Raw genomic sequence first — 71,553 nt, 5'->3', positions numbered from 1 at the left:
GGTAGAACAGCTTTTTGGAAGTATTAGCATGTTAATGTCACCTGTGGCTTTCAGTATTGGTATTGTGCTTCGATCTAGACCTGGGGCTGAATGGGTTCTGGTATTACTTGGGACTGGTGCTCATTCACTGTGTGTGCTTTTAAGTGTCATGCTGATATCCAAGCACTCTGGGAGCTTTAGCAGAGCATATAGTCTTGGTGCCTGCTGGATTGTTCCTTGGAAGGTACTCTGGCACTGGTGCCCACTGGGATTCCCATCTCATACTTGAGGGAGGAGAAACAGCATCTTTGCTAATTTTTCCCGACCACAGCCTATGGGAGTTCTTTTAAATTTAATATCTTGGACAGACCAGAATATATTTACTTCCTACAGCACGGCATATCAGGACCAACACTTCTAGGTGGTGAGATCTCCAGGTACTACTAGGGTAGCTTAGTGGTGCCTTTAACTTGTGCTCTGCCTCTCACTAAGGTTAGCGTAGTGGTGTTTAGTTTCTTACACCCATTCTGGCTTAGTAAGACCTGACTCTAAAACGCTTTCTTCAGTAATACTGGACTGTTAATGGTCTGGCAGCTCATTGCAGCATCTCTTTTTACCAGCAGCAGATGGCGACACTTAGGCATCAAACCAGTCTGAACCTTTTTGTCTTGGTTGATCTTGTGATGCCTCATTAGGAATGCATTATTCCCGGAGGACAGCTGTCTCTCACTTGCTTTATCCAGAATGCTGTGCTTAATACATTAAAGTACCACAGGAGACCAGGGTGAAATACTACTTCCACTGAAGTCAGTGGAAGTTTTGCTGTTGACTTCAGTGAAAGCAGGATTTTACTATCCATAAGGGGAAAGCAGTGGGGGCATAGTTTGTGTTCTCAGCACAAGCTATAATCACTGGTCTGGGTTTCCTGTTTCCAGGACTGTGCCTACTCCCACACCTACAAACATTTGTTCCCTTTTCTGACAAGCAAAGGGAGATCAATAAGGAGGCTCTTCTTGTGATAGATTCTCACAATTGGTCTCTGGGTCATGGAGTACATGTAGATTAGAACTTTCTCCAGTGGGGGACGCTAATGGTGGATCTCTTTTTCACCTAAACTACAGACTCTGGTAATGGTAGGGGGGAAAAACTGCTTGAGCCAGAGACATCTCAGTTTGCGAGGGAGGGAAGTGTTTAACTTTGTGCTGGAATCTTTCAGCAAAAATCTTGGCCATGCTAAGGAGAGACCAATGGTTCATCTTGTACTGGTTCAGATGGGTGCAGTTCTTAACTGTACTACAGATACCATCAGTCTGAGTCTGGCCAGGAGTGATCACTCAGAACCAGGCCACCTCACTCTGTTCAAACTTAAGCTGCTCCCCCTGAATTTTTGTGTCCTGTCTAGAGGAAGCTTTATAGGCATGTGGTGTCCAATTAAATGACTTTCAAGAAGCCAGGACTGCCTATTTGTAAACTGACAAGATTTCAAGTGTGAAAGCAGGCCCTTGTAGACTAGTTTACTTAACATAAGAGGTACCTGACTCCCTTCTTTGCCTGTCCTGAGTAATGTAATAACTCTTCAGGTTTGTCTGGCAGCTGTTCAGCTATTCATGAACTAGTCAAAGGTATATCCATGTCTCAACAGCCTTCTTCTCTGAGCTCATGCAGGGGTTGGTATTTTTAAATCCCATATTAAAAAAACCTGAGTGTCTGGGACTAATGTGGCTGCGACCAAGATGATGCATTTCTTTTGGGTCACTCACTATTTGTAAGCCCACGATTTTTTCGTGGCAATCACTTCCCGGTGACAGTGTTAGCTGGCAGAGTAAGAGATTTGGGGTTTAGTGACTAACTGTAGAATTTGGTACATGATGGATTAAATTGGTGCTATGAGAATCTCAGATCTCATCCAACATGGTGAGAGTTCCATTTATGGGATCTGTTCTGCCTGCATCCTTTCTGTGTTTGTGTACCTCTGAGGCCCTTCTCTGGATGCCCAACTTCAAAGGTCCTTGGTGGCTTACGTGAGGTGCACTGAACCTTATAGGTCCATCCAGTTTTTTGTTCCGTTGCCATGTGAGGTAATACTTCTAATACGAAAACCATGTTTTAGTGGTGGTCTGCACTGCTCATTATTGTGGCTGACTTAGCAACCCTGAACTTGGAAGTCATGTCAAAGTAGTCTCATCCTAGGTAATGCACCATCCATTGCTTACCTCAGAAGATTAAGTTGTTGGCCCTTGAAAGAAGACAATGCATCTGCCTTACCATATGTTTATAAGACTGTTGCATGAGTTACTTACAAATTTTTTTTCTTTCCCCTTATTATTGCGTATGGTCTGCAAAACCACGCTTATTTAGTTCATGTAGCCTTTAAATATGAGTGACTTGCAGTTTGATTCATTAAAACTTCGGAGTGGTAATGTGTCTTTAGTGAGGCCAAACAATGAGACTTCTGTGAGAGGCTGTGAAAATCTTTTCAAGTAGAACCATGGATAAATGAGTGCACTGAGGCCCACAATAACTGAATAAATGCATTTTGACTTACAACAGGGCTGTTTGAGTAACTAAACTCACTATGTTAAGCAGGACATCAGGGTGCCTTTTTTCCTCAACAGCCTGGCAGTAGGATCTGTTTAAAATGGGGTTTGATATTGTTTGTTCTTGGCTGATTGGCTTCTCCACTCTCTCCTCTTAACATTCTAGCCACTGTTCTAGAATAATTCTAGTCATGTCTTACAGATGTATTTTGAGAACCCCTTGATGTTTGTCATAGGCACACCATTTGTGGTAGCTTGTGCTCAGTTTTCAGCCAGATGCTTATCCACTTTGTGATCTGTTTGCTGCCCAAACTGTCTGTAAGAAGCATTGCTTGTGGTAAAGTCTGGCAATCCAGCTTGATTTGCCTTCCTAAACCTCAAATCCAAGAGCATGAGGAATGGAACTCCACTAAAAAGCATTGTGTGTTGATGTTGCCATTTAACAAGGTCTATCTTCTGCTTGTGGACACAAATAAGACTTAATTCCTTTCCTTACGTAGCATGAGCAATACATCTATACAGGGTTATGTTGAAATTGATTCCCTAATGGCGCATCCATTTCCAAGTTGATCTCTTACCCGCCTCCCTAATTTTGTGTAGTACAGACTAGATTCCCAGTAATTGTAAAAATGTATATGTAATTCCATAAATTAAAAATACATAATACAATATAAACAGGCATATCATATTAACATTATCTGAGCTTCAGTGTCTTCATAAATGGCATTGGAATCATCATGATGCTTCCTTTTTATAGCCAGCTTGTGTACTGAAAGTGCAGTATTAGGAAATTAGACTCTCCATCACTGCATTTGAAGGCTTTCAGGTTTCTGTGCACTTGCCATCTGCATATTAGAAATACAATTATTACTGCTGTTCTGGAGTTGCTGTTTGTTCAGCTGTTGCTGAACAAACTACAGGCATCCTACCATGCTAGTCCTGCTGACCTTCGACAGAAGGGAAAGGAGCTGACAAATAAAAGTACTCCTTGGCTGTCCCTTGATGCTTTCCACTAGGGAAGGCTTGAAGATTTCTAGAACAGCTAATGTTTGGCTAAAACCACTCTTTCCACTTAACAAATACCATTTAAATGCGTACAATTAATATTAACAATAACTAGTATTAACGTATACTCAGTGTAGAGACATGAATTCTTATATTCAAGATATCTGATTTTTTTTTTTTAGCTCTAAACTAAGCTGTCACTGGTCTGGGAAGAAGGTGCACTACAAGAAAAGTAAAACTGCAGTGTTTCCCTTAATCATGGCAACTGGTTGTATATGCTAACCTGACACTGATAGATGGTACAAGGATATATCTCAGTTACAGGAGACTTCAGTTGTAAAGAGGATATTTTTTAGCTTCATATGTTGTTTTGTGGCTGTTTAACCTCTTTGTGTATACTACAAAATGTCTGGCTTTTTTTATTTGGTGGCTCGAGGATAGTACTGTAAAAAGGTTCAGTGTATTCACTTCCAAGTGATGGGTGTTTCTAGAGTTCATCATTCACTCACTCCTATTTGAATTTTTGCTAGCACTCACAATATGTGGGACTCTGCTTGTCTGCAGCTAAGTTGACTGACTTGTTTCCCCACATCCTCATAGCTTTAGGAGAAGGACAAAAATAGCCTGTATCAGCAGAAGCTACCTTAAGGTTGTTGGGCTCAAAGGATTTAACCATCTCAATTCTTGTCTCATGTTAACGTTTCTTAAGGGGCACAAGTTTTGGTAGTCTCAAGCCATACAGAGTTGCTCTGATTGCACCAAATGGCTGGCAGATAATTGATCCTCCAAAACTTCTTTGTATTGGGTCCTCAAGGCAGATTATCATGGATTCAGCAAATGGACAATGTTGCAGAAAGGTTCCACACAACTTGATGTACAAGGGAAGTCACGTGCATTAGGCTCCTAGAAATGTGATCTCTTAAAAATACTATTACAAGCATCAAACTTCAAAACAAATAAGTCCAGTTATGTATTGTTGGGAATGGAACATTAGGAATCTGCTTTGCAGGGAAGAGCAATATTCTGGACTTGCAGAACGACTATTTTCTATGCTTCTGGATGTTTAAGAGTTATTCTAAAGAGAACGAGATCTTTGGCAGGATACTGAGGACAGACTGACTTCCTCATCTAAAATTTCTGAATAGTCTGAGTAGGACAGTTCTGCATAAGAGAATGGTGAATATTATTCTTTTATTTGGAGAGGCTGCTCAAAATATGAGGCATTGTCTAGGATTTAGAGCAGAGGAATGGTGGAGCTGAACAGCTTGAATTCTATTTCCAACTTTGTGTGTGACGTTAGGATAATGCACTGGACCTCTCTATGCTCCATCTATAAATGGAGGATACTTGCCCATCCCTTGTGAAGCATATGGATGTCCTTGAACAAAGTTATTTATAATTTTCTCTTTCAACTCCAGGAACTTTCAAACTTACAATAGAATTCACAGAAGAATATCCAAATAAGCCACCTACTGTTAGATTTGTCTCTAAAATGTTTCATCCAAATGGTAAGTACCCATATAAGATGTAATCATTCTGTGGTTTGTGGCTTATTACAGCACAATAAAAGTTAGAGTAAAAAAAATGCTTGCTGATTAGACAGTGTAATCTTTTTATAAACATCTTTGTTTTTATGTAACAAGTGAACTAGCTCTCAGTCTGATACAGGAGGGAGCAGGGATTGGACATTGCTCAAGTAGCACTCAGACTCTAGGGCAGGGGGAGAACTCCTTTGATTCACAACTCTTATGGAGCAGTGTTATGTGAATCCCTTAGGCTCCCATTTTATTTGGCTACTTTATTTCTGGCTAAACATCTGTTTGTTTGCTCAGAGAATTCCTCTGGGTCAGAGGACAAAGAGGCCTTCCACACTGAGAGGTGGGGAGGGAAAGAAATCATGTTCATTTACACAAAGTCTCGTTAATTCAGTTAACCAGAAAGAGTGGAATCTTGCGTGAACGTTGTCCTTGTTTTAAAAACACAAACGCTTGAGGTTACAGCATTCCATTTTATGACTTTGCTACATAGAGTTCCCTTTTAAAAAAAAAAAAAAAAAACTCAAGTGGGATCCTCTTTGTCCTTATGTGGCCTCATGCAAAATAATCTTTGTAAATACATGTTGACATTTACAGGTATAACAGTACTCTTAAAGTTTACATTCGTCACGTTTAAGCTGAATTTGACCTTTTCTGTGAAACCTGCATCTCTCAACAGCTCTGTCTATGCTTCAGTACCATGGTGGTTTATAATATCAGCTGCAGTGTTCTTACAGAGTGTCTCGCTCATACTCACTGCATTCAGAAATGTGGCTTGTACAATCAAAGCTAGCTAGATTGTTTTCTCTGTTTCGGTGGCTGCCTTCAGGAGTGGATATTTCAATTCAATGTCAGATTGCATTCCTTAATCTTGGATACTATGCTTGCTTCCAGCTGTAGCTGTTGACTAACAATATGGCATTGTGGCCTGCATAACTCTCTTAATTCCAAAGGCTTTTCATTAAACATTTGCTGGGACCTGAATAAAAATAGAACTGCCATAGAACTTTCATGTTTAGTTGCTAACCAGGTATGGATCAAATGCACTATTAATTGGGGGAGAGGGTTCCTTAAATTAGTGAGTGGAAAGACCACCTTAAACAATTTCTTGCTTCTGTTCCTTGTTTAGTTACTATAGTCACCTGCATGAAAACAGTTGTTTCTTCAAAGTAAACTTGTTTCTGCTACTTAATCCTTGCTTGAAGTAGCATGATAGAGACCTCTTCATAGCCCTTAACTGTGAGGTCACAAGGGAGCAAGTTGGGTGTGTGTGCTTTTATTTTAAATAAGCAGTCTAAAAACATTACTTAATTTCTAGGTAACTCTCCTTAGCAACAAAGTCTGACTTTTTTTTTCCAAGAGATCGGGGTCATTTTTCTGTTAAATTTCATCAACTTTTAAGGCTTGTGACATACATTAGAACAAGTTAATGAGTTTCATTATTTAGGCTTCTGAAGATTGAGTAATGTTGGCAAAAATTTGGTGTGGCACTTCTGTGTTTGTTTTTTTTTTAACCCTATCCTCAATCTTATCACATCTTACATTGTTATACAACCATTCTTTTTAACCCCTCCTCTAGTCTACGCAGATGGTAGTATATGTCTGGATATTCTTCAGAATCGTTGGAGTCCAACCTATGATGTGTCCTCCATCTTAACATCCATACAGGTAAAATGACTTTCCAGTATTTATTGTAATCCTATACTTGCATGTAAAGTTGCTATGACACATCTCAGTTAATGACAAAAATCTAGTTCTGAGCAAGTTTCCACCACAAATTACCACCATTCTGCTTTGTTTACCTTAAGAACAAGCAATGGACTTAAACATTGTAATGCAGGGGTAGGCAATAGGCAGAGCATTGGCCAAATCTGGACCACCAGATGCTTTTGAATGGACAGACATCTTTTTTATTTACTTATTATCAGTATTGTTGTTTTTTCCCTGAGTCTGGACCTTGACCTACAATAATTGATTACCCCTGCTAATGATTCTAATCAATTACAGGGAGTTTTTTGGTAGAGGGCAGGTGGGGAGAGTTAAGTACCCAATGACAAAGTTATGTTAATCAGGTCTTATACTATGTCCTTGGTTATTTTGATTTAACTGGGGAACGTAAAACCAGGAGAGAAATCTTTTAGCCTTTAGAACCTATAATGGGAATATTGTTATGGTAACAGAACACTGGTTACATATTTCAAACTTCTCATGTGAAAGATGAGGGTTTAGTATCTGTGATAATAGCAAATAACCCAGAATACACTGCAATATCTTGTGGTTACACCGCTTGACCATGTGACACACTTTTTTGAACTAATTACTGGAAATAAGTTTAAGTGTTATACCTATGAAACTGACAGGATTTTTTTTTGTTTTTTTAAGTCTCTGTTGGATGAGCCGAATCCCAACAGTCCAGCAAACAGTCAGGCAGCTCAACTATACCAAGAGAATAAGCGGGAATATGAAAAACGGGTTTCTGCAATAGTAGAACAGAGTTGGCGTGATTGTTGACCCTGGATGATGCAAATGAACACTCTGGTGATGAGGAAAATATATATGAAGTGTCTGAGTCATCTTCCTCCTAGCATCATTGCATTTACTTTGAACGCAAACTAGCTGTTGTGCTGTTGCCACTCTCCCTTGCTGAAGCTTCCCTTCCTTGGACATCAGAAAGCACCCATTTTGAAGTCAAATGTACTGTACTTGGGTTACTTGCAAAAGAATTACTGATGCTGAATTCATTTTTCTGTGGTCCCCCTTCTCCAGTCTTAGGGCAGTATTGTGCATTTCTGTAGTGTACACTAAGCTTTTAATTGTAATTGTGTTATACACAGTGATGCTTATGTGTAGCTTGATAAAAGGGATGTTTATATACGTATATACATTTTTTTAACTGATATTACTAGAGTGCTGATCTGTCCAGGCTGGTCACTTACCTCGACTGTTGGTTTTAGACCCCACTGCATTTGTAAGTACTGCAGGAAGAATTAACTTTTTTCTTTTCCCTGGTCTTATTGGGTTGTCAACTGTTTAGAAATACAAAACATAACTGATTGATGGCAGTCCAACTAATCAGATAGTGAAAATGGAGGATACTGGCTGCTTCTGCACTTAAGGTATGATTACTGTTATGGTACTTAAGGTGACATGCAAAGTACCTCCTTTTAATTTACAAAAATGGGTTTTAAAGGATATGCCTATGAGGATATTGATGAAATAGGTTACTTTAGTCCTCTCAGTGAGGTACTGACTGGACATACCCATGTTGAGCTGTTGTACTTAAGTTCAAAATCTTGCTAACTTTACTATTTTGAGTTAAAAAATTGAGGTAGGAAAAAACAAAGCTTCAGAGGTGGGATCACATTCATTAGCACTTGATTCCCTCTATCTAACTGTAATAGTTAAAACATTGCCAGAATGCAACTCTGGTGTGGAAAGTGAATTAAGAATTGTAAGATGGGGCACTTGAGGCTGTGCAGTTCCTGCTCTTTGTAAATTACTGGTGAGGTGCATGTGTGCGCAACAGCTACATGCTTATTAGTTTCCACCCAATTCAATGAAAATATCTTTCCCTGTTTGAAAAGGTATGAGTTTGAATTTACAATCTTTTGCAAGTTTGTATATTTTGGAGGCAGTACTTTTTTTAAACAGCAGTGTGAGATGAGACCTATAACTGTGTTGTCCACTGTCCCCATAACTCATGTGCACATTGGTCTGTTGAAAGTATAACTTTGCATAAGTAACCCATGTAAGAAACTGTACATTTTTCAAAACTTGTAAATAAAAGTGTAACCTTATATCCTTATTGTATAAAGAGGCAAGAGATCTATTTGACCAGGGTAGTAGAAGCTAACATTTATTAGTTTGGATCCCTGGAGGTAGATGCTGTTTCACTGTTCAAAGGGCTAATCATTTAGTTAAGCTAAGTGTACATCTGTGGTTCATGCACCATAATTCAAATAGTACTTGAAAAGTAACCATTTGTGTTTGTGCTGTTGTTGGCATGGGGGAGGGTCATGCAATAGCTCTAATTGGGCCAACTTCTCTGGATAAAAAAAGTTATCCAGGCCTATCTGTTCACAAACAGGCTATAGTGACCTCATCTTGCAGACCTGTTCAAATTTTGCATACTTGATTACACAAGCTAGAAGATTAGGTCAGAGTGGCATCATTACTTACACTTTCAAGCAAGAGTTAAACTGATGTCATTTTCAATACAGATAAGCCCCTTAACTAGTGCATGATCACTCAGGATAGATGTAATGCAGTTTCAGGCTTTCAGTTGGATAGTCCTAAAATAAACTCAAGTACACACCTGTAACTAGAACCCTGTGTATTACAAAATTTGTATCTACAGCTAATTGATCCATGGATATAAAGCAGCTGGCTGTAGATTTGCAGAGCTTTAGCTATAAAATTTGGATTCACATCCATCCATGACCCCCTAAATTGGTCTCTGGATTTGCAGGGTTCTACCTACAGCAGGAGTTGCAGTGGTTTAAACTATACAGCCACTTAAATAGACCAGCATCACCACATATGTTAGTACACACAGTGCCTAAACTAACTGGCCTGTATTTCACTAACAGTTGAGAAAGATCAGGATGATTACAACTTCCCCAAATATGCTAAATATCTACATTTATTGTGGTACTTTCTGCATCAGACCAAGCATGTCCATTTCATAACAGCAATAGATCAAAATCCAAGCCTCTTGGCAAATGCATTTTTGATTCTTGGAAGACTTAACTACTTACATAGAAACAGTAAGGCCTGGTCTATATAACTACATTATTCAAGGGTGTGAAAAACCCACACAACTCAGCCATGCAGTTAAACTGACCTAAACCCCCCCGTGTAGACAGCACAAAGTTGATGGGAGAATTCTCAGTCCACCTAGCTAGCGCCTGTTGAGGAGGTGGAATATCTCTGCCACCAGATGTAGTGTCTTCACTGAAGCACCTCAGTATTTTAAGTTCAGAAGCCCCCACATATCATTGAAAATAAACAAAAAATGATCTAGAGATTTAAGCCAGACAAGCCTAGGGCATTATCATAGCTTAAAACAGGAGTGAGCTTCCCCATAAATTACTAGGTGAACAGAGATAGGAAGGAAAAATGTAACATAGTGTCTACAATGTTGTAAATTCTGGGCATATATAAGAGGCATAGTCCCTGCCCTCCAAAAAACTCTACAATCTAGATAGCTGTACAAAAGCTGGGGGCTCTCAGTTCCTGAGCTCAAGGATGTGACTGGTTACTTAAACAGGACTATATGACTGAACAGCTCTCTATCCTGAAGTTTCAACTGAAATCCCAACAACTGCCCTGCTCACTATGATCATACGTAAGAGTTTAGGGGTAAAATATTTCCAGCACATTATACCAAATGCATACTTTGTGGAAACACCATTATATTTAGCCAGCTTCCTCTACCCCTACCACAACCTTCCAGGAAAAGGGCTGCTCACTAGGAACTGTGGTTCTGCAAGTATTGCCTCTGCCACACTCCCCCGAGTTACTGTCCCTTGGGGGACTGCTAGGGGACCGAGGCACCAATAGTTGAGATGCTATCAAATGCCATGCAGACCCCAGCCTCCTTAGTACCATTTTCCAAAACCCTGAGTTCTTGAGAGTAGAATTCAGAGGGAGAGGGGCAAGTGTCATGAATCTGAAGAGAGAACATGCTTGCAGAACCACTGCCAAGTTAGGGGACCTAGGTAGCAAAACAGGCCCTAGGAAGATGGTGCTGAGGCATGCTAATGAAAACAAAGGATAGGACAGGGGGGCATTTGTTCATTCCTAAGTGAATGCTACTCACCTGTAATGAGTTCTTCAAGATGAGCCTCTATTTTCACACCTGTGAGATTCAAACCGCCTGTGCCATGAGCCACCAGGATCTTCTGCAGTGCCAGTTGGGGCCACTCCCCCTCTCCTCAAAGCCAAGGGTATAAAAGGCAACACAGGAGGATGGACTGACCTAGAGGGCAATGTAAACAGATGGAGAGGCAGATATGGGAGGCAGGAATGATAAAGTGAAGCACAGGGACAAACAGGAGAGTGGCTACTGAGGAGTATCTATCATAGCTGGCTGAGCGAATCAGATATTCAAGCTGGAAAAGACACAGTAGGTCCCATCTGAACAAGCAGCACCTACAGGAGAATTTATATTTGCTTCACCCAGAGGTTGAGTTTTAATCTGTTTTAAAAGGCATGGCTCAGGGACTGGTTTTTGGAAGGTTCCCAAAAGTTCAGCAATGGTGGAAGGACACATCCCCAAAATGATGACTTGCAGAAGCCAACTTATTTGTTCTTCAGGCAGAGGGCTCTTCTAGCCCAGATGGGCCAGTCCTGGAGACACTCCACACTCAAACCACGTATTGGAGCAGCACAAGACTTTTACGTGTGAATCTCTCCTTGACATACAGATACATTAACATAGTGGATAGAAATAATGAAGCACAATTTGATTTTGCTCAGGGTTAAGAGCTCAGAGTCAAAGTAAAAATAGGTTTTTACATGCCACCATGGCATTTGCACATATCAAGCAGTACTTTTAGGTAAAAATCCTTCCGGCATTAACTCAGTTTAGTACAAAGTTGATTAGGGTGCATTCATTAATTCTCAGTATGGCAAAATATTTATGAATAAACTGGAACACTAGTTATAAAGAAAGTTGTATCATTAAGCTGGTTAAAGACTTTTCCCCACAAACACACACACACAAGGTAGAGACATTTTACTTTGCTAACTCTTCTAGAATTGAGGTTTCACACAAAATTTAAGGTACATACAAAATGTGGCAAATCCTGTTTTTTCTGGAAATAAAACACTATTTTTATTGTAGTTAATACCAACTTTACATATTTTTTCCTCTGAACTGCATTTCCCCTGTTTTTAAAAGGCAAAATTTCTTTCCTGGGGCAAAAAGAATAAGGGAACTATCATTTTAAACGGTGTCAATTTTTTTGTGGTTGGACATGTGTTTTTGCTATTACAAAACTATTAAAATGGGAAGGAACAAGTAATATCAAAGACACATACAGTAACTGCACTATTGGCTGGTGGGTTGTGCTAATACAATTGGACAGAACTTTGTAAGTTCTTTTTCTAATAAAGTTTTGGAAATTAAATGAGCAAAGTAAAACATAATATTAATATATCCCACAACAAGAAAATGCAGCATCTGTTTCTTTAATTAGGGATCTAGGAAACTCCATCTCCTTATGCATTCACCAATGAAATTGGACACCATGAAGCTCAATTAGCTTGAGGCATAATAAGTTCATAATGCCCAACATGGCCTTCTTGCTTCAGTTGGTCTAATAAGTCTTCCTTGCGTCTCTTTCTGCTTACCACCAAAAATCTATCATGGCCCTGCCCATGGGATTTACTTTTAAGACCATATTTTTGGGCAATTTGATGTATCTGCTTCCGCTCATCATTGGTAAGTTCTGTAGAAAAAGTCAAGTCAACATGACTATCTGAGCGTGCATAATTTCGAATGATCTGCTCAATATCTCTTTTAGCAATTTTGTTCACCCTTTCCACATCAAGCCCGAGTCCTTCCCTTTTAAATTGCTCCTTCACTGCAATAGGCTCTCGTATCCCTTCGCCATCTTTCCCTAACCCACCACCTGTCCAGCCCATTTTTCTTAAAATCTGATTTCCTATGTTGTCTTCTTTAATCTTCTGTTTGAAAGCCTCTTCTGCTGAGCGGCCCCGAATCTCATTTCTTGAGATGACGTCTTCGATGGTGCCCTTCTTCAGGTTATTGACGACAGTCGGCTGTGTCTTTTTGAGGATTTTCACAGCTTCCTCCGCCGCCTCATGCTTCACAGATTTCTTAATCCCAACTGCTTCAGCGATGAACTCATTTTCTAGCATCACCTTGCATTTCCACCGCATGCCCGTCATCCTTTCGAAGACATACTCCACTGTCATCTTGTTGAACTGAGCAGTGTCGTTCAGCGTGCACACAGGATTCTCAGAGTTCTCATAGATAACAAGATCCTTCAGGTCTTTCTTTTTGCCAGAACTCCGGGATGAACAGCCCACTTTCTGAACCTGGGTTGTTTTGATGGGTGTCACATTGGACTGCATCTTCTGAAGAATTTTCAAAGCCTCATCTGCAGCTGCATGTTTGCTAGTTTTCTTACTGCCGTATCCCTCGGCTAAGCAGTGGTCCTGTAAATAGACCCTACAGCGCCATGAGCGGTTTGACATTAAGTCATATTTGTATTCAACTGACATTTTGTTAAACGAAGCCGAGTTGTTAAGTATCCCTATAGCATCGCTAGCATTTTCTGTGAGGACAAAATTAGTCCAGTGTTTGGTTGAACTACTAGAACCTTGCAAGGGATCAGAACCAGACTGCCCAGATGAAAAATCTTTGTTGGCAGCTAGAAAGTCATCAAGCTGTTTAAGAGCAGGAGGCAATTCCTGCGGGCATGTGCCAGACTCACACACTATTAAGTCCTCTCGATAGGTATGTTTGAACTTCCGCTGAGCAACTTTAACTTCCACAGACTTTTGCAACAGCCTGACTGCTAATTCTGTGGCTCGATCCCTGGATCCATTTTTGCTGCCAGCATAACCAGTGGTTAAGTAGACATTTTGGCATCTCACTTCACAAGCAAAGCCATCTGTTGGAAGCTTCTTATTTTTTGGGAGGTCGGCAGGGGCAATTTCTTTTAGAGGAGCATAAATATATTCAGGATTTGTCTTACATGCCTGAATTGATCGAGTCAACAAATATGTATAGTTAATTTTATCAGTCCCAGTGTTAGCATCTGGGTTAGCAAGATTCTTCCAGATTGCTGCTGAGAGTCTGTCAATAAAATACTGCTTTGCTGTCATAACTGACTGGGGGAAAGCATCTGATGAAGACTGGAGAACTGAAGAGGAAGTGGAAAGTTGTGGAGCACCACTCTGGGTAGTGTCCATGCTGTTCAAAACCACACAGGTGGCTGCTGTCTGGCTACTTGCATAACCAAAACCCACCGAGTTGGAGAACTGGGGATCTGCTTCTTGGGTATTGAAACTGTTAAAAACAAAATCCACATAGTTTTCGACTGTTTGGGCAGTGCTGTTTGTGTTTGCATCCTTGTTTGATTCCTGTGTTTGGTTGTCTGAAGGCTCTTCTTTTCTTTCATCTTTTTCACTACTGGCTACAAAGTGTACAGGCTCAAAACGAGGTCTCACGCGGAACCTGGGGAGGACTTTTTTGGGAGGCTCTGGATCTACGGAATGAGTGAAATTTACAGCATTAAAAAAATAAGTTCTACAACATGGAGGGAATATGTACAGTATGATCACCAGCAGTAACTAGTAAGTTTTTGAGTACAGAATTCCCACACCCCACATCACAGACACCAAGATTTTCTGTATGAAGATGTATGCAATAGGTAAGTGAAATTTTCATTCCTAGGCAAGATATTGCAGAATTATTTCCACTTCACCTACTGCTTTGTGAAAAAGTGGTTTTTGTACTACTCAGGTTCATCAGATCATTTAGTCTGATCTCCTATATAACACTGGTTAAACAATTCCAGTTACTCCTATAGTGAGCACAGTAACTTACATAAGAACGGCGATACTGGGCCAGACCAAAGGTCCATCTAGTCCAGTATCCTCTCTTCCGACAGTGGCCAATGCCAGGTGCTTCAGAGGGAATGAACAGAACAGGTAATCTAATCATCAAGTGATTAATTCCGTCACCCATTCCCAGCTGCTGGCAAACAGAGGCTAGGGACACCATCCCTGCCAATCCTGGCTAATAGCCATTGATGGACCTATCCTCCATTAATTTATCTTTTTTGAATCATGTTATAGTCTTGGCCTTCACAACATCCTCTGGCAGAGTTCCACAGACTTACTGTGCCTTGTGTGAAGAAATACTTCCTTTTGTTTGTTTTAAATCTGCTGCCTATTAATCTCATTTGATGACCCCTAGTTCTTGTGTTACGAGAAGGAGTAAATAACACTTCCTTATTTACTTTCTCCACACCAGTCATGATTTTATTGACCTCTATCATATCTCCCCTTAGTCATCTCTTTTCCAAGCTGAAAAGTCCCAGTCTTATTAATCTCTCCTCACACGGAAGCCGCTCCATGCCCCTAATAATTTTTGTTGCCCTTTCCTGAACCTTTTCCAATTCTAATATATGTTTTTTGAGATGGGGTGACCATATCTGCACACAATATTCAATATGTGGGCATACCATGGATTTATACAGAGGCACTATGATATTTTATATTTTATTATCTATCCCTTTCTTAATGATTCCCAACATTCTATTAGCTTTTTGACTGCCGCTGCACACCGAGTGGATGTTTTTAGAGAACTGTCTACAATGATTCCAAGATCTCTTTCTTGAGTGGTAACAGCTAATTTAGACCCCATCATATTATATGTATAATTGGGATTATGTTTTCCAATGTGCATTACTTTGCATTTATCGACATTGAATTTCATCTGCCATTTTGTTGCCCCGACACCCTTGTGAGACTAAATTGGGGGAGGCAGTGTTTCCTAGTGGATAGAGCACTGGACTGGGACACAGAACACCTGGGTGCCATCCCCAGGTCTGTCTGACTGCGGTAAGTCACTTCACCTCTCTGTGCTTCAGTTTCCCTGTCTGCAAAATGGGGACAATGGTACTGACCTCCTTTGTAAAGATCTGGTGAAAAATGCTCTATAATTGATATTGAAGCATATCCTCCAAAAAGTCTTGATCTGAAAACTTCGAGAGGGAGAATCCACCACTTCACCCTCACTTTAAAAGTTTGTGCCTCGTTTCTAATTTGAATGTGTCTGGATTAGAAACAAGACACAAATTTTACATAAACAAATACTGTGAAGACAATCTGAAGAGTTAAATATCTGATGCATAAATACAGTAAGTATAAGGACACCCTTTCTCCACACCAGTAGTATTCTGTTCAAACGACAGTAAAAGATTTAACTCCCATGCCCCAAATGCCAGGCACGTGACTTCACCAGTGAAGCAAAAGGCCATCTCAAGCACTTGGAAAGAACAATCTGATCCAATGCTAATATGGGTCAGGCTGCCATGTACATCTAGACACCTCTGTTGCAGCACATTTATCATAACCCAGTTCATTTGAGATCAGTGAAAAAAAACCCTGACATCTAAATCAGATGACCGTAGGCTTTTAAACTTTTGCAAGTTCCCCAAATGCCACAACTCTGATTACTTCTACCATAAGCCAGCCACCAGCTGGGGTGAAGCAGAAATCCAGCCTGCTTGTGATGTAACTCTGTGCACTAAGTTGTCCACTGCTTATTTGGCCTGCTGCCATTTCCCCGCTGAAGCATCCACTATTGGCTACAGTCAGAGGCAGACGTTGGTCTGTTTTGCAGTTGCAGTTCCCGTGATCCGAAAATCATAACTGAAGCAGCAACGGAGAATGACGTCCCCTTTGATATGCAGGCAAATATACTCACTGGCATAGGGAGAGCAAGGTGGAGAGCAGGGTCTTTTTGGTGGCTTAGCACGAGGTACCAGCTCGAATGATGGCATCTCCCCAATATCGATACCTTCAGCCATCTTAAGGACTTTCTCCATAACTTGCGAGCCATACCTGCGTGGAATTCGAGGACAGATAGCATTAGAACCTGCTACACTAAAGCTCCATGCTGCCAGGTTTTTACCAGACCACTTCCACTTCCAGTACCAAACCCCTGGTGTCTTTACAACCAAGATTTCAGTATTTGTAACTATGCAGACAGCAAGACCTTACCACCTCACACAAGGAAAAATATGCCTGTGGGAAATATATTTGTACAATATAGCGTAGCTTGTGGATACTTCCTAATTAAGTTAAATTAGGACTAGAAAGCTGCCTGTGACATTACAAGTAAAACTCAAGTCAAATCCGGCCTGACCCAATACCCATTAAAGTCAACGGGTGTCTTTCCAATGACTTTACTGGCGTTGGACCAGGCTCTAATAAATGGTGGTGAAAGTTTATGCTGAACCTGTCATCAATTCCATGCAAGCAGATTTATGTGGCTGTGTGGAACCCAAAGAAGTCGGGAGACTGTCTGTATGGCTCTCCTTGCAGACTTGGGGCCCTAGAGAAGAAATCTATAATAAGGCAACAAGTCACTACTTTTCATACAGATTCTGAACAAATTCACATATCTTAGCATCAAATATTCTACCAATCATTCATCGCAAGTCATTAATGAAGTTTTGAATGAGTAAACTGAAGCTCCCTTTAAAGTACTTGCTATTGAAATGTACCACTTAATACAGCAACAAGGAAAACAGGAAAACTTATTGGGTTTTAATTCAGTGGAGTCAGAACAGTATTGAAACAGTGACTCATTGCCAATAGCCTAGACAAAAAGCTTAGTGACAATCTGTGACATGTCACCAGACATTTGCCATCACTGATGTCAGACAGCAGCCAAGGAACGCTTCAGTTTTTACTGTAGGAACTCATCTGCTTTTTACTAACAATTACTACTTTAAACAGCAGTTTTATTTTTAAATTAGCATTGATGTCCCAACAACATTTTAAATCCCACCACCACAAAAGTGACAGTATGATAGTGTTATTTCCTAAGGAGTCCTGCATTACTTGAAGTCTGGTTCCTGCTGCAAAAGAATGTGGCATTAGAACTGCCAAGATCATTTGCAGTTCTAATCTAGCAGAATTCATCAGTGTTACAGAATTCCAGCTCCTGTAATTTACTAAATCTTTTCAGTGTATTAGATGGCAAAAGCTGAACTGAAAAATCTCTAACAAAGGATGGTCTGAAAACACTGCATAAAGCCATGTGCTGTAGATTTTCCCTCACAGTACAGAAAGGATACAGTGTTCTACCACAGGGCTCATATTTAAATTAAGCAGAGGATCAGGTCAGCATCTTATGTCTACCAAGGCAGACAAAAACTAAGGTCATCATTAGGTTCTGAGCACAAAAGCTAGAGATACGTTGTTGTTTTTTTTTTTAAGCAAATGGCCTTTGATTAGCTTTTCAATACTGGTGCTACATGTGTATGGAAAGTCTACTCACTGGTGGTATGTGAGAAGCTTTCCTTGCAATGATGGAGACCTAACCAGAATTTAAGCTTGCGTTTAAATATAAGGTAACAAATATCACGAGCAAGCTCTCTGAATGTAAACTGAGGCAGTAACTTCTTCCTGAGTCTGCAGAGACACTGCAGCTCATCACTCTTCCAAGCAGCTACTATTCAGAACCCTGTGAGCAGCAATTAAAACTGCCAAGAAACAGGTTGATTTCATGCTGCTGCTTGAGAAAACTGGAAGCAGCCTCAACAATGGCAGGCACTACAGTTATTCATGGAAGAGAGGGACGCAAAAATGGCAGCAGAGGGAGACACAGAGTAGTGGATGCCATCCCCCACACCAACAGCCACGAGGTGGAAAAATGGAAGCCCTTTCTCTCTACCCTCAACCAAAGGGAGGGTTGGAACTTAAACTTTATCCCCTTTCAGCTAGAGGATGATATGAAAGATGGCACCCAACCAAAAGGGTACAAGAACTACTTCTGGCTAATGGATCAATCCTCCCATTAGCAGGTGTCTGGGAAAGATTAACAACCAGGGCTTGAACAAATTATTAGTTAATATAATTTAAACAGCAAACTTCCCCTCCACTTTGCCTGGAAAGCAAAAACCATTTCAGATTAGAATTTTTTTTCAGAACACATAAATTCAGCTATATTTCATAAGAGTCACACGTCATTCTCCTCCTCTGTCCTTTCCACCACTGTAGGGCATGTTAATTTTGCACCTCACGGTATCTTTGGGGAAGTCTTCCTGCACAAATCTCTTGACTGACAGCATCTGCACCATCTCATATCTGAACTATTCCCTTGTGCATCAACTGCGAGTTTGTAAATTCTTCAGGGAAAGTAACCCTATTTTTTGGTGGGTTCTGTGCAGCACCACTTACACATTTAGAGAGTTCAGTAACATCATTATTCAAGATCTGACAGCCTTCCTAATTCATGTGTCAGGCCAGGGTAGAAGAAATGAATAAAGAAATCTCCAGTGCAGACAGGGGACATTTTAGTCTTATGTAACTGATTTAAATATGCCTACTCCGCTTTGTAAGCTGGCAGTAAAAATGCCAAAGAAATAATAAGGGTTGCCCATTCTGTAATCCACAAGTAATTCCTTAGTAACTGGGTCTTCCTTGGCACGAGTCACATGACAGATAATGCCCTGCATCGAGATGCAGGCAGGCAGCACCCTGCACCTGTGCACAGCACGGTTCCATACAAGTGCAGGAGTCAGTCTGCATACATCTCATTAATAAAGGTAACTGGTACCCTAGCTCCATAAGCAACTGTGGGTCTTGATTTTTAGGCCTAGCAGTTTTTAAAGAGATGGTGAACATGCAACCATGGTTGAAAATGGGTTAATGGGACATCATCAGATTAAATACCATAGGTTTTTTAAAACACTATTAAGTGCTTCCTTATATCTTCTGTCAACACCACATGAGGATATGATTATTTGTGCTGTGGTAGGGTCCCCGGTCAAGGATCAGGACCCCATTTATGTTAGGTGCTGTACAAACATACAACAAAAAGTCTCTGCCCAAAGAGCTTACAGTCTAAGTGTTAAATATTAAAACACAATATGCCATTCATGTTATTTGCATATGGATTAAACGATAAAAACCGTAACCAGTTTCACTTTCTGGCGCTCTCACACTAGCACAATGATGAAACATTTGGATTGTGAACACTGCAGGGGGATGTTTAGATCCAAACTAAGACAGTTAACAGAAATTCAGACAAATGATGAGAAGCGTCTACTAAAGACAGGCTTCATAAGAAGACTATCAAATCTTAAATTTTAAGTCTAAATTACCTGTTAATGTTTCAGAGCTTTGCTTAAGTATTACCTACCTCACTGAAGTTAGTCACTATACTTTTTAAGTCATCAGCAAGTACTTATTTTTCTTTAATTTCTTTATCCTTTCCTCACTCCCAAAAATCATTAACTTTTGAAATTTCAGTCAAAGTGCACAGGAAAAGCAGCCCTTTCATTCTGACTAGCAGGGATGTGGAAATCTAAAACAGTATCCTAGTTACTATATTGTGGTTTCCACAAGTTAATGATTGCCGTGTCTAGGGATAGTAACTAGATAGCTCTTCCATTATTGAAGTGTGTTTTAACATAGCCAGAAAATTCAGTTTTAAGGTGCTTTATAACAGGTGCTTTATGCTTTAAGTAACGCTAAATACATAAAGACAAAATTATTCATACAACTATCTTTTCTAAAAAAAACCCTAAAATTAAGAAGACCACAAAGTTTAAAAATATAACTTACTTTTCACTATTTATACAGTTACTTTTTGCATTTTTCTCATCTTGAACAATGGAAATTGACCAGTTTCACTTTTGTTTTCAGGTCAATTTCAGGTTCTCCCTATACTAATGTTTCTCAACCATCAACCATCCCTCCATGGACCAGTGCCAGTCCCTGAGATTGACCTGATACAGATTAGGAAGGCAGCAAGCAGTACTTGGTGTCAAAAAGGCTGAGAAACGCTGTCCTGCACGGAGTTCCTACATTTTGGGAGGTGATGTGTTAAAAACTGATTCTGTTTAGTATTCAATAAAAAAACATCAAGGAAATGTTCAGTTTGCTCTTAGCATTTACATCTCAAATATGCAGCATTAGGCTAGGGCTTGGAAAGTGCGATGCACCAAAAGGAATAACTAAAGAAGAAAGCATCTGTAGAGTAATGGTCAAGAGTGGAATATTCAGACTTCAGAATCAACTGGTATTCCCTCCCTATTATGGTCTATTTCAATTATCTTCCTTGCTTTCAATGTCCTTTATTATGCAGGCCCCACCTACTTTTCTGCTGTGATTTCCTTTTGCATTTCCCCACATACTTTCTGCTCTGCATATGATGCTCAGCTTGATGATACTTTCACCAATTTCTCCATGCCTTCTTCTGTGCTGCCCCTTATGACTTTGCCCCTTCCAAAATCTATTCCTGAGGGCTCCACACTCATTCAAAGTCACTCCTAAAAATGCAGTTCTACAGCATCACTTACAGAAAATGAATGTGTTTACACTAATTACATAACCTACCAAGGAACTATCAAGTCTGCCCAAAGAGAGTAACTGCATAACTAACTATAACCCATGCTGTTGCCTCAGCCCTCAGGTGTATGTTATATCCCCGCTATCTATCAAGTCTACCATTTCAGACCTCATCCTGCTGTGACAGGGTGGCCAAACGTATTGGCTCTCTGACCCTCATACAACAATCTTCAGAAGTTCGAGAGCTGAGGCACACCTGATGGGGATCTGGGCTTCAGCCCCGCGGGAGGCACCTGACAGAGCTTGGGACTTCAGCCCCTCTCCTGCTGAAGCCCCAAGACCCCTCTCCCCGCTGGGCAGAAGCCTCTACCGCACCACCCTGCTGCAAGGCAGAGGTCCTGTGCTCCACCGCCCCAGTCCGATAGGTGGACGAACAGTCTGGGGGGCTCTGCGAGTTGCACTTTAACGGTAAAAGAGCCGCATGTGGCTCGTGAGCCACAGTTTGGCCACCCTGTGCTGTCAGTTCTGTCAGGTGGAGATCTGGACCCATGCAGTGCTCACAGTAAGACAGACGCCTCAGCTGATGAGAGCTCTTTCTGTCTGAGTGCCTCATCCTTTCATTTTTCTTTACTCTCCCGCTTCCTCAGGTATATAGAGCATCCACCAGTTTCCATCATTAATTTCAGGCTTGTGCTGGTCTGTTCAGGCTGCTGGGTGTCATGCTGATGGATTTCACTTCTTCCTTTATTTTTCTGTGTAACATTTCTCTAGGTCGCCCTCTTTTTCTCTTTCCAGGTGGTGTCCATATTATCACTTGCTGTAACAGTCGTGTTGGTGGCATCCTTAAAGCGTGTCCTAAATGCGTCCATTGTCACCTTCTTACCATATTTGATGCCTTAGCTTGGTTTGCTCTACTCAGAATTGCTGATGTTGCAAGAAACTCTTTCCAATGGACTCAGAAGAACTTCCAGTGGGCAGTTACTTTGGAAGGGTGCTATAAAATAATTATATGCCCCCCCCCTTTTCCATTGACATCTAGAGGAGTACGTCTAACTCCACTGTCTGAGACGGGGTTCAAGGAGCAGTTTGAGCCGGGCGAATGGGAGCCTTCAGGGAGAGGTTATGGAAGGGGTTTCCAAGCAACCTAGGGGGGCAGCATGGAAGGCACTGAGGGGAAAGGTGGGATCTGGAGGGGGACAGGAAGATGGGGAGGAACACAACGGGAAAGCGGGTCTGAGATGTAGGCGGGAGCCGAGCACAATGAGCAGGGGTTGGAGGGGAGCGAAGGAAGGAACCCACTGACTCGGCGCTTCCTCCTGTCACTTCCCCGCGCTTCTGCCAACGCGGCAAAGTGACCGGGAAGGGAAAAACCGGCCCCGGCGCCCCAACCAGGCAGCCCCAAGGCCACCCCCTACCCCCGGGGAGGAGACCTCCCTCCCCCGGGGGAAGCCGGATCCCCCACGCTGGGCCCGGCCCCTCACCTGCAGCCCATGAAGACGTGGTTGGTCCAGAGCACGGAGAGCGAGAGCAGCTGGTCGATGGCGGCGCCCGGGTAAGCGGCCAGGTGGCGGAGGATGAACTGGCGGCGCAGCCCCCAGTGCCAGTCGCTCTCCTGGTACTGGCGCCACTGCTCCAGCACGGGCTCGGGCACCGCCTCGGGCTCCGGGGGCGGCGGCGGCTGCTCCGGAGGCGGCACCGGGGGGGGCGGCGGCGGCGGCGGCGGGGTCAGGAAGTCCCCGCCCAGCAGCATCCAGCCGCCGGCCATCGGCTCGGCCAGCCTGCCCGCCCGCCCGAGCCGGCTCCCGGCCTGCGGGGAGAGGGAGGGCCGGGCCCCACGTGCGGCCCGAGCCGGGCGGAGGCGAGGCCGGGCCGGGCCGAGCCGGGGATCCCGGGGCGGGCCCCGCGCGCAAACTCCGCACCCCGCACGTGCGGCCGCGACCCCCGCGCCGGGCCCCTCACGCGCCGCCCGCACCGCGTTACTCTGTAACCTCTTTTTTTTTTTTTTGTTACACGCTCGTCACGTGGGCGTGACATCAAGAGACCGCGAGACCCCGCGAGCACGAGAAGGGCCGGGCCCCGCTCACAGCGCCACCTAGCGGAGCCCCGAGGGGGCTGCGGCAGCCGGGGAGCGCCGGCGCTGGGGCCCGCTGCACGAGGGGAGGGGTCCGCACGTGGCGCCCGCTGCAGCGGGCCGGGCGAGCTAGGGGCCGGCCGGCTCCCACAACGCTGCAGGCCCAGGGCGGAGGGGCAGCGCTTGGCCGGGCTGGGGGGGGGGGCTGCTCCCCTGCACGCGGAAGGCAGCAAGGCGGCCCGGGAGGGAGCCGCAGCCGGCACCTGCTGCTGCCCAACGCGCACTACCTGCAGGCTCAGCCCGGCTGCACCCGCACGAACGTGCTCTGAAGCGTAAAGCGGGGTGGCCAACGCGTGGCGGCTGGGGAGTCCTGTGCGGCCAGCTTGCCCAGGGCGGGGGTGGGGGGTGCTTACTGTCCCAGGTGCCCAGAGCCAGCAGGCCAAAAAGAGCTGCTGTTTCCCTCCCTCCCTCCATCGCGCAACAGCAATACGTCTCCTGTAAGTCCCCGCAGAGCCAAGGCTTGTTTATGGCCTGGCTGGTCTAACGCCCACTATTGTCAACTGGGACCTGCCTGATGACGACTCCTACCTGTGAGACAAGCATCAGGGCTCATAAGCCACCCATTGCAGTAAGACCAACATTAGCGCTCCCCCGCCCCTCTTTTAGCTGAGTAGATCTTAGCCAGATTCTAGATAACCCTCTCTCTGGAATTACCAAATGAAGGGAAAGGAAGAGGCTCAGCATGGAGGCATATAGCCCGTGTACATTTTTAGAGCACCCAACTGAGCACAAATAAGAATTTACCTCCTACTCACTGACTAATATTAGACCCCACAGACCTATTTTGTGCGACTATCACTACAAGTTTGACCCCCTTGTCCTACTGATAGATGCTGTAAATGCATACGGACATGCTTAGCTTTCTGCACACAAGTAGTCAGTGGTATTAATGTGTGTAACTGTTGGCAGGATCAGGCCTGGGTCTGTATAGCCCTGGGGACTCGAGGCTGGGTGGGTGAGTGGATGCAGATGTGTACATGCACACACACTAACAAGGTACTTTTAAATTATTGGACAGTATATTTTTAAAATGTAAAATCTTAACTACATCAGAGGAAATGATTTTCCTGACTGTCAAACGTTTCTCATTGCAATTTCAGTGTAACCACCGCGCCCCCCCCCCCCGCCCAGTTGCAGTCCAAACATTGCAGTGTTGTACCAGTGCATGAGAACCAGAAAGGGACACAGAGTAGAAACAAAATTAACCCTGGAGAGAGGAGAGTGGACAGCAAGAAGTGAAGAGTTCTGGCTGCTTTGGGGAAAACCCTACTTTTACATTTGGAGACCAGAAGCCATTTGTTTCTGCACTTACCTCTGACTGGTGCTGGATGGTTGAGACACACTAAACCATGGTAATAACGGCAAAGACAGAGAAAGCACAGAGGAAAGGAGGATTCCTTCATACCCCAGGCACAGACCCAATGACCAGCATGCTGAGCACCATCTTGCAATTCCCGTACCTTCTGCCTCTCAGTTGCCATGTCTCAGGGAGATTATGTTTATGCAATGAGCGACTGTCATCTCTGAAAAAAGATAAAATACAAAGCATCCCAAGAGCCTGGAGAGAGATGGTGGTAGCAGAAACTGCATCACTGTTGAGATGTGGGTTGAAGGCAGTGATGCACATTGATACACTGGAGTGGGGGTCAGACTTACTGGCCCAAATACCTTGATTAAACACCAACTTGTGGGGAGACAAAAGACCTGAAAACTCAAGAGTCTCAAATTTGCCCTAGGAGCAAACTTCTGGGGTTCCAGAGAATAGGCAGGTGGCTAATGTTGCCCTGTGTATGAAAGTGCTAATGCCTACACTGTTGTTACTATAGATAGCCATCAAATTGGATCCCATATGTATAGGAAAGAGAACAGTACCTCCAAAAGAGATACAGGCAACTGATAATACAGTGAGTCAGGGCCACGCATCCCTTCTGCAATAAATTCCATTTGCATAAATAGAAATAGGTGCCTAAATAACACCCACTTGCTAATATGACTGATTGCAGGATCAGGCCCCATTGTGTGATACTCAAGGGTTATTATAGACTACACACAGCAATTAGAGAATGCATGAGGCATCCTTGGTCCCTTTCATCTGTGACCCCAAGTCCAGCTCCTCAAGCTAGGAGGCCTGGATATAGTTCAATAAAGCAGTATCAAGTCCTTTGCAATAAAGCTATACAATGGCCGAGGCCCTCCTGCAACAGAGCAATTCACAGGTGAAATCAATCAGGGAGCAACAATCAAAGGAAATGGACATTTTAGAGTGATAGGGCAGCTCTGTTTCCAACTACATGCTGCAGGCTTGAAAATGCTAACTGCAATGGTAGGCCCATTCAGAGTGTGTCTGTCCTGCAATAAAACACCCCTGGCTGGCCCATGTCAGCTGACTCAGGGTCGGAGGGCTCAGAGTGTGGGGCTATAAAACTGCAGTGCGGATGTCTGGGCTCGGGGTGCAGCCTGGGCTCTGGGACCCCACGAGAATATGCCAAAATTGTAGCGCATTGAATGCAATTCTGCTCCAACTGTATCTAAAGCCACCTCTTAAGCAACCAGTTTGTTAGGCCCTTGAGAAGAGGCCCTTAGAGATCTCACTGTACTTTTAGTCTGCAGTTCAGAGAGCTCACCTACAGTTTCATAACTTTGACAGAAACAGTCTTCCCTCAACCAACTGAGTATCTCCTAGTTTAAACTGGAATTTTTTCCCATTTGAGAGTACTGCTTTAGTTAGCTGTATATAAAAGCAAATATAAACTGTGTTATAAAGATGAAATACACAGTAAGTACATGACAGGTTGTTCTGGACACTTTAAATACAGTATTTCATTGTGTTCTGGATACTTTAAATACAATATTTCATTGCTCATTTTGGGCAACAGTTCTATCAATTTGAGGTTTCACACAAACCCAAACAAACATTTTTAAGGTTCAGACCAGTCTAGTTTAATCAGCCACCCTCACAGCGCAAAAAGCAAACATCCCATAAAAGGCAAAGAGCAAACTAAATATTTACATTTTCAGTTTTAATAATCTGCAGTGTTAGTAACACACAAGGAAATGTTACTAGCCTGACACTGCCTTCTGAAAAAAGTCAGCTAAACAATTCTTTATCTTAAAGTGCAACGGGCTAAGAGAAAATCCATGTTGAATTTATAGAGCTTTCATCCACCGTACATTTTGGCCTCTAAGGTAGTTGCATCTGAAGAAGTGGTTTTTTACTCACGAAAGCTTATGCCCCAATAAATCTGTTAGTGTTTAAGGTGCCACAGGATTCCTTGTTGTTTTTGTGGATACAGACTAACACGGCTACCCCCTGATACTTAAGATAGTTCTGTATTTTCACCTGCACTTAAAATATCTCAGGCTCTGATCTCCTAAACTAAGCAGAGACAGACCTGGGAAAGAATCATATGCAAGATCTCCAAGACAACCCAGAGTGTGCTGCAGGAAGTGGTGCTGGGAATTTAGTGGGGGGCACTTTCCATCAAGTCAGGACTGCTCTAAAGCTTCAGCACAGAGTTAAGGGTGTTGTCTAGAGATGAAGTACTTGGGATGAAATGTAAAAATCACACAACCTCCCCTGCATCACCAATACCCCTTCCCCCCAGCCTCTCAATGTGTTTTCCATTAAAAAAACTGTGATACTTCTGACAAATGTGTTAATCCCAGTATCCTGGCTACAATGCAAAGTGGCTCATCTACTGAGCTGCATACATTTCCTTCGAAGAGAAAACATGACTGGCGGATTGTTTGATTTAGGGGAGTCCCACAACACAAACAACAGCAGGACACGGCTGGGTTTTTGCATTTTTTTTTAATTGAAAATTTACATTAAAGTTAGAAAGGTATCACGCTTAACAGTGCTGGTTCTTTAATGTTTGTCATGTAAATATAGAGATGCAGTGCAGTTATTCACACTTCCATTTGTAAAAAGGAAACAAAAAATAAAGGAGAGACAGAGCAGAATACAGTTTGGAGAAACATGCAGTGAATGTTCCAAGAGAGAACGAGACAAGCAAAAAGTTCTACGACAGGCATCAAATGCATTTTAAGGACACTGCACTCTACTCACATGGTATTTGGACAGAGCATTACCAGCCACTGACAGCTCCGCCCCTCCCATCTCAATAACACTAAGTGCAAGATCATTCTCTAACTAAAGCGCACAGGGGGAGGTCACACTATTTGGAGTGTTTTACACAATAAATGATTTCACGTTAAAAAAAAAATCTCACTCAACCTGTGGTCAATCAGGTGATGCAGTTTAATAATGTGGTGGAGGCACCAAATGACAGTAATGAATAAGAAAACATTTCGTTTTGCTTTACTTCCTTGTTAAAATTAAGTATTTTGTGGCTGTCAATGTGGCAAATCACCCCTTGTTTGTATCTCCTTCATCAAACGCAACAATTTACAGAACAAACCAATGAACTCACATACTGAAAACACCCTGTCAGGCTTCAACAGATCCTTAGGGGAGTCCATGACCTTTCTATTAGGCCAAATTAGAGGAAAAAAACATGGTTGTAACCTAACGTTTTGAAAATTTCGCTACTCATTAATCTAATCATCATATTTCTGTTGCTCCTCCAAGTTTTTTGTACATGATCAACTTTCCCCAATATTGTGCGGTCTTGTCACACAAAATACAAGACACTTCAATTTTAAATACCATGCATGTCAGAAAAGAGCTTCTTTCCAAGACACTAACACTGAAGATTTGTTTCCCCCCAGACTTTATAGGATCCCTAAACTCTTCTACAAGTGGCAGTCTTCTCCCTCAGACACTGTGCAGCTGGCGAAGACAGACTTAAAAAAAGCTACAGAAAGAGAGAAAAACAGGAGATTATCAAAAAGGAGAAGGACATTCAAAAAAGCAAGAAATAGAGACTCAACATGAAAACAATAGAAGAGAGATGGGCACATGCATCATTTCTAGGCAATTACGGATCCCGCAGGGGCTGCTCAAAGTGCTTGAAGAAAACCAGACAAGTTAAAACTTGTTTAAAAAATACTTTTAATAGCATTGTAAAAAAAGTCAAATGATCTAAAACAACCGGCAATGCAGCAAGTGAAAGCAAGATGAAAAGCCCCTTTCAGCTAATCCCTGGAACCCCTGACAAAGTGAAACTGACCGATTTTGGAAAACATGCTTACATTCCACATAGCTGAAAGAAGCAAAAGCTTAAAATATTTCAACTTCTTAAAAAGAAACCAATGCTTTTTTGGGGGAAAAAATTGTCTTTACAGTGAAACAGGATACCTGAGACAATATAAATAAATTGCAATACAGAGTTTTAATAGTCCTGATTTCTAAAACGAGGCCACACCTTAGTTTCAGTTATGGGATTACTGCACGAGGTTAACTGACCACTTGAGTGACTATATGGATAGAAAGGGGACTAAATACACACACCACTCTAATACTTTAAACTCAACTCCCCCTTAACATCAATGCACATCACAGAGAATAGATTATATGCCAGCCTTAGAATGATACTATTTGGAACACCTTGTATCAGGGTATGCTTAACTACTTCAGAATGTAGGACTATGTACAGCCCCAGAGCCAGGAGTTTGCCAGAAGATTTGGGGCAGTGTGTGTCCCAAAAGATTTTCCCTGAATATAAAAATCATGATATCCAGTAGAAACAATGAAAAGTTTACCTGAGTGGTATCTATCAATGTCGATCAGTACTTAATTTGAAGATGAGCATGTGCAGACAACTGATTAATCTTCTGGCAACAGCAAAACTGTCACACATTGAAGTTACCAGCTACCATTTAACCAGAAGGGTATTTGGGTGGGAAGGGGCGGTGTAGGAGGGAGTTTTGTTTCAAACTTTGTAAGATGTGCACACTTCAGATCCTTCTAGGTAAAATTATCTCTCGGCGTATAACTCTGCATTGAAAGATCATTTTACACCCAGAATGACAATGTAAGTGTGCTTATCTTACACAGAGTTTTAAGAAGTTTAAATGTGTTATAAAAGGCGATATTTGCCAACACAGACCCTGATCCTGCAATGGGATCTGTGCCTGCAGACCCCGCAACCAGGCAGAGCCCAGCACACACAGATCCGACTGCAGGATCAGAGCCAGTAGGAATTTCAAATGAGTATTAAAATGTCCATTTTCAGGCAATGTGACTTGGGAAATCAATCAAATGAGAAAGAATTAATCTTTTACAGCTATTATACAAAGCATCCAAGATACAAGGGAAGTTCTTAACCTCTCAGTCATACCATAATCAAACCTAGGTGCTGTTGTCTTCTTAAACTCACCAATAAATATATTTTAATCTGTACTGTTATTTTGACAGCACAAAAAAGAAGCACAGAACTCATTTTCACATCCCTTAATATTGGGGGGGGGGGGAATCCATTAAATGTAGAAGAAAAAATTAGAGATTTAAAGTTACAATGTCCAAAAACCTCATTACTGACTTACGTTACATGTTTTAATAAAAGCAATAACCATCAGAACACAGTAAAGACAGATTCATGATGAAGATACCTAAGAGAGCAGTTTTGCATAGGAAGGCCAGGACTGAAATATTATGAGAAGCTGTCAGTTTATATTAGAACCCCCAATTTAACAAGTAAATGAAGGTCCATTCCAGCCCATTGTATTCAGGGATTACTATTCAGTACAGAGCCATGGATTACTGTAAAAGAAGGGCAAAAAAATGTAATGTTAACCAGAATTCACTGTCTGAGGAAGACTATTTTAAACATTTCCCCATCAAGAAATATACAAGACACTTACATGCAGACTGTGGTAAGATGTATATTTAGTGATCAAAGTGTACCTGGCCATGGGGTGAAATACTGGCCCCACTGAAGTCAGTGGCAAGAGTCCCACTCTTTCCGTGCAAATCTCGCATTAAAAAAATCTTTTGCTGAATAGAAAACTTAAGCAACTTGGCAGCACCTGCTTAGGAACGCACATGCTGAACTTTTCTAGGCAATACTTTGTATATTAAAAATAAAAAAAATTGACAGGTCCTGAAGAACAAGTCACATGGAAACATTGCAACATATCTTTCTTCATAAACACCAGCTTGTTCTAGCAAGTCAATATGGGCCCTAGCCATCAACGTTCCCTGAGTTTGGATCCAGAGTTTGTTTCAACCCATCGTAGTGATAGGGCAATAAAATTAAGAGGGCAGCCTAGATCAGATCTGAATCTCCCAGACAGGGGGGCAAGGGAGATGTTTGGATCTGGCATTTTGGTTCTGTCCACCATTGGGAAAGGGAAGAAATCACAGGGATTTTGCTGCAAAGATTGGATCCTGATTTGAGTTTTCCCGAAGTTTGGGCGGAAGGTTGTTCCATCCTCTGGGTTTTGGCTCAGGCCCATCCCTGCTAGCATGGCAAGTTTTGTAACAGTCACTTAAATTACTCAAATTAAACAATAGCACATCTAAATAATGATGGGATTAGATGTTTATACATGAAATGAAAACAAAAAGAGAAAAGCCTCAATCTATAGGCAGCCACATTTCACCAAAATGCATGACTACAGCATTCACAGGCAATCTGTGATAAGGCTCAGGAGTCATGGCACTAAATGCAACCAACAAGCAGCCGTGCTCTCTTACCATGCAGCCGTGAAACAAACATGAGAGAGAAATAATCATAACAATTTAGGACAGAGAACATTAGTTCTGAAAGCGCTTGGCAAACGTGCTACTGATCCAGGGAACAGATAGCAGCGTTTAGCATCTCGTCAGCTCCACACAGGTTATTGCTGGGTTCTTCACCAAAAAGACAGCCAAGGATGCAGACTCTTTTGCTTTTTTAAGAGTGATGAGAAGAGGAAGGGAGTGGGGGGGTAAAGGTGGGCAAACAGTCACAGTGGCGTAACTGCATGTTAACTGAATGTGGGAGCATTCGGTTCTGGTGCGAAGGGAAAGGTTCTACAGGAAACCCGAACTGAAAATGAAAGAAAAAGGCAGATTAATGTTTTTATGGATTAATTTAAAAATAAAAATCAATATGGTTCCTAACATACAAAACAAATGAAAATGTTGCTACGTGTTAATAAAGTTTAATTTGATTGATTACAAGACATGCTTTTCACACAGGCACACAAAGCAGTGGGATAAACCAGGCTTCTATTTAAAACAATCCTTTTGGATCTCTGCAGATTGCAGGATTTATCATCTGTGGATCATTTATACCCTTGCAAAACAGTGACACCCTGGAGTACTGTAGGGATCAGTAAGTATTGCGAGTATTTTTTGAATTGCTGAAAAAGTACCAGATATACATATTAAGCTCAGGAAGGACAAATATCCATTCAAAAGGCACTGTCTTGCAATTGTGTATTTTGAACAAAAGCACTTTATTGGATTCAGAGCCCAGCGCACAACAGCATCCAGTTACAAGGACTGCCAAAAGTAATCCAAAACCAACAAGAATCAGTAATGTTCACTCCAATTGCATTTTAGCACTGAAGCTTTGTACTCTGCACGAGAATGAACATAGCTGTTCTTTGAGCTTATTTTTCATGTTCAGATCCTGAAAAGCAAAGAATTGTTCTTTTCTTTGTTCTACACTTCTCATCAGCAGCAAGAACACTCATCTGGTCAGACAGCTCGAGAGATTTCTTTGGTTTATTTCAATCAGTATAGGACACTTCTGGAGATCTTACCATTAAGTGGAGCTTGGTAAACGCGTTAACTTCAATTCAAATGCCTCACTTACAATCAAACACTTACTTCCTATTCTAATTAGGATTGTTTCCTCCCTCTCTGAATAAAACTAGAACTGGCTTTTACTTCCCTGTTTAAGAACAGACTGTGGGTTTGTTAATAGCTAGATCCTAAAGAGAGAACTTCTTTTAACTAGATTATAGTAAGTGTGTGTGTGATGGTCCAAATGGATATGATTCCGATTCTCTTTATAAAAGGTGGGTAAATATGACTTTAAGAGCATGTTCTTACGGCAGTGCATGCAGCCTCTATTAATGTTGACAGGGCTGATGCCCCACCATCTATTTATCTAGTAGGAAATTGAAAAACTCACATATACACTTATTCATTCCAGCTCTAAGAAAAGTAATAGACAGCTGTAATCATCAGTTTATTCTTCATCCATCCCATAGAGATGTGGGTGGCTTTCCCTGTCTCCTTCAGCCAGACGAGTGCATTTCTCAAAAGTTATTATATAAATTATCCTCCCCTTTACAACACAGACCCTGAATGCTGACTGCAAGTTACATTTACCCTGTTTGGCGTTGGAGGACACAGCTCCTCATGTAGACAATGAAGTTTCCCAAACGCTATGCAGCCCACAGCATTTCCATGCTATGCATGTGGCAAGAATAGTCGTTAGAGGCAGAAGAGACCCATGATCCAATGATATTGCAGTCAAGACAAACCTACCTATACAGGGTGAATAGTTTTGCAAGGCTGGTTAAAATTCCTTGAGGACTAATGTACTGACCCATTTAAGGAAGAAGCATTTTTGTAGCCTCTCTGCAGGACCAATCTCTTCCACAAGGCTGCAGCAACTACCTTAATCCTGAGTGCGCATGGCATGGCCCAGAGAGGCATGTGTCAGTGCATATTTACAGGGGATGGTTTTAGAAGATTGACTGTATCTGGGGTGCTAATCTTTTTTGCCAAAAATCCCATGTTTAATATTAAAGGCTATTGGCACCTCTTGCTCGATATACAAAGCATAAATAATGTTTCTGATCTCTCAATCTGACTTATGGAAACGTGCAGCCTGTGATCCTGGATCGCTTTAGATAATCAACCTGAATTGGATTTTGTCTTATTTGACAATAGCTGATTTAAAAAATAAATCAATGCTTTGTGATTATATGGTGCCTAGAGGTGAATGGAGGCTCAGAGAAGTTCATTGACTTGCCCCAAGTAACAGGTAAACCAGTGGCAGAATCAAGAATAAAAGTTTTGAAACCAAGTCCTGCGCTCTAACCACGAGATAATACTACACCCTAGATCAGAAGTGGGCAAACTGCAGCCCGCAGGCTACATCCGGCCCGCAGGACCGTCCTGCCTGGCCCTTGAGCTCCCGGCCGGGGAGGCTAGCCCCCAGCCCCTCCCCAGTGTCTCCCCTCCCCTGCAGCCTCAGCTCACCATGCCACCAGCGCTCTAAGTGGCGGGGCTGCGAGTTCCTGCCAGGCAGCGCAGTGGCGTGGCTGGCTCCGGCCGGGCAGTGTGGCTGCCAATCCTGGTGCTCTGAGCGGCATGTTAAGGGGGCAGGGAGGTTGGATAAGGGGCAGGGGATCCCGGGGGGCAGTCAGGGGACAGGGAGCAGTTGGATAGGTGTGGGAGTCCCGGGGAGCCTGTCAGGGGGCGCGGGTGTGGATAGGGGTTGGGGCAGTCAGGGGACAAGAAGCGACGGGTGGGGGGAGGGGGGGATTGGATGGGTCGGAGGTTCTGGGGGGTGCAGTTGGGGGGCGGGAAGTGGGAGGGGGCCAGGCTGTTTGGGGAGGCACAGCCTTCCCTACCTGGCCCTCCATACCGTTTCAGAACCCCAATGTGGCCCTCAGGGCAAAACGTTTGCCCACTCCATCCTAGATTAAAACAAAGCCAATTTTCAACAGCTAGCTTGATTCTATTATCACCATATGCATTTCTATAGCAACTGTTACCATAGTATCTGAGAGGCCTACAAGCTTAAAGAATATATTTTATCTCTACAGGGCTAAAAGAAAAGAACACAGCTTTTAAATTAGTGACACGAGCTAAATGGCTGTGAAGTTCAAAAGGAAATGTCCTGTCTTTTAGTATTACAAATCAAAACAGTTCTATAGGAATAACCATGCACATTACTTTGCAGCATCTTCAAAGAACACACACACACACTTCACCTGTGCATTGTAATTTTGTATCAGTGTATGCATAACAACAGACTGGTAATACATCCACAGCGGGGCAAGGAGGTGAGAAAATTTACTGGCTTTAGGTTTGTTTTTTTGTTGTTTTTAAGAACTGTAATTCACCCCACTGCAAGGTCTATTTTAGTTAATAAAGCTTACCAGGACAATGTACCTCATGCACCATGCAGCAAACAGCAGTTAACTGTAAAACAGCACACAAGTAAGAACTACTGATGATGGAATGACAATAAAAAAAGAAATCAAGTCATGAATTAGCGCAATTAATGAAGTTTGAACTAAACAAAGAAGTGAGACGTGCTGGGAAAGAGAAGGGCTAGTTTATGTTCACCCACTATGAAATGAAAGAGTTAAAGTACTGTGTATATAATCCATGGCTTGTTATAGAGATTTCCGATCTAAAATACTGTAACGGAACATATAGGACAATATCAACTGTAATATTTAGGTAGACAGCAAAGCACAATATCACATTTTAAAGACAGCTATTGTATTTGCGAGCAGAGAACCCTCTTACTCAATCACTCTGATCCCTACGTTGGCTTCAGTGCTCAATATCAACTCTTGATGGTGGTTTTCTGGGCCCCTAAACTTTTCACTGAAGATCATACTAACCCGTTTTGGCCTAATCAAGCTGAATTCTACAAACGATACATGGGGGGAAGGGGGTGTCTGAACTCAGATACACAGAGCACGCTTGGGTGCTTCTGGAGCTGTTTATACTGTAGAGACACATCATGTCATGGAATAAAAATCTCTCTTCCTATACAGCTCTGGCAAGATCAATCTTAGGGCAAAAGATCTTCAATCCACAGAGCAGATCACTGTTCCTGTTTGGCAAGTAACATTTCTATGGATGTCAGTGAGCTCTAAATGTGGAACATGTGCAGAACATGCAGCAAGGTGCGATTCAGGTTGGAGGACAGACTTTTGCCCTCTAGATCACTGAATTCAGTCCTGGTCACCTCAGTAACAAAGTTGTTGAGGAACTGAAGGGAACTCAAAACAGAGATAAAAATGACTAGTGGGCTGAAGGAACCAACATATGAGGAAAGGACAGAAAAGCTAATTAGTCAGTAGCCTCAGCTTTACAAGACTTGTGCAGCCCAGAGAAATACTGAGACTGTAGCAGATTAGAAGAACTTAGATGAAACCTAAAATAGCATTTTAAATGCTGCACCTGATTCTTAACTGCTGAACCAGTGATGAAACAGCTACAAAAAATAAAATCCAAACAAAAAGGGGCCATCCTGTTCTGACAAGAATTTTCATCAGGCTCCTCAGGCATCTCCCGTACTCTTCATATTAACAGGACTAATTGGTTTATTTAGGACTGCTGACTGCATGCAAGATTTACTCTGCATTTGCACAGGTGGTCTAGACAGGTGTCAATCATGGAAACTATAAAAATGTATCACATCAGTTATATGCACAATGGTACTAGTACACACACAAGATGGCAATGAAACTCTGTTTCAGGTAATGTACCATCACAGAGAAACGATAACTGCCCACTTCCAGGTGGAATGACAGGCTGTTTAAGTATGCATGACTATGTTGCTCTCTAGTGGTTGCAGACTAACGGTTATGGACTCAAATTCTACACTCTGTTACACTAGTTTTCCCACCAAAGTAATACCACTGAAATCCTCTTTTCACTCTTAATTTCTTCACCTAGTTTGAGTCACACACCAGGTTCTTACATTTTCCCATGAGAAAATATTACTTGGCTTATGTTGTTATGAAGCAGCTGGAATTCATTAAGTAACAACTACTAGTCCTAGGATCTGCATGTATGTATCTAAGGTGATTAGCTTCAATGGAAAATGTCCACAATGTAACCAGGAGCTATAGGAAGAGCTCCAGACAAGGGAAAAACTCAGCTCTCTCTTCACTTAATCAGGGATACTCAGACCTCAGGAGCTAAATTAGCGATCAACATTACCCAAAAGAGCCACAGTTGTGTGAATTCATTGTTTCATTTACCATCTATTATTCTACCAGTAAAATGACTGACCAAGTCGTCTACAATTGGTTGACAACACAGTAAAAGCACCCTGATTAAGTTATTAACCAGAGTGATTAATTATTAAATCACACAGTGTGTTAATATCATGTGCTGCAAAGAGCCACAGGAGACACATTCAAGAGGCATTTGCGGCTCCCCAGCCTCAGTCTGAGTATCACTGACTTAAATAAACAGGTTAATGGGAGAAGAAAAGCTCCTCTGTTCATCTTTTGATACATCCACTGCTCAAACCCTGCTCTAGATGCATGGTACCTCCAAGTGGCTACAGGGCTCTCCTTGCTTTTATACTTAACTATGGCAAACTGAGCTCCGTCTGAGAACCATCATCTTGCACCTCTCTAGACTACATGAGATCATTCCCCATCATGTTACTCACATGTTGTCCACAGGACAACATGGAAGGTCCCTGAACAAGCATCACATCAGGTTGGGTTTTTTTGAATGACATGGCATAGACAGAGGGAAAGACGGCTGAATCCTAGCCCCCAAAAAAGAAAGACCTGACTAGGCCTGGTTTAAGGCACCCATTGGCTAGTGGCAATCACAACATTACCTCGCCTAGTTAGCACTTGGTTCTTTGCTCTTCAAGAAGAAATGTGATGGTCAAGTGCTTCAGGCTATTATTCAGCCATACTAGGGGCTGAAGGTTTGTCTCATTGAAAAGTCAGCCCTTAGGGATGCCGAGTTCTACTGAGTGAGAAATGGTACTGGAGAGGTTTAAATGAAAAGAACCCAGTTCACCTCTCGAAACTAATAAAGGAAAATCACTACCAGGAAGCAAACACCACCAGGTTAGCCACTTACTTTTTTCTCTCCTTATCTCTTTTAAGAGTCTGTGATCCTCCAGCCTGTTGGGCCTGAGACTGGAGCAATTCAGCTGCCGTCTTCCTCTGTTTAAATGCATTGATTTCATCGTCCAGAGATTTCTTCTTGTCCTCCAGCTTCTTTTTTTCATCCTGATGCAGCTTCTTGAGACGATCAAACTTTTCGTGCAGCTAGAGTGACAAAAAGGGACTGATCATCAAAGGAGAACAAGGCATTAGCAGCCATTCTATTCCAGAGAACACCGAGGTACTGTATTGATTCTTCCTTCACCTGACTCTCCCGGGGGAACTGATTAGGATCCTATGAGACTGTCATCATAGGTTCATAACAACATGCTATACAGCCCAGGAAATCACATGCTTATTACCCCATTGTGCTACACAAACAGCGTGGTAAACAGTCCTTACCCCAAAATGTTTACAATCTAGACATTATTGTATTAATATATCATCGAGAAAGGTATGGATGGGATGGGACAAGTGGTAGGTGCTGTTTAGTTACAAAAGGTAGCAGTCAACTTTTGTTTTTTAATTTATTTTAATCCATTTATTTTACTTTCTAATGGGACCTCTTAGTTATTTCTTAAATTCTTCTTAAGTACCTAATTAACGACAGAGGTTAGTAAATTATAGGCTTTAGGCTCTAGCCTAAATGGATTACAGCTATTTCATGCCATAGAGTTTATTCTCACAGGCCATCACACTACAGGATTTATTCCCCTTATGATTCTCAGGAAATTGTGTATTTAAATTCCCTGCACGTGAAGAAAACAGACGGAGGATTCAGCTTCTTTCAAGGCCTCAGTTTCACTCCTTGCATCTCGGCACACTCACGCAGCGTGGAGGGGAGTTCAGTAAAGCAAATGGGACAACGGACCAGGGATCACAACTGAACTAGGGGGGTCCGAGTTCTCCCTAGGCCAGGCATGCAGACATAGCACAGTGAAAGTGGTGCATTTATTTATGGTACTGCGATATTGTCTGGTAGCCATCACAATGGAAGAATGTTGCATTTTCCTATGGCATGCAAATGTAACAATCTGATTTCTTCCCCTCATAAAACAGACACAACACACTCCATTCCTGAGACCAAATTTGGACCCTTCTCTCTTTACTGAGTGTCACCATGAAGCCAGGCCATGTTCTCTACACAATGGCAATTGCAGTGCCAACTTTTTTGAGGTGAATTTAATGCTCCCAGCCACGGATGAGATTGGAGACAGAGCTGCCTTTACCTCTTTTTCGGCCTCTTTAAGTTCAGCTTCTTTCTCCTTGACTCTCTGGACGAACATTTGCCTCATCTCCTCTTCCTTTTTGTGCAGTTCCCCCAGAAACTCATTCCTCTTGGCCTCATAAGTCTCTTGTAAGCTAAGGAGGAAAAAAAAAAAAAAAACCCCAGTAATCATCAGTGGTCTAAATTCTGCTCTCATTTTGTGTATCTCCATTAAAATCCAGGAGGGTGATGGCTGGGGTGAATGCACATGACAGTGCAGAATTTGACCATGCTGCTCTAATGCCATTAATCATCTTAACAGAAGGGGCCAACTCAAAACCCACATCCCAACACCCATAGGACTCTGGGGAAGTCTGACTCTGGATCCAAACTTGGCAAATTAGGTCTCCATCATTTTGCAATCTGAGTGACTGTTAAAGGTCAGTCATTTGCTAATGAATGTACCAGGTACCACACCCTCCTTAGGCCTCCTGCTGGGAGGAGCACTGACTTTGCTTCAGAGAAGATGGAGTGCTTCAGACACCCCAACTCTCTGAGAATCTCACATCCCCATTATAAGTCAAGCTTTTTCCTTATGCTGCTTTTCCCCCCACCCCCGCCCCACCTTCTTCCTCACCCAGCCCATTTTCCTTCTCCCACTTCTCCATTCAGGTCCACATCCATAGCCCTTTGAGATCAATGGAAGGCTTTCAATTTATTTCAATCAACTTTGGCTCAGAACTTCACCATCAGATCCTTCACATGCTGCTCGCTAATCCATATGTCTCCAAGGGTCCTTCCTGCCAGGTCATTATTAGCTCTGCGCAATATCACACTACTGCCATATATTAAAATCCCCATTTCACTCACACCCCCAATCCCCATTTCACTCACACCCCATCTACATCCTCCCTTCATCTGTTTACTTCTCCTTCCTCCACTTTTCTCTCACTTCGGTTGGGCCCACACTGAGGGGTTAACTAGCTGTGGTGGCTGCTCTCCCACTCATTACTGACCGGGAGGGAGGTAAATCAGCCGGGCTGCACAGAGCCCAATTAAGATCCCCAAGATCGAACACTTCAGGAGGTTGGCGTTTTCTGCAGAACCAGGTCACAGAGCAGTCACACGGTGCTATACAGTACCCAACCTCCTACCAGGGCCCACCAAGTCTCTCTCCAGCTCCTCACTCTCCTACAATCAGTGCTCCAGGGATCACACCTGAATGGTTTGCTGTCTGGGTCAGTGTCTTTAAATCCCATTTCCTCCAGTTTGCATCGCCGGTACAGCTCGTAGTGGCGGGTGTGGGTCTGCTCGCGAAGATCCTCCATGTTCACGCGGATCAGCATCTCTCTCAGCTTCACAAAGTCGCAGTGAGTTTCATTTTCAACTGTACAGAGTTGTGAGAAGGAGTTACACAGAGAGAGAGAGAGATCAATCTTCTCCAGATACTCCTCAGCCTTACCCAACCCCATGAAGGGACGTCAGTAACCCTTTCTGGCACTGCAAGCAGCTTCTCTTAAGAAGAGCCCACAGCAATCACAATGAAGAATATGGACGGTAATCCCTAACAGGAAAACTACAGCACGGAAGTACCCAAGTCAGCAGCAGAGCTATAGCAGCGGACTGACTGGGACTCAGTGGTGCTTCCACCTACGAGAATGGTCCCAGCACACCCAGGAAACACCGGCTAGCAGCACTCACCTTGCACCGTGCCCCATGGATACTGACGGGCTCTCATCATTTTGTTTCCTATTTTCAGTTCCTCTGTGCTGCCAATCACTGCGAACGGCAGGTGGGCCTGAAACATTTCAACAGGTCTGTATTAGTCACCTTTTACTATGGCTATTTAAACCGTCTGGATTACCCACAGCTACCAAATGAGACGTTGCTGAACACAGGCCCCAAGACACCAGTTCAGTCTCCCCTCCATCCCATAAGCCCAGTCACTAAAGTGGGGTGGGGCAGTGGCCCCAGGCCAAGACAAAGAAGGGCTTTGGGGACCTCTGTTGCTAATGTGACTGCTCTCTACTCATTACCTGGCTCCTCCTGCCAGACATACACTCCCCAAGTCTCAAGCAAGCTGAACTAGCTGCATTGTGACCAACTCTGCTTTTGTCCTAACAGGCCTGAGGAGTTAATCCTGCAGGGGTGTGGAAGCAGCAAGACCCCTCTCGGAGCCTCCTTTGCTTTTTTCAGCTCTCACACATTTCCCCTCTTTAAGACACTCACATGAGTGACATGAGAGAGAGAACTCAGTACTCGTGAACGTGACCATCTTAATAGTCCTGGAGGCTGTTCTGTGGAGCATTAGCCATAGAACAGAAGCAGCCTTCCCTGCCGACATGTCTCAGCCCTGACCAGAAGGGACCCTCGTGTCTATGGGGTAGGTCAGTCTCCATTCCCGTTCATACCTTGGCCTCTGCACCGAGCCTACCAGCCAAGATGCCAATTGTGGCGGTTTGTCTCGATGTGGGCAAGTAACTATTGGGAGCGTACGTAAAACCAGCAAGATGGCCACCACCTGCAGTTACCATGGCCTGCATTGCATTTGAACCTACAATCTAGAAATAAAAGGCTCTGCCCACCACCAATCCTCAGAGTGGTCCAGTCTTGCACAAGAGCCTTTTGATCAAACTAGATTCTCCAACAGCTTTTGATCTGATCACTGAGCCGTTGGCTGCCTCATAAACACACCTCATGAACTCAACAGCAGCAAGTGACTCACTCCACACTAGAGGGAAGGAGAGATTCCCAGGTCAAGTTAGGGGGACAAACCAAAGAGATACATTTTGGAATAGCACAAAGGTGGGAGAACCGAAGTGGTGCTCTGATTAGCTGGGATGTATTAACTCAATTTTCCTATAAGCACATGGACTCTGGGGCTTGGCTTGGAAAAATACAGGGATTAATCCAGCTAAAGCAATCCTAAACGGCATCCACCAGCTTGCCTGGTGATCCTTCAGAGAATGCACATTTTTCCCTGCACTTGCACATCTTGTAAACGTCAGAGTGATCCTCTCTGCCATTTGTCTTTGCTATGCCAGTTTTCAGGCTTTGGAGCACGGTTTTTCCCTCACTGCCCAGATGTGCAGAAAGGTTAATGGAGGCTGCTTTCCACCCCAAGGCAGTAAGCCTGAGAGATTTGAGAATTTCACCCAACTTTCCGTTCTGGGATATTGGCATCCCACAAGTAATAGAACACAGCATGGCCTAGTAGACTGAGTGTAGGGTTCGAAGCTAGGCACTTCCAGGTCTGCTACCAATTCCTTCGGTGACCCTGCACAAGCCACATAACCTCTCAGTCTCAGCTTCCCATTTTAAAATAGGGACCATACTTAGCAACCTCAAAGGGTCACCGTGCGGATGAAAGCTTGAAAAACCTAAAGAGCTCTGTAAACGTTAAAAGTCAGCAGTCAGGGGCTTGTGGGTACACTCCATCCCTCTCTCTAAAATCTTTCAGAAAAACTTCTGCAGCTGAACTAAAAATGCTGCTCTTGGTAGGTTATTCTGTTGGCCGTGAGAAAAACTAGATCTGAAAGGTGGGCGGGGGGTGGGCAGAGGATTATAGTACATTCTGCACAGAAGTGAACAAATCACACTCTGGGTTTCATCATTTAAAATAAGCAGCCAGCTCCTCTGCCCCCTCTCCCTACCACAGCCCCATATGCTGGATAGCATGCATTGACATTTGCTAGTAAGAGCCATTAAGCTGCACTGAATTCTGAGTAATTAATGTAGCCGTGGGATACCAATTACACCAGTAAGATCAATGACCTTGTCTTTGCTCACAGGAATAAGGAATAAGGATTTAAGATCACAAGTAGGTTTAAGATCACAAATTTGTTGGATTAGCGACAAGAGTCAAGACGGGGAATGTGGAGAGATTTGGTTTTAAGTTGATAGGGTCGTATTAGAGCCAGCTCATCCCACTCACTGACACACAGAGCCTGAGACCAGAGATCTGCCCCTCAATCCTTGAGCAGACGTGAGATACAAGCATCGTGGAGGCGCAGCAGGTGGAGTTCCTAGAAAAGGGGAGGAAGCACCAGCCCGCCATTCTGTAGGCGCCACTCTGGCATCATCCTTGAATCATATGTTAGTCCCAAAGGGAACCAGAGGCAGCCCCAGTCAACTTGAAGGATGGTCAGACATGACACAGGGTTTTGAAAGTGAGTAGGGATGGGGGAAGGGGGAATCTCTGCACCTTGAGGATCCCCCCAGGAAAGGTGGGGGTGGGAGCAGTGGTGCACAGAGAACAGCTAGTGACTGATCCTGCCATGGGAGTTCGCCTGTTGACTTGAGTGGAGCAGGACTGAGTTCCTAGTAATTTTAATGCTGTGAGCTTCAAACAAAGCATTAGAAGCTATTTTCCACCTGCACATGTCAGTGATATAGGAAATACAACCCTTGGCTTTAAATCAGGCTACTAACTAAACAAAACAAACAAACAACACTATGAAACTGCCTGAGAGCATCCACGACAGACTCAGATGAGCCATGTGGCCTTCTCCTGGGCCCTACTGCTCTCATTCTGATGGTCAGAATAGTGAAGATATGAATATACTGTATAAAAAGAAAAGGGCTTAGTGCGGAGATAGACTCTCAGCTCTGCTGGACCATGCAATCGTTCAACACCCTGAGGCAGTTCTGGGCTACGTTCTGCATGGACAGACACCTCTACACTCCCACTGAAACCAACCGGCTGTGAATAAGTCAGCACAGATTTGGGCCCGTTATGTTTAGGTTTAACTCCCTCTGCCTGAGGGTACAGAGAGCTTTAGGAAGCAAAGTGGCCAAAGGGAAGGATCCGGCCTCTCAGCTGGAAAGCAGATATCTGCTGGAAATCGGCTAACCATGAAGGGCTGGAAATACAGTGCTGTACATTTAAAGAAAACAACTGAACAGTTACCAAATTGGAAACATTTTGTGTCCTCATTTAAAATGTATTTGGTTTTTCAGACAGAAAAATTACGAACACCCACACACACACAGTCCAGAGACCTAAAGGGGAAACATCTACTCACGGAAGTGGAATGAATTCATATTAGCAACTGCCCAGAAAAACAGGATATTACCACCTACAAGGTTATGAATGGGAAATTTGTTTCCCACAGCAGGGTGTAGGAAGAGCAGAACACAGCTTTCAGAAAACAAATATTTGAAAGAAAAGATAAAAATGTAACCAGACTAAAAGATTAACAAGGTAGATCAAGGGCCAAACTCTGCCTTCAGTTAGACTGGCATAAATCAGGAATAACTTTGACGATGTTGCTGCAGATATGTAAGTGGCATAACTAAGAACAGAATGTGGCATTTAGCCTATCTAGGCATTTATACTGTGTTTGTCAACATGGTATCAGTCATCGTCAGTCTATGTTCAAGTACAACCGTTAGAAATTGTCAAAGAAAATTCAGATACTTAAAGTGCAGAGACTACAGGTGTCTTTCCAGGACTAGAAAATACTCCTTCCAGAGACTGTGACACCATCGTTTAGTTGAGAGCCTTCCACTAGACAGCTGGCCTGCATTTAGCCATGAAGACATGGTGGATTCTCATGCTGGTGTCATTCTTATGGTTATTCTCTCTGTCTGTGTGTGTAATTACAGTTAATGTGCTTCCTGCTGCTGACCCTTTCCCTTCAATAACCCACTAGTTATTGTGGGTAGTGACTGACTGTTGGCTCCCATCTTGAGTTCTTTCTTCCATTTCTGTGGTTCCCAGGCTGGTGCATGTCACACAAGAATTTCCGGACTGTGCTCTTGGCTTTTTAGCACCTTCATAGCCACCATTCACTTGGCCTATTTTCATCCCTTTGTTTTTGCGATCGATTTGCTTGACGTTCAGATATCAAGCAGGTCTGGCTAGGCACCATGCAGGACATGTTTACAGTCCAGCGGTTGCATTGCTGGATGTTGGTCACCCTTTCTGAAGCAGGTTCAATCTTCTGATGACCAGTTGGCTTGGCTGTTTTTAGAACAGTCTCCTACTGTTTTGAGGACCTTGCTTGGGAGCGCCAGCATACCGAGTTTCTGTCTGAATTCCTGTGCTTCTGTGGCATAGTATGTGTGAAGCTGCATTAGATCCGTAGCTTCCAATTCAATAGTTGATTGAAAAACTTAAGCTGGATGTCTCAATACTTACAGAGACTTGGATAACTGAAGGAGACCAGTGTGGCTAATATGATAGTTCTATAAATGTCTGCCAATTAAATGCTCTTCATGGGGTAGCACAGGCTACGGTGGTTATTTTTGCTCTAACATTACTTTGACCTCTATTAATTCCCCAAGTCCTGTTTAAAACTTGCCATTCACGCGAGCAGCAGCACATGGTTCCTATGAGTTCCAGGACAATTGGGGCATTCTGAGCAGCACCAGGCCGAGGACCAAGGGCCATCAGCCACCTGAGAAGTGCGTTTATCTCAAGCTGCAAATGCTCGAGGTACATTACGGAGTTGAGGAAGTGTTTTGGGTGCCAGTTTGTGCAATTGTGCTGGAAACACACAGACTCTTCAGCCACCAGTCAGAGTTGTTCTTTCACAATGCCCCGTTTATAAACCGCAACTACTGCACAGTGCTAGCCCTTTACAAGCCTGGGAAGTCTCAGAGCTGGCTTCCAGCTTTTCACTGAGCTTCTTGGAAAGAGTCAGTTCAGAAAAATTTGAATATTCATCTAATGAACCTTCAGATGTGTTTTACAAGGACATTCTGATTATACCCTGGACCTTTCAGATTTAATGTTCTCTCACCACAGTAGTGCTTTACATTTAACTTCTCGGCTCTTTGCTTTCTGATAACAACCCGCAGGCTTTATATGTTTGCCTACTACCAAATCTGGATGCTCAGACCCTTACTAAAATCATTTGAACTTCTCTCTCATCTGAGTAACCCAGAGTACTTTACAAACAATCAAGCCTCAGAACACCCCTATGAAGTATACAATTGTTACCCTGATTTCACACATGAGTAAACTGAAGTAGCTTTTCTAAAGTCAAACAAGTGTGTGATGGAAGGAGGAATACAATCCAAGAGTTCTGGCTCAAAATCCTGTGCTCTGCCCACAAGACAGAACACCATCTGTTTGAACTATTTTATCATCTGGCTGTTATTTTAATCTTGGGAGCAAAGTAGCTTCCTTCGCTATTCTAATTTTAGTTTATTTGGATTTTTACAAACTGTCATAACAGAGTGGCCCATGCAATGCTCCTGGCACTCTTGACACAATCTTTTAAAAACAAGCAATACACTTTTAAATACACTAAACAAGCAAACAGCCCTGTCAGTTCCTCCAGATCAAATCAAGTAACCCAGCAACAGCATCGATATAAGGATTGATTCTCCCAGTTCAGGAGGGTTTTGATTTGCACAGATATGAATGATCTGATAGTTCAAGAGAAACTTAATTCTGCCCTTGGTATGTAGATCTGGGAAGAAATGAGAAAAGGAATGGAAAGCCTCCCTTTCTTTTAGAGAAGTCTTTCAAATAGGCTCATCGTCTTCTGCTCTAAATGTAATTTAGAAAGTAAAAAATCTCTCTGCTTTTGCCTTACGCACTATTATTATGGGTTTCAATCGCTCTGCCAGGTTATCTCCAGCACCTGAAGTCTAAGCAGATTCATTTTATGCAATTAATAAAACAGATTACTAGAATGCATTTTCCCCAGGTTTGATAAAATACCTGAATCAAATTTGGATTCTTTCCTGTATAATCAGTAGTCCTCATAAACCTGGCAATTATGATTTCTATCAGGATTTCTATGAGGATTTAAATGGGATTCTCTCTCTCTCTGTTCAGCCGCTGGCAATTTACAGTGTATTTAAAATCTGTGATGGCAACTCCCATTCAAGAGAAACAGAAATGACCAAGGGACAGATGGATGAATATTTACCATGGACCTTAGCATTACTAAGAAAGTGGTGGCTATTCCTCTGTCAATCACCAGATTCTCAGAGTCTACCTTTTCCCAACATTATTTCAAATCTTAAAATAGCAAGAGGATCCATGCATAGAGTGAGATGCAACAGCAAAACCATTCAAATGGCAAGATCAAACCACAACGGAAAATACAGAAAGCAGCCACAGTAGGTAGCATACCCATCTAATAAAGATTCTTAGCACTTCACACCACATTTTTCCAGGTAGACATTACCCAGATGGGAAAGTGAGGCAGACATTAAGTGACACGCCCAACATAATGAAGCAGCCAATGTCAGAGCCTAGACCACAACTCAGGTTTCCCCAACGTCCTGTCCTGTGTTCCAACCCTTCACAGTGCTGGCTCCCTTTTACATGCTCTCCTTAGATAAAGCCAGAGAAAATATTGTCCAAATACCTTTAGAGAGAAAATGCCTTTTCCATCAAAAGTCTTCAGAAAATGACTGAGATGTGAGGAGACAAGAACATGAGGGTGCCAGTTTTCAAGAGGGCCAAGGTATTTACAGGGACAGTTTGCCCTGAGTTCAGACAGAGTGGCACGGGTTCTGGTGTCTGAGCCACACTTCAACCACAAGCACAAAAACTGGTAACACAAGCTTTGTGGTGCAAGAGGTGCCCATGAGAGGCAGGGTAGGGCTGCCTTTTTGAAAGTTTGGCCCCTCTTTGCATTATGGCGTTTTACACTGGAAACCCAGACCTGCACAGGAGAATCTCTCTGAGCCCTAGGGAAACAGCTGTTACTTGGACAAAGCTACTGTGCCACGTGCCCTTTTGGGGAGGGGAACCGTTATGACTATTAGTCCCGGCAACAGTCCCTCTGCCTTCTTGTTATGGCCAAAAACATGCCACCGTCCTCGGAGTACCTCCACCACAGGGCAGCTAGACCACCCAGCCAGATGAGCGTCTGGCTGTGAAAGCATCGAGGCAGAGCACAGAGCGATCAGAGCCAGCAAGGGGAGTTATTGCCGTGCAAAGACGTGGCTACGTGAGAAGGAAGACCCAAGGAAATGTATGACTCTGCAAGAAACAAGAATGCAGAAGAACCAACCACTTGGGCGAAAGACCCAGGAGATGGGGTGGGAGGGGGTGTGGAGAACAGCAGAGGGGTATGAATGCATCACTGTGTCTAACACAGGCAATGCTGATCTGAATAAAGCATATCCCAGAACTCCCGTAGTAGGGCCAGACTTACTCATCTGCCCTGATCTTCCATTCGTTTGTCAGCAGCTGCAGCACATGGACGTCAAGACAGCCGCGAAGTGGCTAAAAGGATGCATTATTTCCAACTGTGACCGGCCAGTCGGAGAGGTGGTAAATAAAGCATGAGACTCTGCCGGCCTGGGATGAGTTTACATAACTTGGGAGAGGATTTGTTTTGAAAAGACTGAGGACCCTCTGGTCTTCCCTTAACATCCAGTGACACACCCCACCCCAATTCCTGCAGAGGTACGCCCGCCCTCAGGGAACCAGCTGCCTGAAGCCAACAAAGCCCCTGACCCCACATCTATGGGGAGCATATACCAATACAGCCATGTTAGCAGAATGCAGGGACAGCTGACTAAGATCAGAGGGGCAGGGTGGAGGGGTAGATTTTAACACCTCCCCTTGCTAGAATTTATAGGAGAGCCTTTCAGCCCATCACACTCTGAATCTGGAGCAACCAGACTACTGAGCCCGGGGGAGGAGGGGAGGCAGAAGAGGGGGCAACACACACACACACACACACTAAATTGATCCCTGGCCAAATTACATTGAGACAATGGAATCCCCCCCACAAATAAATTGGCCCAAACAGTCACTTTCAGAAAAAAACCAACCCCTTTCCCCACCTCCAAAAAGTGCATCTCTTAAAATAACACATAGTATCAGCACATTTTAAACTAACAGAAGACATTAAGGGGAAGTATGAAGGTGGCCTTAAAGGATATTTTGAGGGAAGGGACGATTCTGCTTGTTTTTTTAATATTAGAAATTCAAGCTGTGTCTACTTTGCAACTCCAGGGACAACTGGGAGAACTAGTGGATTAGAGCAGCACAAGAGGCTGGCCGCAGAGTTGGCTGTTCAACACACTGTGGATTGAACTGAACTATAAATATAAAATTGAAGCAACATCCTCTTATTGCTCTTTAGAGTGGAATAAAACAGAAAGTGGAGATCAAAATCAGCCCTGCGCTGAGCAAATCACAGCTGCTATGTCACTTACATTCATCGTCCCATTGATCTCAGCCACCGATTCATCGTCTGTCGGGAACTGGTAAATCTGCACCCCGTTACTGACCAGCTCACTCGTGATTTTAATTTTGAATTTTGTCAACTCACTCTTGGAGATGGCATCAGATTTGGCAATGATAGGGATGATATTGACCTGAAAGGAACACAGGGATAAAAGGGATTGGTCTTCATTCAGTCACAATCACGAAAGGAGCAATTTCCATGTCTAGCAACAAAACTTAGGTACACGATAGAATTCAAGTGTGTACTATGCAGCCTTCTCAGTAACGCTGCACGATATTATGCAGGACCCCACTAATCTGCATGAGGGATGGAGAGGGATGGAGAGGTGGGGAGGAGCCCCGTGACAGATTAGTGAGGTTTCACATAGTTTTGAAGAGTAACCAGATGAAAAGGAATAGATGATTGTGGTGATCTGCCCTGTACCTTACTGTCGAGCTTCTTCATCGTTACCAAGTCCAGGGATTTCAGGGAATGGCCTGTGGGTGCAATGAAGTACAAGCAGGCATGGATACGGGAGTCATGGAAGTTGTGCAACACTCTCTTTATCTTCAGTTCCTCTTGCAAGTAGGCTTCAAACTGGGCATCAATGAACTCAACGATGGGCTTATAGCTTTATGAGGAAGGGAGAAAAGAACTGTACACCTTGCAATACAGAGCATTGTCCATTTATTATGCTCCATTATTAGAAAAGTCATCCACTGGTTACTAACCCACAGTGCAGCACCTAATCTCCTGTGAAACTTGCTCGTTTGTAAGCAATTTGCATTGTGCTAGGACATTGGAACTCCCATACCAAATGGTCCTCTTAGTCCAGTACCCTGTCTGACAGACACCAATACCAGATGCTTCAGAGGAAGGTGCAAGAAAACTCATGAAAGCATGCTTAATATGGAATAACCTGCCTACAGGTAAGTTCCTTTCTTACCCATGGAACTTAGTGGTCTGTTGACTTATGCCTTGAAGCATGAGGGTTTATACCCTTATCTCTCATAACTTTGGATAATATTGTTATTCATATAAATCTCTAATCCTTTTTGGAATCCCAGTAAGGTCTTGGCCTCATTACTGTCATGTGGCCAAGAGTTCCATGGGTTGAACTGCACTTCTACTCTCTTGGGATGGCTTTCAATACCACCTCCTACACAACACGACAGTCCTCCTACAGCAAAAAGTCCATTTCCAGCAACATGCTCTCATTTAGTTACCCTGTAAAGCGATTTGGAATACTGAGTGCTGGACACACTACAAAAAGAGAGTGACTATCACTTAACTGCCAAGATGGGGGAAGGGTGTGCTTTTAAAAAAAAAAAAACATGTCAAAGTAAAACCATCCAGAGAGCCTCTGTACAAAGCTACAATTTAGGAGGAGGGTATTTCTGTGATCAGCACACTGAGAAGAATGGATGTACACTTGAACCACTCTGTTTACAGGCACTGGGAAGCTAGCTGCCAAGGACCAGACCAGTTCTCACAGAGTATTTAAGGGCACATCACATAATCTTGTTTGAAAAACCACAGCCAGCAACCAACAAAGACAAGCAACCACTGGACTCTAATTGTGGTTTGCATTGCTTGAGCACAAGAGAGCAAGTGAGGAAATGCCTCAGCTTGCTCTGCTCTTTAGACAGGTGGAGCACAGGCATCTAATGGATGGGATGCAGCTGGGGATACTGAGTCGGGTAGACACAGCTTGCAGTATATGAGCACTGTCTCTTGGCCAATGCTCCGTGCAGCATGGACGTTCTGTAGGCTTCCGAGAAGGCCAACTGCCTGCTCTCCACCATCCCATTCCGAACAGCAGGACAGAGATGGGTTTTCAAACGTGATTCCTAAGATGTGAGAAGGCACCTCCATTTCAAAGCCACCTGGACCAGCCTGGATGGAGCCAGGCTAGAGAACAGATGGGGAACCCGAGCCGAGTGTTTTATTCTCTGACTTAACCAACTTACAAACAAATCTCATCCCTTTTTCCTTACCTGTCTTCTTTGTTGATCTGGTCCCCAAAGCCCACGCTGCCCACAATGGTCAGTTTCAGACTAACATTGCTCTCTTGAAGGTCATAGGTACCGGATTTCAGCTGAACTCCGGGCTGCGAGTGAGATGCTGGCTCACCTTCAAATTTAGTATTGAAAAGGGTGTCCATCAGTGTGGACTTACCAAGGCCAGTTTCCCCTTAAAAATAAAAAGAGAACAAGTGGTAAAACATTTTACCAGAGTCGATAGTTCAGCCCCTCAGTTTCAGAAAAGTTAGCAGGGGTGAAACTTCAACAGATGGAAACAGAACCCATGCTCCAAATGAACTGTCCAGTGAGCAGAAAGTCACATACAATGGAAGGCCTGTATTCGCTGGCCACTAGACTTCACAGCGTCATTTAGATCATTAAAACCTGGACATGAAAGAGGTGAAAAGGCAAAGGGGAAGCAGCATTCAGACCCTGCACTGTGCCTTGAACTGAGCTCTTCTGTAGCAGAGAGGAGACCATCACTGTCAAACACAGAGCTCATTAGAAACTTCATTTCCAAAACAGAGGAAGAATATTCTCCAGTTGAAAGAATCCTCTCCAGCATGCAGCTGCTCTGGTCACTTCCCTGTAGAGGTCTCTGGAGAATCCACAACTGAAGTATGGAAACCCACCCTCTTGTAGAATTAAAGTCCACATGTGATTTACATACTTAGACTCATGCATTTACCCAGATCCAGTGGCAGGATCAGGGTGCTTGCCTGGCCAGGGACCTTGCCTGCTGTATCTGGGTCCTAAAACACTGGTGGCAGTACAAGTTACAAAAATAATACTTTGAAACCCGCTTCCACGCTTCTTGGAACAATACTGAACTGCTACTTGGATCCAGTCTACCAACACATGGGATGTTAGATGGGGTGGGATCTGAGTTACTACAGAAAATTCTTTCCTGGGTGTCTGGCTGGTGAATCTTGCCTATATGCTCAGGGTTTAGCTGATAGCCATATTTGGGGTTGGGAAGGAATTTTCCTCCAGGGCAGATTCGAAGAGGCTCTGGAGGTTTTTCGCCTTCCTCTGTAGCATGGGGCACGGCTCACTTGCTGGAGGATGCTCTGCTCCTTGAAATCTTTAAACCACGATTTGAGGACTTCAATAGCTCAGACATAGGTGAGAGGTTTTTCGCAGGAGTGGGTGGGTGAGATTCTGTGGCCTGCGTTGTGCAGGAGGTTGGACTAGATGATCATAATGGTCCCTTCTGACCTTAGTATCTATGAATCTATAAACACCTGAGCACACTTCCTTACCCAGATAGCACAGACAACTTCCAGTACATAGGTTGGCTGAAGTGCAGAGTTTAACCCAAACTTATCTATCACACGTTCTAGCAAGAGAACAGTGCATTCAATTCCAAGGGTAGCCTACACTTCTACTAAAGCATCTTCTGATGGTAAAACTGCTTCCATTATTACCCCACTCCCACTGGTTTTTAGATGCACACAGCTTTCTGTCCAAAGCGGTTTCCCTCCCTCCTCCATCCCTCCAAATTCCTTATAGTTCGCATCTATCCAACAGTAGATTGGAAACTAAATTAAGGTGTTCCAGAATTAGAGGAGAGAGGAAAAAAATACGCATTACTGTACTTCCATCTCTGACTACATTTTTGCAATGCAGTTAGCTTTCAAAGTTAGTGAGATGATTGAGAGTTGATGCTAAAACCTGTGAACTTTTATTCCAGAGGACTGGGGACTTGGCTAGATTTTAGGGCAAGAAAGCTGAAAAGTCATTGTGCCTGCCAGCTGGCATCTGCTGACATTTCAGCAGCCTAACTGATCCCGCCCACTTTGTGGCACCGTGGCAAATGCTCACTGCTGAGCCTGACAGGCTGAGGTTCTGCTGCTGGGGAATTTGCGATGAGGAAGTGGGGCAGGCAGGCGCACACACTCCCCCCAGCCAAAAACCAAACTACCTTCAGGAGAAGGAGAGACTTCCTAATTTCTGCATGTTCGTTTTTAAAAAGCCGTGACGTTTTTGGAAGGTAGTGTGTTGCAGTCCTGTTATCCAGACTTGCATTTAATGTTACAGTACTTGTCTGTTTTTTCCTTCTTAAAGAACCTCTGTATGCAACCCCCTACTAAGGTCCTGCGATTACCTTCGCAGCCCTGAAGGCAACTCCTCCAGAACACAGCTGAAGTATTGTATACTAGCAAGGCAGCACAGGAAAATCCTTCCCGGCTGTGACCACACTCGACCTGTTCTGAGGACAGAGTGGCCTTTGATCTCCAGGGTTACAGCTCTAACATATTTCCATGAGCACCCGAATTCACTACAACTTTAAAATTGAAACAGTGTGTGTATAAATATTACTGGGGGGGGGGGGTGGAGGAGAGGAGAGATATAACAGCTTCCCTCATATACCTACCTACCGGTACATGCAAATGTAAGTGTCAGGATTGCTCATGAATTTGATTGCTGGTCACACTCTAACCTTAGACAAGAATTAGTACAAAAATCAAAAGGAAAATGGGCTAAAACACAACATCCCGGTTGTAGCCATCCACATTTTTATTAGTACTCTCTTTTGTGCTACATTAATGCACTGACACAGTTTGCTCTACTGCAGATCAAAGACCATTTGCCCTAAAGGAAGAGGGCACTGGGCAACCAAAGCACTACAACTGAGCGTGCAGCTGCTCCCTGAGTTGCTTGCTTGACAATCACATCAGCCTGAGGGCAGGACAGGAGTACACAAATGAAAAGGACGGATCACATGGGGGTGAAAACAGACAGCAGGAGATTTTCACTCAGGCTGCAGTAGAATGTTTTCTCCGTGGGCACCTGCTTGCCCTGCCCCAATATAGAAGCCAAACAGAGAGCAAATATGTAAAGCATGGCTGAGCCCAGCAGCTATTTCCAGAATTTAGATCAGGACTTCAAGACATCCGCTGAGAGCGAAGACAGCAGAAAGCACAAAGAGATGCCTGTTATGACCCCACAAGGACTTTCTCAAGGATTCCAGGAAGATGGTAGTTTAAAAAAAGAAAATCTAAACAGATTTTGAGAAGGCTGTGGTATTTCCAGCAATTCCTGCCAAGCTGTACTGCGTTTACTGGTGGGATAAGAGTGGTGAAGTAGCAGCATGCATGTTCACATGGATGCCAGCCTCCCTGAGAAATCCAGGAGTCAGGAAGCATGCATGGTACAACTAATAAGGGCTGAATCCTGCTCTCATTGAAATCAAAGGGAATTTTGCCACTGACTTTAATGGGAACATGCTTAACCAGGTGACTCAGAATCGGGAGAGTAGAGGAACTAGATAGAACCTGTGCCCAGTGAACACAGTGTATGAAAAATAACACACATTATTCCCTTTAGTGCACACTTTCCCACTATGCATTTCCCCATTCGTGTACCAGCAGGGGTCAAAGTCTAAAATTCGGTAAACCTTAAACAGCTGACCATGCCCCAGGAAAGCTATTTAGAAATAATTCTGATATTAAGTCATCCCTTTTTGCTGTCTCCCTTCCCTCACTCTAGCAGTAAGGGCTTTTGCACAAAAACAATAACTTTGCTTCTATAGAGCCTGCACCTGCTAATTACTGCTCACCTAAAATCAATATAATCTGGTTACAACACACAGTTAGAGGACTGCAATGTCAGTGTGACTTCATGTGGGAGAAGAAGCAGGTGACCCCTTAAAAAGAGCATGTTTTCAAGCCAGTGTCTTCAATAATAAAAAAGAAAAGAGAAATACAGGGCCTAATCCTGAACCCATCAAAGTCAATGGGAAAGCTCCCACTGACTTCAATGGTGCAGTATAAAATCATATCAGTTGCTTTAAGCAGGGACAACATAAGTAAGATTAGATCCACACAAATTTAGGTTTTGTAAAAACAAAATCTTATCAATGTGAAAGTGACTAAATCTGTTTCCGTAGGTTTTCTTTTCAAATCCCAATTAAGACAATTTTTTGTATTTTGATTTAAGAGGGACACCCACCAAATAAAACTTAACCCAAATTTACAATAAAACTAACACCAATGGAAATGCTGTGACCAAAAACGTGCGCGCGCGTGTGTGTGTGTAAATAAAATGAAGACTTAAGTTTTTAAAATAATAAATAGTTCCCTGCCAGGTTTAAAAACCCAAACACTGTAGCACTAAGAAACTGAAAGCACAACTGACTATAAACAAGAGAGAAATGAATTTCCTGGTGTAAGATGGGAGAAATACAAAAGACGAGCTGAGGGGTCAGCATTAATGAGAAAAATGAGATTTTCAAATCATTTTCAGTTGTTAATGAACTCTGCTATTTTTAAAAGACATCTGACTGAAACTAGGGAACAAAGCTATTTTAAAATGAACAAGGGATAAAGCGAAGGATTATTATTGGATCTCTCAGGAGTTCCTGCCCGGCCTGGAGGGAAATTTCAGCTGATGTGAATGGTGCCAATTGCTTCTTATACAGAGAGAGAAGTCCAGATGGAACAGATGGTATGGTAAAAAGGACAAGAGGCAAAGTAGTATGGGCTCATTCCAGCTGACGGCATTAGAATCTTCTACAGAAAACAGAAACGATGGATGGGGATGAAGGGAGATGTATTACTCTGAGTGTTACAGTGCGAAAATACTAACAAGAGAATCCTTACCGGAGAAGCTGCTGCCTGATGTCAAGATTATACACACACAGAGTTCAGCACTGGAAGATGTATCTAAGGATCATGCAATACTACAGCAGTCTTTGCCGCCCCCCTGCCACGAAAGCGTGCCTGGGAATTTGTTTAGTGAAAGGAAAAGAAGGTAGCGGTGACCTGCCATTGTTATAATTTGCTGTATCAGGAAGCTCTGACAGCCTGCACACCTACGGAAAAGCAAAAGCAACATGACTTTGAATACACTGCATGCATCACTTAGCAGCAGCAGCGAGCACGGCTGAATTGTAATTTTTATTTTTATTTTTTGGTGGGGGAAGGGTAAAGCAGTTGAACTGACCAGTTGCACTGCAATAAAACAATATTTTTATTTTCCGCTTCCGTAGCAACCTTCACAAAAGACTTCCAAAGAGCTTTACAAGTGTACGCTCCCTTTTTACAGATTGCTAAACTGAGGCACAGAGAGGGACACTGATTTGCTCAAGGTTACATGACGAGTGGGTGGCAGCATTAGGCACAGAACCAATCCCTAGTCTCAAGCGTTAGTCATAAGTCCATGCCATGGCTGGTATTTTGCTTCGCAAGTTATTTCAGATATTTCTGCTTTCTTAAGCAGTTTCCCCTGACAAACCACCTTCTCCTTGATCCTGCAACACACAGCGCTGTGCCTGTGACATCCTGGTAGTTTCAGTGAAAAAATGTCATTTCACAAATTCAGCTTCAGCAGAAGGCCCTTTAGGAGCACAGATATCCCTGATAATTGGCAAGCCTAGCACAAAGAAGCATGAGAAGCACATGAAAGGTGAATGAATTTTAGCTTTTAAATCAAAGCGTTTTCAAGGACTGAAAAATAAACTAGCCCAAGACCTGGGAGCTGCTAGATTCAATCCTGCACCAGTACCAAAGTACTGCCAGACCGAGAGACTAGTGAGTTTTTAGATATGATAACTCACAACCTCCCAAGGGTGGCACTCCCTTGCCCTACCAGAACAAAGGTTTTCTGAGCCAGGACACCACTTTTCCAAGCACTGATCGGCAGCAAGCAATCAAATAAAAAAAAAGCCCAATCACTGGGGCTGAGCATTTCCCCTCCGATAAAAAAAGTCTTTTAAAGTGAAAGCAGGCACTTCTTTGCTTCCTCCACCTTCTTCCCCTCCACACATACTCTGGTATGCTAGGAAAGTAGACTACAATCTCTAAACAACACACTACCTGTTAAAGAGATTAGGCTACATTAAGGGTTCACCCAGGCAATTCCGCATGATAAAACCATTCCCTGTGGAGAGAGAAACAATAGTTCCCTTAGGGCTTGTCTGCATGGGGAAGTTTCCCAGCATAGCTAACTTGGTACAATTATTTTGCTATAGCTATGCTAGTATAAAGCATCTAGCTGGCCACTATTCCAGAATAAAAGTGATTTTATTCTAGAATAAGCGGCAAAGAGTCCTGTGGCACCTGATAGACTAACAGACGTATTGGAGCAGAAGCTTTTGTGGGTGAACACCCACTTCGTCAGACGCATCCAATACATCTGTTAGTCTATAAGGTGCCACAGGACTCTTTGCCGCTTTTACAGATCCAGACTAAACACAGCTACCCCTCTGATACTATTCTAGAATATTTACTCCACTTCCAAAGTTCCATTATAACAAAATAATAACAGTGGAGCTATGCTGGGAAATCTTCCTACATAGACAATCTCTATACCAGCGTATTGTAGGGAGATCCCTTGTAATTTGTGTGCGGTTTTGGTTCTGCTTCATTAAGGAGCTTGAGGACAAAAGGGGAATCATTTCAAAAGAGGTACTTTGAAGCCATCAAGTGACAGGCAGCGGCCATTTCCAGGCAGGTGAAACAATGATGAAGAAAAACAAAAAACCAATTATCAATAGCTTTTCAGGTGACTTAAAGAGACAAAGACTGTACTCCTATTGGCTCGAAAGCTAATTTTATATTCAATGAGACAAATTCTGTGACTTATAAGCACACAACTCCACTGAAATCAGCTGGAGCTGCATACATGCATGTGAAAGCAGAATTTGACCCCAAATTCAGAAAACTCCATACAATATACTTCCCTCTCCTCTTCTCAAGAGCACTCATGTATTGTAAGCAACTTCCTTATTTTGAACCCATTCTAATCAAGACCACAGATCTAAAGTATTACAGTTTACAATGGCCCCTTCAACGTCACAGCTCACAAACATTACTACTCTGTTATCATCAAGCTCTGCAGGCATCTAGGGTGATTCCAGTCTCTTGGCACCATAGATTGACATGTCAGCCAGACGCCTTTGAATCCACCCAGTTTTGTTGTCAAATCTGCTTCAGACAAGTAAAGTGTTCTCTTTGGGAAAAGTGTAATTGAGAACTGTAATGATCACATCATCCCAAATGCACTAGACAGAGCATGAACCAACTTCAGCCCCGGCATCAAACAGCACAACTGTTAATGATACCTAGCCTGGAATCTCTAACACAGGGCTCAGTTTAGGCTACCAACATGAATACAGTTTCACTTCTTAGTAATAAAGCAGTCAAATAATGAGACTAGAACTACACTGAATGCAAATAACGAGAAGCGTAGGCTTGCGAAACTGGGAAACACAGTTTGTGAAAAAATTCGAGACCATTCTTATCTGCTGGAGCTGGGTCTCTTTTCCCAGAGCGGCTGCGTCACAAACTAGGAGATCAAGTACCAGTGTGGGGGCTGTGTCAGTTTCTCACAGCTCCAAATGCAAGAGGATCTTCATTTTAAAGATTCCCTGAGCGGGAGGAACCACTTGTGTACAGTGGAATACTAGTCTAACATGACCATAATGTGCACTGGCCTGTATTGAAGCTCAGCAGCCACCCAATTCTATCATCTCGCTTCATGTCACTAAATAACATTGACAGCAAAAAGGAAACAGTCTGAGGCACCAAAATATTTATCCAAGTAATACCCTGAAGTGGAAGGCAATCAGCATTTATTACTACAGCTATGGAATGGAAACGGTTACACTGAGGGATAATTATCAGGGATTCTGTTCGTGAACCTCATGGCTTCTAATGCGTTGCTCAGTTATTTTTCACTCACCATTTTTGGCTTTCGTCTCAAATCAAAGATCAGTTTCAGCAGAAGACAGCTGAAAATGGCCCTTAATCTGAATTAATCATTAAAAGTCACTTCCAAATCGTTCCTTAATAAAATGTAATCACATTAAGGGATTCAGTGAGAGCAGAATAACAGGTTTACAACCAATGCGGTATCTATTAAAAATATCTACATAGTCTCCTTTTTCCATCAAAGGTTACTTGTGATTGAAGTAAATGTTGCTCTTTCATATTTAACTGTCTTACTATGCAATTTGTTATAAACTAGTTGAGTAACTATTTCCTGTTAAAAGAATTATCCCTCCATCAGTATGGTGTATTAAAGAGGTTAGCACACAAAAAAAGAGAGGGGGGGGGACTCAGTTTGTGCCTTTTTTTAATGTTTTAAGGTGTCCCAAAATGGCACAAAACTAAGCCTATTCTTTCCCTTGTTGTGTTTTTGCATTAAAATGTCACATCTTTACTGCTTTCCTGGAACACTTTCTGGATGAGAAGAACTGATGATGCCATTATGTTAATTAAACCTGACAAATGGAGAGGAGAAAGTTATTTTTTCAGAATGCTTAGGAGTTTGATTTTATTAAAATGAATTTAACCCAAACACTTATAAGAAAAGCAAACATTTAACAACCTGAACCATTCAAATAAGGCTGAAGAAAGTTTATATTCTGCCCTTTGCCAAGCCATCTACATGATTTTTTCCTAGTAAAGTTCATTAAAAAAATTGTAATTACAGAAAATGAAGATAGCAGAAGTGTCTATTCTGTAATGATTATTTATATGAGCAGCGTTATTAATACTTGTAATATTCACTGTGATAATATTAATCTTGTTATTAATACTTGTTATTCAGATTGACTAATGTTTGATTGGTATGCTAAAGTTTTGTCCTGCAGACAGTAAAAAAACCAAGCAGTAGTATTCAACTGCTCTCCACATATCAAGGAGAATACATAATCTAAAGAGAAACCTGCCATCACATCTATATCTTAGAGGAAACACTGCACCTTAACTGCAAAAGAAAGAAGAGTAAACCAACACAACAGCAAAGAAAATACTGTTAGAGTTCCATCTTTGGGAACAGTGCTTTATCTGTGACGTAAACAGGGTACATCAAACACATGCACTGGAATCACCTCACAGCTGAGCCAGACAATGACCCCTCCATTTGTTAATGAAGTTTATTTTCTCAGAGGAATTCCATTGTAAGAGAAAGGTTTCAGAGGAACAGCCGTGTTAGTCTGTATTCGCAAAAAGAAAAGGAGTACTTGTGGCACCTTAGAGACTAACCAATTTATTTGAGCATGAGCTTTCGTGAGCTGTAGCTCACGAAAGCTCATGCTCAAATAAATTGGTTAGTCTCTAAGGTGCCACAAGTACTCCTTTTCTTATTGTAAGAGAAAGTTTTCCTCTGAGCTCCATTTGGCAGAGCTCACCTCTCACCATTCTGCTCTTCCTGTCTGAATTTTTCTCATGAACTCCACAGTGGATAAGCGCCACACACTGCATTGCATGCATGGATCTTTCATGGACAGGGAGGGTCTGTCTACACTGCAATAAGACACCTGCAGCTGGGCAGTGTCAGCTGACATGGGCTCATAGTGCTTGGGCTGAAGGGCTATAAAACTCTAGTGTAGACATTCAGGCTTGGGTTAGAGCCGCCTGAGCATCGATATTGCAATTTACAGCCTGGCGAGGCCGAATCAGCTGACACAGGCCTGCAAGTGTTCTATTGCAGTGTAGACATACCAAGAGAGAACTTCATACAGAGTGAGCACCAACTGTCAGAATCAAGACATGTCATTAGGATTTGAGGGGGAAATTTTGTTCTTATTAAGCACTAGAATCATCTCTTCCTTTGCCCCTGCGCTCGTCTATCAACAGTACTTTGAAACCAGAGATCTGCAGGAGCAGTCTACCTGGAACAGCAGCAGCAAAGCAGCAAACACACTTACTCTTCACCCCTGGAGGGTGGGCTTAAGTCAGTCAGAGGAAGTATGGGTAGTCTTGTTCCATTAGTTATTAAGGAATGTTTATCCAAACTGTGACACCAGTACCTAATTTCATACAGTTTTCAACCTGTGCTAAAAAAGGGCCATTTGGTGCTGTAATCCCACAAAAGACGATACGGACTCCATCAGATACTATGCTGATAAGATATAAAATCGTACAGTAACAGCATACCATGACTGAGGTGCCCTGACAGAGCTGTGTGAGGGCAGCTTGGACAATGCAGACACACACAAAGCCTGGTCCAAACACTAACTTAACTCCGGTTTCAGAGTAACAGCCGTGTTAGTCTGTATTCGCAAAAAGAAAAGGAGTACTTTGGCACCTTAGAGACTAACCAATTTATTTGAGCATAAGCTTTCGTGAGCTACAGCTCACTTCATTGGATGCATACTGTGGAAACTGCAATGCAAACTCCCATGCAAACACATGCCCACACACACACAAGTACAAAAAAAAGTGGATAGGGAAAAAGAAAGACAAAACAAAAAAAACCACTGTTTGCTTTTTAAGACCAGTACAATTATTGTTTAAATAACTGGCAATCCAAAGGTGGCCTCATATCAAATTATTTGACTTGAACAGCTTATTTTCTACTAAAAGCATTGCATTAAAATATGGGGGGGAATCCCTCCCCCCCAAAATAAAAAAGCCAGCGATCTTATACATTATTTTTACAGTTCTTTTGCTCAGTGGAATTGCACATTACATTTCCCCACAACTTCAGCAGCAGACTTCTCAGAGTGCCAGTAAATCTCATTTAGTTACTGAAAATGGATCAGATGACCAAAAAAAATTGCATTCTGAATAAATCAAAGCTACTTCAAAACCAGAGTCCAGTGAGAGACTGCTGAATTGGAATTCATTTGCAAATTGGATACAATTAACTTAGGCTTGAATAGAGACTGGGAGTGGCTAAGTCATTATGCAAGGTAACCTATTTCCCCTTGTTTTTTCCTACCCCCCCTTCCCCCTCAGACATTCTTGTTAAACCCTGGATTTGTGCTGGAAATGGCCCACCTTGATTATCATACACATTGTAAGGAGAGTGGTCACTTTAGATAAGCTATTACCAGCAGGAGAGTGCGGTGGGAGGAGAGAAAACCTGGATTTGTGCTGGAAATGGCCCACCTTGATGATCATACACATCTGATGAAGTGAGCTGTAGCTCACGAAAGCTCATGCTCAAATAAATTGGTTAGTCTCTAAGGTGCCACAAGTCCTCCTTTTCATTTTGCGAATACAGACTAACACGGCTGTTACTCTGAAACCTGTCATTGTAAGGAGAGTGGTCACTTTAGATAAGCTATTACCAGCAGGAGAGTGGGGTGGGGGGAGAAAACCTTTTGAAGTGATAAACACCCATTTTTTCATGGTCTGTGTGTATAAAAACATCCTCACTGCATTTTCCACTTTTATGCATCCGATGAAGTGAGCTGTAGCTCACGAAAGCTTATGCTCAAATAAATTGGTTAGTCTCTAAGGTGCCACAAGTACTCCTTTTCTTAAAGCTACCTTGTTAACCCAATTACCTATACATGACTTCTGGTTGCAGGGCAGCCTTGTTCATCAATACAATCTCCCAGAATGGAAATACTCACCCACACACAGGATGTTGAAACAGAAGCCATGGTTAACTGACTTATTAACCAGCTGGTCAGGCAAACTGTCAAATCCCACATGTCCAGAAAGAGGGACAGTACGGCAGCCTTCACCCTGGAATGATTTAAAACACATTTTTAAAAGTTACTTCTAAGTACAACACACTCATTGATATACACTTTTTAAGACCTCCCAAGAGGAATGTGTCACTTTTTCCTTCTATTGAGCAGTCCAAAAACAGATCTGTACATATTGTAAATCTTTGCTTCTTGTCAACATACTTCCCTCACTGCTTAATAAACTGCTCCAGACAATGCACACAAAATACCTGATTCCATTTGTGTTGCAAAATTGCTTTGCCACAGAAATATATTAGAGAAGTATGTTTAAACAACTGCAATTGTGTGTGTATACAGTTTATTTATAATTTTTAAAGTTTTGATGGGCGGGACACTCAAGACTTTCCCTATAATGGAAGCAACACACATGACCCTCCCCTGGGAAACAGAAGTTAATCAGTAATTATAGCTATTTTGTAATAAAATGTCAGTATAACTTGAGGACTAGAAAGAATTAGTAACAAAGTTGTAACCTTACCCAATAATCAGACAACTGAAACACAACACAGCTGTACAGTGTAAGTATTGTAACAGCTGCTGCCAACACAACCTGAATGGAAAGCTGTTGAATATGGCAACATTTTCTATATTGTTGCAAATGCAAACATCTTAGTTAACCGATTAGAGTTCAGTAAAATCCTAATAATGACAATTAGCAACAGACACAATTGCCATCATTGCAGGGACCAATAGGGAATAAACCCACACTGCAGATAGATGGACTAGGTGACCTAACAGGTCTTTTCCATCTCCACGTATTATACTTCTGGGATTGCTGCTGTCCAAGCTACAGACAATACTATACATAATTAGTGTTTGTTGGCAGACCATGTACCTTCCAGCATATTTATCCACTAGAGGCAACAGACGGTCCAGAAAAACTCCATGAGTTGAACAAATTTCTAAATGCGAGTCTTCTCAGATGGAAGAGATTTGGGGCATGCACGAGTGCTGCATCTCGATCGTGGGGATCCGTAGAGAAAGAAAATCCCAACCCCTGGAGTCGCACAGAGCCTTGCATCAACAATGGCTCCTCAGCAACACTCTCCCACCCCCAACCACTTGCAGCCTGGTTCCAGGAGCTAAATCCCCATAGGGCTGCACTGGTTCAAACCCAGAAGAGACTTTCAAACAGCAGCAACTCCCAGTTTTCCACTGGGTCAGCTAGAAACAAGGCAGGGAGAGGGGCTTCCCCAAGGCTCCATCCATTCCTGGGCCACAAACAGCATTACCACAAAACGCAAACCAACAGCTATGCCTGCACCACCTCAGGAGCTTCAGCAGAAGGGACAGGAGCGAAAGGACACAGGTCCTTACTCCGACTCCTGCACCTGCCCATGAAAGAGAGAGATGAGCCTGGAAACAAAACGGCTTATCCGTCCCCCCATCCCAGACACACAGAGCAGCAAACAGGTAGCTCACTGCTCACTGCCAGCCTTTTTGAAAAGTTCACCTGGCTACTGCACGAAGGTCAACTTACGATAAGCCATTCTGGACACAAGCTAGAAATCTGCATAAAAATACCTAAACTATTTGCAAAGGTTCATATTCCAGGCCCGACTCATCCAAATTTGTATTTCAGTGTTAATCTCATATATTTGCATGCAAATGTGATAGCAAGAACAGTTTGTCCCCCACAATGACATTTCTCTCATTCAAGGCATCTCCCTAAATAAGGCATTTCAATCTCCAGTGCAGAAAATTCACATTTGGCTTTTGAAACGCATCATTAGTTTGTTAGTATTACAGTAAACAGGTGGCCAAAACCAGTGTGAGAGAATGCATCCATGTCACTTTTTTTAGTTTCAGAGTAGCAGCCGTGTTAGTCTGTATCCGCAAAAAGAAAAGGAGGACTTGTGGCACCTTAGAGACTAACAAATTTATTTGAGCATAAGCTTTCGTGAGCTACAGCTCATTCCACTGAATGCATTCGATGAAATGAGCTGTAGCTCACGAAAGCTTATGCTCAAATAAATTTGTTAGTCTCTAAGGTGTCACAAGTCCTTTTCTTTTTTTAGTCTCTCAGATTAATATCTTTACATATCTAAAATCCTTTTTTAAAAGGCCATAAAATGTGTTTTTCTTTCATTGAACTAAACGATATTTTAGCACAGGGAAAATGCTCTCAAGAAATGCATCTCGAATAGACTACGACATGGTTGCTATTTTTTTTTTTAATCTGAGGCTCCATGATACATTCCAGCCATTAGCCATATTTACAGCCTTGTTATGTATAAATATGTTCCCCCAGCCATATTTTGTGTGCGCGTCTGCTTCCTCCTGCCAACATGTTCACCAAATATGGCGCTTGATGAATTCCACAGCACCTTGCCTCCAAATCACATGTTTATTAGAGGAATCCGTTCTAGTCACCCAAGGGATTTTATTTCATCTCAGAGGCCTTCTGAGTATGCAGCTCTGCATTCTAGTAATTCAAAAAGGAGTATCAATAAGACAATATTATACACAGGAGGAAGAAGAGGTGAATCAGGTTGCAATACACAGAGCCTTTGCAAGCATATGTTAACACACAGTAAAATAAAAACCAACAGAATAATCTCAGGCACTGTTTTGTCTCCACTAAGTGTGCATCACTACCTCAGTACCCTGGTGGAAACACCCCACTGATGAGCACTAACAAAATCAACAGAGAAGGAATCACAAACAGGATTCTAACTAGAGACAGGGAGAAATATCAAGTGCATTTTCAATACCAAATCTTAAATCTGCAGTGCTGAAATATTACCTAAAACACTGAAACTCTAAGAATCCAACCCGATTTGCTATAGGGAATGTGGGTGGAAGTACAGGCTCTCATTCAGAACACATTTTCTCTCTTCATCCCTAAATATAAATGTATTACAGATGGAACAAAAAAGTTTACCCATAAAAAACAAGAGGCAAGGCATATTTCACCAAGTAGAACTCTAGCTACCATTCACTTCCTGTTCAGTCTTCTCTAGTCACCTGTGGTTTTAAAATGCTGTTAAACCACACTGCATATCCGTTACAGACAAAGCAGCAAATACCGTGTAAGTAACTTTTTAATCATAGCACATTAACCTCCACATTAAAACACAAAGACTATGTAAAAATAACTTGGAATATCAGGCTGCTAGAGACTGTTAAAGAAGGAGAGTTGTAACAATAAACAGCCCTGAAATATGGAAATTAGAACAGCCATAAAATGAAACCCATCACTATGAAATATAGTGGAGCTCACCTAAGAAAGCTCCACTAATTTTCCTTGGCACTCTAGTCCAGAAGTTGAGAGATAAGAAGCAGTGAAATGTATTGGAAACTAAGGGTTTAGACTCAGGCTGCTTGGGGCATACCAGAAAATCATCAGAAATGAGAAGATCTGTGGGGAGAGGAGACTCATGGGCCAGAAATGTTCTGCTTGCCCACAGCCTACTTATGCAAATACATGTTTTCAGGACCAGAGCCTCAATGTACAAAATGAAGGCTCAATACTCAGAATATTGCTACATGTAATGTCTAGGTCATAAACAAGGTATGAGTGAGGGTGACAAATCATCCTGAGTGCTTCAATGCAGATCTGAATTAATTTTGCTCAAAACTGAAGGAAAATGTTTCAGTCGGTGCAGTATTTTGTCCTGCATTTGCTTGGATGCACTCAAGAGCTTCTACCATGGACTGCCCTTAATAAGAATTTTAAGGTAGAGTCCAAGATGTAAAACCTGGGGCACACATTTTCTAATGTTTGTTAACAAAGAAATTGTCCAGAATCTCGTACAAAAAAGAGCTTATCTGGGAAAGGCCATTATCTGACTGTTTCTTCTAAGAAGTTTGTCCTTTGATAACCATGTCTAGGAAGGAAGTATCTAACTTTTTAACAGATAAAGATGAAGTGAAAATCTTTTTAAGCTAGAAGAATTTTCAAGCAACTTCACTTGCTGGGAGCAAGATCCTGTGTTATGATACCTACTTAATTTAGACCCCAGTTGGCTCTGATCAGAAGACAGCCTATAACAGCACTTTTACTGACTACTTCTGAATTGTACAAGTATGTGGTTCTTTTATGCAATGACAGAAATCCCTGGTCGGCAGTGTAAACATCTATATTTCAGATGCCTGCATTACACTTGTGGAGGAAAAGGGCTTCATGTTTCTTTTTCTTTCCCAGCTATTACTGAATAAATCAGTAGGTTAATTTATAAAAAAAAAAAAAAAGTGGTTTTGAATTCACCAAGAAAAAATTATGGCCGTCTCCTCTTTAACTTGATTGCACTGATCATCCATTCAACATCCAAGAACAGTCAAGTGCTTCTGCAATTTCAGACTCTGAAGCTCCACTGCTAATGCTTTTTGATGCCCTTGCCAAAGATTGCAGAGATGTCAGACTATTTGGATATTTTCCCAGGAAAAATTCCCCTCAACCAAAAAAATTGGATAAAAAAACATTCAGCACCCCTCCTCCCATTACTTTCAATCTTATACTATATAAATTACATATGACAGCTTCCTATCCAAATCTAGACCCTGATCCTGCAAGGTGACCTCCTCTCCCCAACATGAACCCCTTCATCCAAGCAGAGACCCACTGACTTCAAATAGGCCCCACGTGGGTATTAGGCTTCTGCCCATGATGATCAGCTTGCAGGATCAGGACTTTATTGCTCATGAAAGGTGTCAGATTCACAACCACTGAGACTTGCACCCTATTCATCTACAGAGAAGGTAGCCGAAGCTCATCTACACTGCCCTGCTAAGGTACCTCAACCATGAGCAGAAAGAACTGCCTTCTAGAGGTAAAGGGGGAGTTCATTCTTTGCATCTCAGCAAAGGCTGACAATAACAGCAATCATTTTTGTGCTGTGGATACATGTTCCCTGAAAACTGGATCAATACCACACTTATTTCCTAGAGATCACTCAACAGCCATTAAGTAGTAATAATTTTCCATTACTACTGACCTGGGCTGGTATCAAAGTGACAACACAGAGATGAAAGGTTATGTATCCCTGGTGCCATCCAACCCCCCACCCTTCTTATACAATTTAAACTGCTCTCAAAAGATAACAGTGCTCTTCTTCTCCACTATGCTACGACTGACTGCACAACAAACCACTGCCTCAAGTCTGGGCCCACGACAGCATGAGTCATCTATCAGGATAAAGACATTTTCAGTTTGTGACACATTCATTTTTTCATCTGTCTAAAGAAAAAATATTTTTTTTTAAATCACACAGTGTGAATAAGTAGCTGTCTACCTTGCCTTGCAACAGTAGCCATGCCATATCACTTGAGTGCTTAACAGTTCTGAGCATCCCTTTACGAGAATGCAATGCTGAATTTTATTTTAGAAGGCAAAGAAATACAAGAAGTGTGCCAATTTTCATACCATGACAATATGCCAAGGGGGATGTCCAGAAGGAAATAATGTCACCAACTGGCAAGGCAAAGGCTGCAATCACCAGTTTAACCAAGATGTGGTCATCGAAAATTTACAGTTTAGAAACCAAACTGAATATTCAACTCAATTGTTATTTCCATCTGAACATATGGATACGAAAGCTGGAAATCCGCCAAAAGTACAGACAAATGTCTAAATGCCTTCAACAGTAAATGCCATAGAAAAATACTAAGTATTAAATGAAATCGATTTATAACAAATGCCGAGATTCATCCGGGTTCCACAACCCCTTATAGCTAGAGTTATCCAGAAAAGGAGATGGAAATATTTGGGACATGTGCGAAGAATGAAGCCAGAGCAGGTGTGCCATGAGCAGCTGGAGGAAAATGCAAAAGGAGCTAAATCGAATACTACTCACGAAGAGAAAATGTATGGTGCTTAATATCACAGGGACATGCAAAGAGCAGCCCAAGATCGACAAGGGTGGAAGAGCCTTGTTTGCGTCCTAAGTGATGTCTGCAATGCGGGACAGATTCAAAAGTCTATTAGCAAAGTGAGCTGTTAATAAGCTAAGAACAAAAATGGTAAAGTATGGCTCTTTATGGACGGGAAATAATGCCAAGTTAACAAGCATTCACAGCAATGGAAGAGGCACAAGACTTTCCCATTAATATTAGAAATAAACAGAAAATTTGCTAACGTCCCTAATCCTGCGAACGTAAAAGTTAATTCTTACTGCATTTATGATGGATTTGGCACAAGTCACTTTCCTGTGAAGCCTTCTGATCCAAGATTAGATAAACGCAACATCTCGTCATAACAGAGTGAGTTAGGGACAGTGCGACTATACGAATGCCAACATTTATTCATAAAGCCACATTATTTTTAAAAGAACTACAGGATCAACCAAGGATATTCCTTGGTGGTAATACTACACTAACCTTCTATTCCAATGTTCACCTCGGATGGCTGCTTGCCATGCAAGATGACCTCACAAGCCCTTCATGTCTAACTTCGAAGCGATATCTACACAGTGTTTTGGAGCCTGTGGGAACAAGCCTCCCCGCCTGGGTTGACAGACTTGGGCTTGGATAGAACTCTAAAAGGAGCTGTCTAGACAGCATTTTAAAGGTATAGCTTGGGCTCTAACAGCTATCTCCCTCCCTAGCCACAACATCACAGCTATTTCTAGAGCATCAGCATGAGTCCTGTTAGCCCAAGATGGTCCATCCGAGCTGCGGGGCTTGCTCCCATGGGCTCCAAAACGCTGCATAGACATACCCTGAAGTGACAGGGTGTACTGGTTGCACCACCACTACATACGCATACAACTTCCTCTCATCCTCAACAGAGGGCGGATTTACCAGGAACCCTTCCCCACTTACATCCAGCTACCGCATGCACTTAGAGAGCCTTCCAGCCCTGTGTGCAACATCACAACACCCTTGTAAAGCAGGGATGGGCTATTATCATTTTTGCGGGGGGGGGGGGGGGGGGGGGAGTGAAGCACAGTGACTTGTCACGGGGAAGCCTGTGGCCATGCCTGGAATTGAACCCCAGCCTCCCAAGCACCAGGGTAGCATCCTAACCATGGACCCATCCTTCCTGTCGGGTTCATGAGTCCCTTTGGCTTTCACGGCGGCACAGAGAGTTACACAGAGAGCAGATGAGCTGCAAATGCAGCAGAGCCCTGCAGCCACAGAACACGGGCCACACTTGCCCCCCTCTCCGCGATGGAGAGCTGGGAAAGCAAAGTAGGGGGCGGGGGTCCCCCGGGAAAAGGGGGATCCAGGAAGGGGGTGAAAGCGGGGGTCCCCCGGTGGGGGGGGGGGGGGGAAGAGGGTGAGCTCGATAGAGCTACCCGGCGGCAGAGCTCGCCTCCAAACTTTCCCTCGGGAGCAATGGGGACGCGCGGGGTCCGGGCACCGCCCAATTTCCAGTCCCGCCCATCTCCCCTAGGGGGCTCCGCGGGGGCCCGGGGAGCAGCTCGGGGCCCCCCCGGCGGCACGAGCCCCGCTCGCAGCCCGGGCTCCGGGCCCGGACGGAGCCGCTCGGGGCAGCCCTTCACGCGGCAACGCCCCGGCCTCCCCTCCCTCCCCGCAGCCCCCTCCCGGCCCGGGCAGCCCGGCCCGGCGCTCACCACCTGCCGCGCGATCTCGGTCGCCGCCATGGCCCCGCCGCCGCCGCCAGAAGCCGAAGGGGAAACGCCCCCTCGCGCGGCCGGGAGCCCGAGCTACCCGCGGGACCCGCCCACTGCGCCCGGGGGGGGGTGAGCAGCAGCCCCGCCCTCCGCGCCCCGCAGGCCGACCCCGACACGGCGCCCGCGCCCCTCCGCACCGCCCCTCCTCCCCGCGTGGCCACCGGCCGGCCCCGAGCCGGTTCCCGCCGCGCTGGGCGCCCCGAAATGCGAGCTGCTGAACCTTCCCCCCCCCCCCCCGGCTCGGAATGGTCCGACCCGAGCCCTGGGCGAGTTGTCGGCTACAATGTGTCTGGGCGGCGGAGCGCCTCGCGCGAGCCCTGCGCTAGCCTGGGCGGGGGGGGGGGGGGGGGGATGCGCTCCCCTGCTGTTCCCCCCCCCCCCCCCCCCCGCACACACACAGCCAGCTTCAGCTCTGCCCCACTGCCGGGGCCCCCCCAGGCCAGGCTCCGCCATCTGCAGCACCCCCCGCCCTGCCCCCCCCCGGGGGGGGAAGCGTTCCTCCTTCACCTGCCCGCAGGGGATGCACACGGCGGCCTGCAGCCCTGGGCCATGCAGACTCCCATCTCAGCCCTGCCCTGCTGCTGGGAGTAGATGCATCCCTCCCCCCGCTGATCCTGCAGCACTGCCCCCATTTCTTCCTCAGTCCTCCTGCATTTCAAGCCTTGTTCCCTGCCTTCATCTCCCTTCTCCCCTGTACATCACTAAATAGCTCCTGCCCCAGCTTGGTGTTTACTCCCTTTAAAATCTCGGATGGCTGCTGCCATGTGCAGCAGGGGGTGGTCAGCTCCTTTAATCTTTCCTCAATATTCAGTCTCTCCTCCCCCTTATTGTTGGTTGCTGTTCTCTGAACTTGCTTCAGTCCCAGTTTAGCATCATCTGTGATGAACTCAGTGACAGACAATTCACTCCAGGCTTCCAGATTATTAATTAAGATGTTAAATAAGGCCTCCAGCTTTGAGTTTTCTGTCGGTGGAGCCTCCAGGGGTGCTCTGCCCATGCAGAGGGATGCACCCAGTGGTTATTTGGTGTTAGGGCTGAGGCCCCGCTCCTCCGGGCGTGGCAATTCATAGCTCCAGCATCTCCGGGCGTGGCAGTTTGTAAATCCCAGAACCTCTGGATTTGGCAGTTTGTAAATCCCAGCACCTCTGGGCGTGGCAGTTCTTAGCCCCTCATCAATTATGAAATTTAAACATGTGCTTGAGCCCCAGCACCCCTTTTGTTACAAATTAAGCACTGAATGCACCAACATGGAGCTGCTCCCAGGATCCAGCCTGGTGCATGGAGCTGCTCCCAGGATGACTGGTGTTGACCTCAATCTCAATGACACTGCATTACACATCTCCGCCAATAGGATACATTTCTGCTTATCGTTACCTTTGGTTTAACACCTTTTGGCCAGTTTTCAGTCCACAGGCTAGTGTTCTTACTCAAGCCAACATGCATTGTTTTCAATTCAGATTCCATGAGAGACGGTATAAATGCTGTATTCAAATATATGACATCAACTATATTACTTTCATCTACTAAAGGCCCCCATCCTGTGATAAAATGCATGCTGGCAGATCCCGGGGCCTGTGCAAAGCTGCGTCACAGCCACGGGGCCCCACACATGAGCAGGGGTCCATTACAAGAGCAAAGCCTCATTTTGTAATTCAGATCACACCAGTTCTTGCAGCACACCTGGGAGGTGACAGCTTGGATTGACAGTGGTGGCTGGGATGCTTCTCAGGGCACCAGGATTGAGTCGCCTCCTTGTTACCACCTGCCTCCAGCATGAGGGAGCCTTGCCTGTGCTAGCTCCCTAGCACAACCAGCCTGTCAGCCACTCAAGCACTCTCCTTTGGGCTACACCAGCCCTGTCTTTGCCTTGCAGGTTGATAATGGATGGACCCCAATCCCTGAGTCCTTTCAACATGAACCCATGATCACTGGATACCCACAGAAACCAGAGAGCCTCTGCTCCCAAAGGAACAGGGTGCCCTAGTTTACCAGTTTTATCAGACCTCCACTCCTGTATTAGGCACAGCACTGGAGTTCCATTACAAAACAAAAGGAAATGTTTTAAAGAAAGAGTAGAGATCCAAATAAAAACTCGTGTGAGAGATGGGAATAAATAATTACATATCAAACAAAATTGTAACTCACATTCTTGAGCCAAACTCAGATATTCTGTAAAC

At 43.4% G+C, this 71,553-nt stretch overlaps 3 protein-coding genes and 1 long non-coding RNA gene across 9 annotated transcripts in view; 2 read left to right on the top strand and 2 right to left on the bottom strand.

The window, feature by feature from the left end:
* Positions 1-8,853, top strand: part of UBE2A (ubiquitin conjugating enzyme E2 A) — an 11,690-nt gene extending 2,837 nt beyond the window's left edge. Inside the window, exons 4-6 of the mRNA XM_048865048.2 lie at positions 4,940-5,029; positions 6,636-6,724; positions 7,439-8,853. Coding sequence (XP_048721005.1) covers positions 4,940-5,029; positions 6,636-6,724; positions 7,439-7,567 — 308 coding nt within the window. The 3' untranslated portion in view covers positions 7,568-8,853. The remainder of the gene's footprint in view (positions 1-4,939; positions 5,030-6,635; positions 6,725-7,438) is intronic.
* A 2,583-nt stretch (positions 8,854-11,436) lies between these two features.
* NKRF (NFKB repressing factor) lies at positions 11,437-23,106 on the bottom strand. The gene is made up of 3 exons (XM_048865041.2): positions 22,606-23,106; positions 16,527-16,663; positions 11,437-14,298 (listed from the first exon to the last, which is right to left on the bottom strand). Exons 1-3 carry the CDS (start codon positions 22,887-22,889, stop codon positions 12,317-12,319), a joined length of 2,403 nt encoding a protein of 800 aa, XP_048720998.2. The 5' UTR covers positions 22,890-23,106; the 3' UTR covers positions 11,437-12,316.
* LOC142073240 (uncharacterized) lies at positions 22,586-27,481 on the top strand. The gene is made up of 2 exons (XR_012670014.1): positions 22,586-22,676; positions 24,356-27,481. It is a non-coding gene; the product is annotated as an uncharacterized LOC142073240 (long non-coding RNA).
* SEPTIN6 (septin 6) lies at positions 27,052-69,444 on the bottom strand. 6 transcript variants are annotated; one of them, XM_075132541.1, is made up of 12 exons: positions 64,684-64,752; positions 61,680-61,794; positions 50,339-50,534; positions 48,786-48,972; positions 48,331-48,492; positions 39,895-39,991; positions 39,412-39,580; positions 38,216-38,348; positions 36,961-37,151; positions 34,269-34,311; positions 29,769-31,189; positions 27,052-28,072 (listed from the first exon to the last, which is right to left on the bottom strand). In XM_075132541.1, exons 1-10 carry the CDS (start codon positions 64,735-64,737, stop codon positions 34,308-34,310), a joined length of 1,308 nt encoding a protein of 435 aa, XP_074988642.1. In that variant the 5' UTR covers positions 64,738-64,752; the 3' UTR covers positions 27,052-28,072; positions 29,769-31,189; positions 34,269-34,307. The 6 variants fall into 6 exon arrangements, with proteins under 6 accessions (XP_074988642.1, XP_074988643.1, XP_074988644.1 ...); XM_075132542.1 differs by lacking the exons at positions 34,269-34,311; positions 64,684-64,752 and adding an exon at positions 69,317-69,444 and having other exon boundaries at positions 29,769-29,919; XM_075132543.1 differs by lacking the exons at positions 34,269-34,311; positions 64,684-64,752 and adding an exon at positions 69,320-69,420 and having other exon boundaries at positions 29,769-29,919.
* Between the last annotated feature and the right edge of the window lie 2,109 nt (positions 69,445-71,553).

Source organism: Caretta caretta, chromosome 9 (assembly GCF_965140235.1).
Source record: "Caretta caretta isolate rCarCar2 chromosome 9, rCarCar1.hap1, whole genome shotgun sequence".
NCBI lineage: Eukaryota > Metazoa > Chordata > Testudines > Cheloniidae > Caretta > Caretta caretta.
The sequence above is the reverse complement of the archived record's forward strand: the minus strand, read 5'-3'. Positions and strand labels throughout refer to the sequence as shown.

Bases quoted from the DNA above. Each gene is read 5' to 3' on its own strand.
- NKRF (XM_048865041.2), bottom strand. From the start codon at position 22,889: ATGGCCGGCGGCTGGATGCTGCTGGGCGGGGACTTCCTGACCCCGCCG. The intron at 16,664-22,605 runs GTGAGGGGCCGG...AATTCCACGCAG, and splicing joins CACGTCTTCATGGGCTGCAG to GTATGGCTCGCAAGTTATGG. The intron at 14,299-16,526 runs GTGAGTATATTT...CTCATTCCGTAG, and splicing joins ACCTTGCTCTCCCTATGCCA to ATCCAGAGCCTCCCAAAAAA.
- SEPTIN6 (XM_075132538.1), bottom strand. From the start codon at position 64,737: ATGGTAGCTAGAGTTCTACTTGGTGAAATATGCCTTGCCTCTTGTTTT. The intron at 61,795-64,683 runs GTAAACTTTTTT...AAATCATTCCAG, and splicing joins TTGCCTCTTGTTTTTTATGG to GGTGAAGGCTGCCGTACTGT. The intron at 48,493-48,785 runs GTACAGGGCAGA...TGTTCCTTTCAG, and splicing joins TGAAGAAGCTCGACAGTAAG to GTCAATATCATCCCTATCAT.